At 49.8% G+C, this 70,545-nt stretch overlaps 4 protein-coding genes across 4 annotated transcripts; 1 reads left to right on the plus strand and 3 right to left on the minus strand.

Annotated features, from left to right (window-relative positions):
* Window positions 1–21,859: 21,859 nt before the first annotated feature.
* LOC142595875 (olfactory receptor 14A16-like) lies at window positions 21,860–22,819 on the minus strand. Its single transcript, XM_075724726.1, has one exon. It carries the CDS (start codon window positions 22,817–22,819, stop codon window positions 21,860–21,862), a length of 960 nt encoding a protein of 319 aa, XP_075580841.1.
* A 9,939-nt stretch (window positions 22,820–32,758) lies between these two features.
* On the plus strand, window positions 32,759–33,718 carry LOC142595876 (olfactory receptor 14A16-like). The gene has a single exon (XM_075724727.1). It carries the CDS (start codon window positions 32,759–32,761, stop codon window positions 33,716–33,718), a length of 960 nt encoding a protein of 319 aa, XP_075580842.1.
* A 5,261-nt stretch (window positions 33,719–38,979) lies between these two features.
* On the minus strand, window positions 38,980–39,942 carry LOC142595804 (olfactory receptor 14A16-like). Its single transcript, XM_075724655.1, has one exon. The coding sequence runs from the start codon at window positions 39,940–39,942 to the stop codon at window positions 38,980–38,982; it is 963 nt and encodes a 320-aa protein (XP_075580770.1).
* Window positions 39,943–45,847: 5,905 nt separating this feature from the next.
* Window positions 45,848–60,355, minus strand: LOC142595805 (E3 ubiquitin-protein ligase RBBP6-like). Its single transcript, XM_075724657.1, is given in 15 exon segments — window positions 45,848–45,952; window positions 46,088–46,610; window positions 47,876–47,933; window positions 48,031–48,109; window positions 48,189–48,272; window positions 48,315–48,380; window positions 48,815–48,918; window positions 49,651–49,823; window positions 50,737–50,876; window positions 51,722–51,818; window positions 51,939–52,027; window positions 54,342–54,386; window positions 56,041–56,083; window positions 57,772–57,871; window positions 60,190–60,355. Coding segments are annotated over 15 exon segments (1,872 nt in total).
* Between the last annotated feature and the right edge of the window lie 10,190 nt (window positions 60,356–70,545).

The raw sequence follows: 70,545 nt of genomic DNA on the forward strand, positions 1-70,545 counted from the left end.
CAATCCACCAAGAACCCCAAAACTTGACCTCTCTGCTTGGTTTCTGACACTTCTCAGGTGGGATTGCAACTTCTGCTTTATGTAGCACTTGCCATGCTGCTGCTGCTGCTTCCCCTACCTCCTCAGGGGAATGTCCTCCGATCAGAATATCGTCTATATATTGGTATAGTTTCACGTTGTGGGGAAGCGTGACTGTTTGCAACAGTTCAGCAAGCGCAGCATGAGCAAGTGTAGGTGAGCGTTTATATCCCCGTGGGAGTCTGTTAAAGGTATATTGTATAGCTTCCCAGGTAAAAGCAAATCTGTCTTTCTCCTCCTCCTGCAAGGGGCCCATAAAGAACATCCCTTTCACATCTAGCGCTGCCATCCCTGGGTGTGCAGCTGCCTCTAGTGTGGCTGTTAAGGTTGCAATATTGGGGACTGCGGCCGTTAGTGGAGCTGTGTTGGCATTTAGACGCCTATAATCAATTGTCAGATGCCATCTCCCATCCAGTTTTCGGACTGGCCAGACCGGTGAATTGTATGGGGAGTGGGTTCTGGAGATAATTTGTTGTTTTTCTAAATCAGCTATGACTTTAGAAATTCCATTTCGTGCTGCAGCAGAAATTGGCTATTGCGTGGTACGTTAGTAACTTCTGAATTAGGGAGTGCAGGGGCTGCACGGGGTAAATGCACTGTAGGCTCCCAATATTTATCAGGGTTAGGATTACTATTTGAACCAAAGCACCACATCCCACCGTTTGGGAGACGCCGTGTTCGGCCATTCGAAACATCAAAGCCCATAATACTTCCATTATGATTTTTCACTGCAAAGTGGGTAGACAGCATGCGTTTTTCTCCCAGGAGCCATAAATTAACCTTTGCAGTTTGACAAATAGCACTTGCTCCGTTCACGCCAGTAATTTTAACTCTTTGCTGTCCAGATCATATACTCAGCTTCTCAGTATCTTATTGTGTCAATATTGAAATTTGTGCACCGGTGTCTATTAGGAATTTGATTGTTTTTGAGGGTGAACTGGTATTAAAATACATAGGCCATTATTATCTATCCATTGATAGGAGACCTTTTGCCAGACGGAGAGACCCAATTGTCATCCAGGCACTACTTGTTTTTTGATCTTGGGTTTTGGGGAAGGAAAGGGTCATCACCCCCTCTCAGAGCTGGTGATGGTATCTGGGTGTTGGAAATGTTTTCTCTCCGATGGTGTCTTTGAACTGCATGAATTAGATCTTGGATAATGCTGGCAGGTTGTTTCTGAATTACAGCTCTCAGAATGCCCACTGTCAATGCTTGATTCTATAGTTCTCTCCACCTCTGACCCCTAGGTTGACGATGAATGGGTTTTGGTTCCTGGGAACACTTTTGGGGTGTTTGTTTAATTTGTCTGATGTTATCACTAGGATTTTCGGTTTCAAAAGATGGATCGGATTTCTCACCCATGATTGATGATGTCATGCATCAGTACTGCCCACGTGGGGAGATGTCTGCGCACTAGGGCCCCTTCCTGTTTGTTAGCACCCTCCCTTATGTCTGACAGGGCATTGAAGTCTGTGTTCCCCCTTATTTTCTCTCATTTTGCAATGAGGTAGGGTTTGAGCATAGCAGGAGCTCCCTTATTTAATGGCTTTAGCATCTCATGATCCACGATTGCTAATGTGGGAACGTCAAGAGGGCTGCAATCATGCATGGCCTGGATACCGGCAGCTTTTGTAATAGCTGTGGAAAGTTCATGTAGGGATTTAATAGGCATTACTAGAGGTTCTTCTCTCTCCCCTATATCCATTCCATTGGCCCAGTATGCCATTCTACTGGTTATCGAGTGGGGATCATCTGGAAGCACGGGGCCAGCATTTAAAAAGAGACCAGGGCCCCAGAATCCATTGGTTTCCTCGCCGTTTAGTAAAATTCTATCTCTGCCTGTTAAACACACTCTCCATAAATATTCAGTCTCAGTTTCGCCTGGCTTAGGGCCATAGCGTTCTTGTAGGTCAGCCATTTGGATTGGATCACATGGGGTTATTTTTTGGTACGATTTCCTGCTCCACCCCAAGGCCCAGTATTTTTTTTTTTTTTTATAATGGGCCTAGCGACATATGTAGGGGCATTTGGAGGAGATAAAGAATCATCTTTCCCTGTTTCGTTATCATCAGGGTCAGCCCAGATGTTTCTGGGGATACATTCTTCAGGGGATACAATTAATTTCCTAATTTGTACAATGTCAAGGGAATTGGGAGCTTCCATGAATATTATCTCAACATATGGCCCATTATAATCGTACATGAAAACCAGCCCCATTTGGTCCAATCCAAGATGAAGATGGCAAAGATACTCAAAAGTGTTATAACCTTTGACAGTGGAAACATGTAATTTACACTTTATATGAACAGTCTACTGTTCTTTTCAAAAACTTACAAAGGACATTTTGCTATCTCCATATCAGAACTTAGTGATTTGAAGTTAAAGCTCTCCACTAAGATGTGGAAAAAAAAAAGACCCATGTGCCCTGGAAAGAAGAGTAATTACACAGACTCGGTAGTCTAGCTCTTGTAGTTTTCAGTTCTACTGAAACAGCAGGTGTGTGGGTTTTTTCCACTTGTGCTTGGCAATGATTAAAAAAAAAGACAAACCCTTGAAACTTCCTCTGAAATTAGAGGTGGGTGAGACACATCACATTTTCTGACTCTTCCACTATCCTTCTTTCTTTTGAAGTTGTTTGTATCAGTATCATACATTCTTTGCTTTCACTAGAGCCAAGACAACGTCAGATTTTTTTTTTCCCCCAGGCCTACCATCTCCTGTCAGGCAGAGATATCCATGCAGAAATGCTCAGTTACAGAGGCCTTGCTGCAAGAGGACTAAGAGGTGGGTGCGTGGTTCGTGATGGTTCTTATCCACGCTTTGGAGGGTTTTCAGATTGGTGGTAATTACCAAATCCTAGCATGATAATGACTGCAGTAGTCTGAGGGTAGGAGGGAAACAAAGGTTTGGGGGAGGAGAGGATACTTTTTAAAAGCCACTAGATTTTTTACAACACAGTTTTTGTGTTGTAAACACCAGCCCTCAGGGGTGGGGGCTGTTTCTGCCTGGTGCCCTTGGCCTGGTGCTCACAGCTGGGAACAGGCTTTCCAAAATCCTGCTGGAAAGTGCTACATAAGAAAAAGCTACAATGTGAAGATGGCTTGAAGACATGCACACAAGAACTTGACCGACCGTGACCTCTCCTACCCAGGTGGGTTTGCTGCTGCAAGAAATGAGACCAAACTGGCTGAAAGCAGCAAAGTTGCAACAAAATCGTGTAAACTCAGCTAAGAAATATGCATTAAGCGCCTTTGCACAGAGGGTTCACGTGTACAAATACTCAAAAGCGAATGGTAACAGACGATATCATGGCCAAAGCCAATAGGTTATGTAAATTGTAAAAGTGAGTATATGAATAGTCTTAAGATTTCACATAAGGAATCAAGAGTTGTAACACGGCGACCTCCTCATGCTCCCAGCTGAGAGCACCTTTACTGCTAACAATAGAAAGGAGTTTTAGCTAGCGTGTGCTTCTGCTGCCTTTTTTCCCAGTGCCTGTGCATGAACTAGAAGAAAAGAAAAAGGCAAGCAAATCCCTTTTGGTAACAAGAGCGGCAGATGTGGGACCTGTGGCTGAGCTGGGGAACAGGGAGCACCCCTGGAGCAGCCTTGGGGCTTGCTGCCAAGCTGGGAGAGCTGCCTGCAAATCAGCTCTCCCAGCAGGACATTGCCCAGGAGTTACTGTGAGTTTTCCTCTTGTCCTTCAGGAACGCTGTTCCACACCAAGCACACCCAGAGCTGAGCCTGTGCAGGGAGAAGCCTTCTCCAGGAGAAGCACAGCTGGGGCTGATGGTGACAGTTCCCAGCAGCTGTCCAGGTCAGAGAGATGCAGGTAAGATGCCCTGGAGGAGACAGCGACCGCTTGGCAGTTCTCTTGCAGGAACAGGGTTGAAGAGCAGGAGGGAGCCAGGGCAAAAGGGCCTCTGAGGTCAAAAAGTGCATCAAACAGCCAGAGCGCAAAGCAGAGGGAGAAGAGAAATAGGTGCAGGGGACATGGCTGGGACAGTGCTTTCAAGGTAACATCTGCCACAGAAGCACAGTAACAGTGAAAGGCATTGGGAGGTCATGGAGTGAGTGAGAAAAGGGCCTGGCAGAGAAGAGCCCGGAGAGACAGGAGACAAGATAGAGATGGAGGGGAAAAAGAGGGCGTGTGGAAAGTGAGGGTGCTCATCCTGTGCAGGTCCTTGGGAAGACACTGGTGGCGGAGCAGCTGCTGCGGAAGGAGCAGGAACCTGGCTTCTGCTGCAGGTACTTGTGATGTCACCTGCTGCCGAGCAACTGCTAGGGCAGGAGTTTTTAAATGACTTGTGCAGATGCTGGCGATATCACTTGTGACTGAGTAGCAGAGAGATGAGAAAAGATGCATCGCCTGCTTAGGTGTCTGTGATGTCACTCGTGGCCAGAACCAGCCTGTTGCTGTTTCAGGTGCTTGTGATGTTACTGGTGGCTGAGGAGCTGATAGGGCAGGAGTTTCTGTGTGATTTGTGAAGTTGGTTTTTGATGTCATATGTGCCTGAGAAGATGATAGGGCAGGCACAGAGAACAGCTTTATGCAGGTGCAATATGCATAGCTAAATAAAGAGAACAAATTCCCTTGGTAATTCTGTGCTAAAGTGTCCTTGCCTCTCTCCTAGGCCAGCAAAGAACTGACTTTTACACAGGTCACCCGAGGATGACTGCTGCCAGGAAAGATCCCTGTGCTTGGCTGCTCACCTGGACCCTGTTCCTGCTCACATCCCCATTCCCAACGCCTCTCTCGCTGGATTCGATTTCTAGAGGTCACGGTAGTCCCAAGCGCTGGCATTTGGAGATGAAAGCTGATGCTGATGGAGAAGCACCTTTGCGCCTTTTGCAGTGAGTCATGGCAGGCTTGGGAGCTAGGTGGTTTATACTTTGTGTGAGGAGAAATGCCTACACATTTCTGCCTCGGTTATGCCTCAGAAACTGATTTCATATGTAGAACGCCTTGTGATAGGCTTGGAAAGAGGCCAGAAGGCGTATGAACTGCAGCTCTTGTGGGACACTCCAGAAGCATCTTCAGGGGGAAGCGCTGTCTTCTTTACTCAGACTCCACTGCCCAGGTTTGCCAGGAAACCAGCTTCTTCACCAAAACAAGGAGTAAAAAGAGTGGAAACCCATCGTCTTAACAAGATGACCCTGTTGGAGGGACCGTCAGTGGCAATGCTTGTAATGGCTTGGTTTCCTTGTGTCTCTTGCACCAGATGTCACACTTGGGAGAAGACAACGTGAATCACACACAGGTGACCTGAGCCTCTAATCGAGCAGGACTGCAGATGCTTTGTTCCTGGGCATTTTTTTCCCTGAGATCTCTACATGCTAATTTAATATGCTCAGCAGGTGTAGAAAGCTTCCACCCTTCTGGATCACAAGGGTGCTTTCATAAAGGAAGTCTCGAGTTACACAATTTCAAAAACACCCTGAACCCCTCTGTTCTTTCTTGCATGGTCAAACACTCTACAGAAATCAGAAGCACCACTCAGGACTGGGTCTGGTTATGATGGCAATTTTATTGTTTTGATCGCCTGAAACACCTGGCAAGAGTGAGGCAACATTTGCTGGTGACACTGCAAACATTGCTTACTTCTGAGTCCCCCTCTCCAGAGTTCTCTTTGGATTTCTCTTTCTTCTTGCATTTCTTGCATTTCTTTTTCGATTCTGGATCACCAGAATGCTCACTTCTGTCTTTTGCCACTTTCTTTTGGGCACACATTCACCGTGCTCTGCACAGGACAGTTTCCTCTTTCTGCATCTTTGTTTTTCATTTGCCTGGCAAGAGCCTGCAGACTCTGGGTGAACTGGCACCGGTGGGAGCACACGCTGTTCAAGTGAGGGTTTCCGTGGCTGCTGCTCACCTACCGAAGCAGAATGCGAGTCTGCTCTGTGGCCACTTGAGCCGTGCACAGCTTCCCCTCCTGAGCTTCTGCCATTCTCAGGGCTGTTCTTCTCCCTGTGGGAAGAGCTGCACAGGTTCCCAGTGCCGTGCACCAGCTGATGGCGAGTGTGCTTCTGCGTTTCTGTGCGGCAAGCGTGCCTCCACCTGGGAGGCAGACAGTCTGGTTGGCTTCTGTTCAGCTTCTTCCCCTGCTTGGTGTCAGAGCGCGCTCTCTTCCTGCTGCAGTGCTGAGGGGGAGTTCCTGCAGAGTCCTGCATTTTTCTCTTCCCTTGGATCCTCCGCCTGTTTTGTCTGCGTTCGTGATTCCTCAGTGCTATGGTGCCTCCAGAAAATGGACTCTTCAGCACCTGACCCAGCTTTGCCACAGAAATGCTCTTTGACTCCTGGCGTTCAGTGCCTGCTCCAGGGGTCAAATCATGGTGCCTGGAGAAACAACGGTGATCTTAGTCTAGGGCTGTTGTTGCAGCCTCCCCGTGGCTTCAGTCTCATGCTGTCATTTTCCGGCAGCACTTGATATGGCACGCAGAAGACTGAAGCAGAACTAGAAGCTGGAAATTAGATCATGGTCTTCCAGCCATGTCTGTCCCTTTCCAAGCACTAACTCATCTTTGTGCCCTCTCAGGCCTCCCTTTCACCTCTTGTCACAGCTAGTCAGTCTCAGAGAGCACACAGCCAGCAAGTTGCACAAGCACAACAGTTTAGTGCCAGACAAGGAGGGAGAAGAAAGGAGCAGGCGAAGTGCAGAACAGAGGGAACTGAACGAGACACAGTCATTCTTTCCCAGGACAGAAAGCAAAACCCACTGGAGGAGAACAACAACAACAACAAGAGCAGTAACAGGAGCGGGAGTGTATTCTGAGCACCCCTTCACGCTTGTTATTACCTGGCATAGAAGAGTAAATATGCACGCTGGCGGAGAACCGTCTTGATGTCACAAAGACCTACAGAGGCATCATTCATCTTGTACCACCGTCCATTGCTGGCCTGCAAAGAAGGGCAACGCTCTCTTCAGATGAAGTGCAGGGGTTTTAAAACAAAACCACAGACAGAACACCACTGCAGGACACAATACACCAACGCAAATCACAGAGCTGACTTTTACCTTCACGAAGCAGTAATAGTGTCCTGCCTGACAGCCAGAACCTTCGTGTACCAGGACGGCATACAAGGAATAGAGGAGCGGTTCTCCACCCGCCTGAGACATGTATGCGCCAAGGTCCAAATATTCCGGGTACTGCACAACCTAAAGGGACACCAAGAAGACTCACAAATTATCCTGAGAGTCTTTAGGAAGCAGCCTGAGAAAACCTTGTCACCAGCCACAGGCTAGAGGTATAGAAATAGATCTTCTGGATTCATCAAAACCAGGTGTTGCCATTTCATCACTGAAGTGGCAGAAAACCATTCTCAGCCAAACCAGCTCTTTACGAGCACAGTAGGTGCTTATCTTCACATTGGAACTCTCCTCTTACCACAAGGGAAAGAGCAAGGCATAGCTATTGCACTGATTTTCCTTAGATGGCTGCACTCAATAGGTGTCATGCAAACACTAACAACTTCCAAAAAAGGATTCTCCCTCAGGAAAGGTCTCCTTCCAAGCCGACAAAGTTGCAGTGCCCTTGTAAACATACCTTGCTAATCTTTCTGCCAGAGAAAGCATCAAATCTCTTCAGGCACACTGTCAGGACATTGGAGGAATGATGTATTGTAAGGCTCTTGGACGCAGTGGCCAGCTGTTCACACCTTGAAACAAGCACAGACCCAACTGTTGCAGCCTGTCTTCTCCCCACTCCGCCCCCCATCCATGGATGGTTGAGTTAAGGCTTGTTTTGCCCAACCATCATATCCACATGTTTGCATTCTACACCCCTTCAGTCCGCACGCTCTCAGTGAAGGTAGCTTTGGTCTAGGCTGGCTCCCTTTGGAGAGCAGCAGCCCGCAGTCTACAAGACAAGAACTAGGCTTGACAGCATTCAGAGAGCCAGTGGGGGCTGCTACTGCTCCGAGGACTGAGGTCTCCTGGACAGAGACGCAAGCATCCAAAAAGCCTTGCAAATGAAACTGTTGATTGCTTTCTTGAAGACGCTGCTGTTGCCAAATGCCTGTCCAGAGGTCCTCCTTGCTTCAGCTCACCACTGCCCACGGGACGTGTCTTTTCCCTTCTGGCCATAGGGGTAGTTCAGTGGGCAACTTCATAGCTAGGATGGTTGACCACTTCCAGGGCAGACAATGCCAGGAATCAAATTCTCATCGGAGCTTTCCAAATATTCAGGCAGAAGGGAGAGAAATTACCTGTCTTAGAAACAAATGCATTATTTTCCAAGTTCCAGGTTGTTCAGGTGGATTAGTTGTATGGGGAAGAAAAAAAAAGAAAAAACCCCAAGCTGCCTCATGGCTAGGTTTCTTAATTAAGTCAAGACAAAACTAGTGCTCCCAGCTGTACAGTCCCATAACCCAGTATCTGCTGGGAAGATGTCATTAGTAATAATCTTACTTGCTGCATTTGTAGCCATTTTCACCATCCAGCCGCTCAGGTTTGACAAAGTCTTCCAGAGCTCCAGTGACAGAGGAGGCTGCCTGGATGAGAAAGAAAGGAGAGCACTAAGCTCCTGGAAATTCAAAATCCCAAGACATAGCTACCCGTGTAGTACCAGCGTTGTCCCAAGAAGCAGCTACCCCTGGGTGGTACCAGAGTTGTCCATGGTACAGGTCAAAAATAACACAAGCAATCGACCCCATCCATCCAGCAATCAGACGTGTACTGAGGGAGTCCGAAGCAGGGTGGTATGACAGTGTCATCATGGCTGTAGGTACCATCCTTACTCTTTGCTCAGCTGACACCCAGCACCCAGCACAGGGAGACCATTTACAGGGCTTCCCCAGAAGGAGCACACAAGTGCAGTTCCCTCCCCATCCACCACCAAGCTCTTGTGAGGTCACAGCCCACAGGCTGAAGTCAGCAGAGTTTACTGGAGATAAACTAGGCCCCTGCAGGGACCTGGAAACATTTTGCACCACAATTTCCAAACATCTTACCTTGATATCCAAAGGAATATCAAGGAATGCCTCGTAGGTGTCGGAAACGGCTTTGCAACTCAAGCACGTTACTGGAAGGCAAAGAGAAATGCTTATCAGGCTGGGAAGGAGACTGACTCTGCCCATTTCACCAACCAACACATACCACTTTAGACACACGGGACATACTGCGGCGTACTAGAAGCTGTTTACCACAAACAGAGAAAGAGCCACAGATCAGTCAAAGAACAGTAATATTTTTAAAAAGTACCTCTTGATCTTAGAAAGCCCCCAAATATTTGCTGGACGATGGTAGTTCCTTGAGAAGAGCTGTCCAAGCTGGAAACAAATGGTAAGGCAGAGAGTTATCTCTTCCAAGAGTTTTCTTGGTCGGAAAACCCTGGGCACAGGGTTTTCTTGGTGGGAGTACATCAAGGAGTCCAAAGGGCTCAGGAACATTGAAAAGGTAATTTGCTTGTGCTTACTGGCTGCTTCCACTCAGGCAAGCTCTCTGCATGGCATCAACAGTGTAGCGTAAAAACTCGTGGGCATCTTCCTGCGCGCCAAGCTCAAAATGTTCTCCTATTCCTAAGAAAGAAGAAGTTATTATTTCTGTCCTACAAGAAGGGAAGGAACCATGTCAAAGCACCTGAAATGACTTACGTGTGAGGACACTGGCGACAGCCCTCGGCTGGATGGCACTGGCTGAGGAATGCAGGACCTTGTGAACATGCGCTTCCATTACGCACATCATGCAGAAGCCTTGCTGACAACCTGAAGAGGGTGGGCCGGAGGGAGGGAAGCAAGCTTCTCAGGTTAGCAAAATAGCCATAGCACTGGGAAACCTAATGACGTTATAAGGACAGTCTCCACTCCTCCCAAAGTGCCAATGTCCCAACAAGCCCCGGACATTTTAGCGCACAGAAAGCTTTCTTCAGAGGGGTGCTTAACGGACAGAAGTTTTCTGTGCAATAAGCACAGAGGGTTTAACTTGCAGGACCAGGGTCCGAGACCCGGGGCTAGAAAGTGGTGCCTTTCTGAAAATGAAAACACCTAGATAGGACAAGAGGCTTCTAGGGTTGAGTGTGCAAAGAACACCAAGTTGGGGGGCTGACAAAGAAGGGCTGCTTTTCTCCTAAATGAAATTCCAGATTGTGAGAATCCTTGGGAAGTGCCCAACAGATTTACAAGGAGCTGTTCCTAAAAGTCCTCACACGACTGGCTGTGCTCACGAGAGAGGAGGTAGTTGGTGAGAGGGGGCGTGTACGTCAGGCACTGCAGGACGGAGTTGAGGAAGCACGTATTGCCCAGGTTGTAGAGTCCTGCTCCAGCTCTCTGTCGTTGCGGCCAGGCCATGCAAATCTTCTCCAGGGGAAAGAGGACCCTTTGTGTGGGAGCCGTTCCCTCGGCAAGGACTGCAGGGAAATGGTATTTGAAAAGAGATGAGTTGATACTGTTGCACAATCGCATATTTAAAAAGTCCAGTTCTGTACAGAAGCTCCCAGGAAAAGCAGCTCTAACCTCCAACACAGAAACATTGGGGGAAGCCTAACACTGCCACTGACAATTACTGGTCAAGAAACCGTTTTGGAAAATAGTCTGTTGCCCTGCTTACTTTACTGAAAGTCCAACAAACCCCCGCTCTGCTTTCTGTGCCTCAGGCTATCTTCCTTTCCCTCTAGAGCCTTGCATTGGATTATCAGGTCAAGTCTTCCCTTTTCCTGATTGTAATTTGACGCAAACAAGCAAGTACCTAGCACAGAAGGTAACCCTACTGGATGTCAGATCTTTCTACGAGCAATGTCATCTTTCCAAGTCTTGTACGTAGTGGCAGAGGAGTGATAAAATGCATTGTCCTGTGTCTAATCGAAAACACCTGGGTAAGTCTGGCTGCTACCAGGAAACGCCTCAGAATTCATGCTAGGTTGTCAGCCCATCAACACTGAGGGAAGGAGCACCAGCCACATCCGTTGCCTTTGGGGATTCACAAAGTCCAAGGCTGCTGGTGAAGCTGTTACTCACAGGAGTCATTCCCCATTGCAGCCATCGGTCCTCTCAGGAACAGAGGGGAAAGCTTGGGATGACAAAGGATGTCAGGACGTGCTCCAGAAGGAGAAGGTCGATGCCAGTCCTGTCACCTGATTGCAAAGAAATAATTTTAGCTCAAGAAATGATTTAAAAACCACCAAACTAAACCCACGGAAGAGCATCTGCCACCAGCAGTGTTTCAGTGGTACTTGTAAGTGCTGCAGAGCTGCAGGCTGATGGCCCTCCTGTCCCTGTCACCGGACTCCAACTGACAGCAATTACCCAGGCCCTCTGGAAAGACTGCATTGCGTGTCACCTTCTCTGAAGAGGACCTGCTGCTTACCCATTGCTAGCGTTAGCACCAGAGCTGTCTGGCTCTCCAGCCCACGCTTGCCCACCCTGTATGCAGGAGTGACCGGCTTTCGGCCACTACTTTAACGGCTGTCTTTGGTGTGCTCCTTTTCCATCTCCCTTCCTACTGCATCAGTCAGGGTGGGCTTCTTGTCATTCTAGGCTGAGCCCAATGCCTCCGACTACACTGCCACCCCCTACTTACCTATCCTAGCATACAGTAAAGAAATAAGAATTAGCAAATAGGAACTCTACCCATAGCCCTGGCCAGCCTAGAAAGGTGTAATAGCTCAGCCTAGAGCTCAGAAGGTATAGACCAGCCTATACTTTTATCCCATATCTACCTACTCTATGATCTGTCCTGACAGGCAAATCGTAATTACCTTTGAAAGAGGATGGAAGCTGAGGAGAAGTGGGCAGGAAACAAGAAATGATTGGAAAAAAGTAGGCACGCAAGTAGCGAAGGAATGAGCCAAGTTATCCCGAAGGCCAGCTCAGCCCAACTAGCTTTCGCTGGCCGGCTGCTCAGGATGCCAAGCCCTGGCCAGGTGAGGTCACAAGCGCCAGGCGGGTGCCGCATCACTGACCCTTTGTGACATGGGGCTGCACCAGGGCGTCTGCCACGGCCCGGGCACCTCCCACAGCCGGCAGCCGCTGGCCTTCCCCATGCGCTGCTGGTGAAGGGCTGTTCGTCCATCGGCAGAGCTCCCACCTCTTCCCCGAGCTGCACCAGCCGGATGAATGCAAACCTGGCCAGGGCTGTAAGTGTGCCTGCTCACAGCTTTGGCTGGCACGTTCCGCTTGCTGAGGGTTTCTTTTCCACTCTTCCTAGGTACAGGACTTTGTCCATGGGACTCGTGTAGCAAAGCACCTGGGCTCTTACAGGTTCCTTTGCAATGAATTGTATCTGCCCCCCAAGATGCAGCCACAGGCTGACTCTGAAGTAGCGCTACCGAAGAAACCCCTTCAGCAGCTGCCCTGGGTTGACCTTGGCTGGCTCCAGGCCCCCAGCCGGCTGCTCTCTCACCCTGCAGCTCTGAAAAATATTCGTGGACAGCTCTTTAGCATCAGGTTTAACTCCTTGACTCGCTGGGAGGGCAGTGAGCATTGCTCCTGTCCCAACACAGCAGCTGGTTGTTATTCCTGCCCCACTTGACCTGGCTGCTTTGGCCCTCGCCCCACTGGCGTCATCTGGTTTTCGCCAGCCCTGCTTGGGGCAGTCAGCTGTGCTGCTGCTCAGCTCAGGGCAGTTAGCTTTGCCCTTGCTCCACTCGGGGAGGCTTTTCTCTTTCTATATTTTGCTTGAGGCATCCCGTTTGCCTACAGCCTTGCTCGCGGGGCTTGCTTTCATCATGTCCCTCTCAGCACTGCTGGGTTTTTCCCCTCTTTTGCTTGCGGAGGCTCATTTTGCCCCTTCCCCACACAGGGTGCCTGGATGTACTCTGGCCCTGCTCAGGTGGCCTTTTGTGCTCCTGCCCAAATTGGGGTGGCTAGTTTTGCCCCTGTCCTGTACGGGGCATTTGGTTTTGTCCCTGTCCAGCTCAGGGCATCTCTTTGTGCCCCTGGCCCCCCATGGGGCATGTCATTCTACCCCTGTCCCTGCCCCACTTGGAGCAGTTATTTTTGCCCCTGCCCAGCTGGGGTTTGCCCCAGCCTTTGCATGCCCCACAGTCCCTCCTGCCGCGGCACCTCTCATTTCCCTCCAGTCCCAGCGGGGGCATTTCTCCTGACTAGGTGTCTTGGTTTTGGCTGGGCTAGTGTTAATTTTCTCCCTAGTAGCAGGCATAGTGCTGTGTTTTGGATTTAGTAGGAGAAGAATGCTGATAACACCCTGATGGTTTAGTTGTTGCTCAGTACTGCTTATGCCAGTCAAGGACTTTTCCGCTTCCCATGCTCTGCCAGGTGCAGAAGAAGCTGTGAGGGGGCAGAGCCAGGAGAGCTGACCCAAACTGGCCAGAGGGCTGTTCCATACCATAGGGTGTCATGCTCAGTATAGAAAGTGGGGGGGCTTGGCTGGGGAGCAGCGATCGCTGCTCGGGAACTGTCTGGGTATCAGTCAGTGGGTGGTGAGCAATTGCATTGTGCATCACTTGCTTCGTATATTATTATTACTTTTATTATTTATTTTATTGTTCAGGTAAGGACTTAGGGTTAGGGGTTAGGGTTAGGGTCATTAGGGTTAGGGTCAGAGTCAGGGTTAGGGGTTATTGTTAGGGTTAGAAGTTAGGGTTAAGTTTAGGGTTTAGGGTTGGGGTGTTAGGGTTAGGGTTAGGTTTAAGGTTTAGGGTTAGGTTTAGGGTTAGTATTAAGGTCAGGGCTTTAGGGTTAGAGTGTTAGGGTTAGGGTTTACGGTTAGGGTTAGGTTTAGCATTAGGATTAGGGGTTAGGGTTAGGGCTCATGTTTAGGGTTAGGGTTAGGGTTAGGGGGTTAGTGTTAGGGTTAGGGTCAGTGTTAGCATTAGTGGTTAGTGTTAGGGTTTTGGTTAGGTTTAGCATTAGGGTTTGGTTTGGGGATGGGGTTAGGGTTAGAGAGGGTTAGGGGTTAGGGTTAGAGTTAGGGATAGGCTTTGGGTTCAGGGTTAGGGTTGAGGCTTAGGCTGAGTGGTTAGTGTTAAGGTTAAGGCTTAAATTGAGGGTTAAGGGTGAGGGTTGGGGTGAGGGTAATGGTGAGGGTTTAGGGTTAGGGTTAGGTTTAGGATTAGTGTTTGGGTTAGGGTCAGTGTTAGCGTTAGCGGTTAGGGTTCGGGTTAGGGTTATGGTTTGGGGTTAATGTTAGGGTTGGGTCAGTGTTACGATTAGGGGTTAGGGGTTTCATTAGGTGTAGAGTTAGGGTTAGGGTTAGAAGTTAGGGTTGGGATTACAGTTAGTGTTAGGTTTAGGGTTTAGAGTTAGGGTTAGGGGGTTAGGGTTATGGTTAGTATCAGGATTTGGGCATTAGGGTTATGGTGTTAGGGTTAGCATTAGTGTCAGGGGGTTAGGGGATTAGGGTTAGAGTTAGGGTTAAGGTTAAGATTAGGGGTTGGAGTTAGGGTTAGGGTTCGTGTTTAGTGTTAGGGTTAGAGTTAGGGTTAGGGGTCAGGGTTAGGGATAAGTTTAGGGTTAGATTTAGGGCTAGGTTTAGGGTTAGGCATTAGGTTTAGGGCATTAGGCTTAGGGTTCAGGGCTAGGGATAGGGTTAGGGGTTAGGGTTAGGGTTAGGGTTAGGGTTAGGGTCCAGTTTAGGGGGTTAGTGTTAGGGTTAGGGGTTAAGGTTAAGGCTTAGGTTTAGGGCTTAGAGTTAGATTTGGGGGTTTTGGTTAGGGTTCCTCTTTAGGGTGAGGGTTCAGGTTAGAGTTAGGGTTAGGGTTAAGGTTTAGGATTAGGGGTTAGGGTTAGGGTAATTGTTTATTGTTAGGGTTGGGGTTAGGGTTGGGGTTAGGCTTAGGGTTAGGGCTAGGTCTTAGGTTTAGGGTTTGGGTTACAGTTAAGGCTTAGGTCTTAGGGTTAGGATTAGGTGTAGGGTTAGGTTTAGGGATAGGGTTAGCTTTAGGGGTTAGGTGTTAGGGTTAGTATTAGGTATAGCGGTTTAGGGTTAGGTTTTGGGTTAGGGTTTAGGATTAGGGGTTAGGGTGTTAGGGGTATGGTGAAGGCTAAGTCTTAGGGTTAGGGTTAGGGTTTTGGGTTAGGGGTTTGATGTTAGGTTTAGGGTTAGGGTCAGCATTAGGGTTAGTTTTAGTTGTTAGGGTTATGGTCATTAGGATTATTGTTAGGTTTAGCGTAACAGGTTAGTGTTAGGTTTAGCAGTTATGATTCGAATTACGGTTAGTGTTTAGGGTTAGGGTTTGGGGGTTAGGCTCAGGGTTAGGATTAGGATTAGAGGGGTAGGGTTTAGGGTTAGGGGTTAATGTTAGGGGTTAGTGTTAGGGTTTAGGGTTAGGGGGTTAGGGTTAGGGTTGGGGTTAGAGGGTGAGGGCTAGGGGCCAGGTTTAGGGATATGTTTTGGATTAGGTTTAGGGCTAGGTTTAGGGTTGGGGGTTAGGGGTTTAGGCTTATGTTTAGGGTTAGGGTTAGGTTTAACGTTAGGGTTAGGGGGTTAGAGTTTTAGGGTTACGGTTAGGGTTAGGGTTAAGAATTAGGTGTTAGGGATAGGGATAGGGTAAAGGATCCAGGTTAGGGTGTAGGTATCTGGTTAGGGTTAGGGGGTGAGGGTTTTAAGCTTAGTGGTAGGGTTAGGTTTAGGCTTAAGGCTTGGAGTTATTGTTACATGTTAGTTTTAGGTATTTAGGGTTAGGGGGTTAGAGGGTTAGGGTTATGATTAGGGTTAGGATTAGTGTTTGGCATTGGGGTCAGGGTTAGTGTTAGCGTTAGCGGGTTAGGGTTAGGACTAGTGTTAGGGTTAGGGTTTTAGGGTTAGGGGGTTAGGGTTATAGTTAATGGTTGGGCTTACTGTTTGGTTTAGTGCTTAGGGTTAGGATTACTCTTAGGATCAGCTTTAGGGTTTAGGGTCAGCGTTAGGGTTAGGGTTAGGGTCAGGTTCAGGGTCAGCGTTAGTGTTACAGATAGGGGTAGTATTAGGGTTAGGGTTAGGGTTAGGGTTAGGGTCAGTGTTAGTGTTACCGGTAGGGATAGTATTAGTTTTTAGGGTTAGGGTCAGGGTTTGGGCTTGGGCTTAGGGTGAGGGGTATGGGTAGAGTTTTAGAGTCCGGGGGTCGCCAGGCGGGCCCTGCCCCAGGCCCCCCAGGCCGGGTGGGGGCTGCGGGGGGCACATGGCGGTGCCAGCCCCAGGCTTGCATGGAGCGGGGCCTGGCCCTGCCCGCACAGGGAGGACGGGGGGATGGGCCGGGGGATCTGGCTCCAGAATAAAGTTTATTTATTGTAGTGCCCAGCTCATTCTTGCTGTGGGGGCACCGGGGTGGGGGGTTCCTGGGGAGGGGGGTGCGGTGGGGCTGTAACACCCCAAGTCCTGGGGGGTCTTTGCTGCAGGGGGCACGCCAGGACTCCCCCATCTGCCCTCCCAGGCTCTGGCCATCCCCAAAGGCTGGGCTGGGGCAGAACCCTTTGGGGTTCCCCCCCAGCACCCCCAAAGCTCTGCCCCTCCCAGCCCCGACGCTGCAGTCGTGTCCCCCTACGGCAGGGGCCTGCCCTGGCCTGCAGAGCCCCGATGCATTTGTGACACCCCAGCACAGGGTGTGGGGGCAGCCCTGGCCCCCCCGTGCTGGGCTGGGGGGCAGTGCGGGGTAAGGGGCGTCCCTGTCGCTGTGCAGGGATGGGACCTGTTTGGTTTCCTTTTGTCCATACTTTTTTTCCAGCAGCTGTCGGGTGAGGCCCACAACAGGACCCGGGGGCACCGGGGAACAGCACGGCACGGCCCTGCTTCCCTGGCATGGCGAGAGCTGGGGCAGGGTTAGGGTTAGGGTTAGGGTTAGGGTTAGGATTAGTGTTAGGTGTTGGGGTGAGGTTAAGGGTTAGCGTTAGGGTTGGAACTGCCAAGTGGGCAACACCTCTGAGTATGGGCAGACCCAACGGCCAGGCCCACAGTGGAGGCACCGTGGGGCTGTGTGAGCCCGCGGGTGAGTTCTGCCGGGAACGTACAGAGCACTCGTGCAACCTTCCCAGCAGATCAGCCTGAGAGGGGCACCGGGATGGGGCCACTTGTGTTGCTCATGGCTGTGTGAGTGCTGCTGGTGGTGTGGGGGCTGTAACGGTGCTGTTGCCTGTTGGAGCTGCTCTGTGTAGGGTTGGCTGTGTCCATCTGTGTTTCCTTGCAGACACCTGGATTTTGCCCCTTCCCTTTGGGTGACTCCAGCTTGGGCGATCTCTCCCTTTGTGGGGCTGCAGTCACTGCCCACCCCAGGCACACACTCTCCCTGGAGAAGACCCGGTCTCTCCAGGCAGCTCTGGATTCCCTTCCTGGAGCATGTCTTCTTCCCTGTCCCATGTGGGACATCCCCGGGCATGTACCTCGGTGACCATTCACCATCTCCACCATCACCGCACACCAATGGGTGAGTCCAAATGCCAACCCTTGGTCTCTAACAGCTGCCAATGTGACAATGAGCTTTTATCTCCCAATTCCAAGGAGAAAGAGGTCGTTTTGGGGTGAAATTCCTGGAGCCTGTTGTTAACATTAGCTCTGGGAGAAGACCCCACCCTTCATTTAGTGCACTAGGGAGATCCCATTTTATTACAGAGATGCTAGGAGAGTGTCAGCTCTGTCCCAGAAACACACACTTTTCCATCAGATCTATGTGAGAGAGAGCAGGTTTATTACTCAGTCAGCGTCAGATGATTCCAAACATTTCTGTAGAAACATAATAAACACTAATAACCATACAGATAATGGTAACAAAATAGCTAAAACAAAAACCAAAAGACAGGCCTGCAATGGGACACCCTGACAATCATTTGTGAACAGCAACGGAAAATTTATCAGTGTTGAAAATCATCCATGAAATTACTTTCCCAATACCCTCCTTGAGCTCCTGGTTCCTCATGCTGTAGATGAGGGGGTTCACTGCTGGAGGCAACACCGAATACAAAACTGCCAGCACCAGGTCCAGGGATGGGAAGGAGATGGAGGGGGGCTTCAGGTAGGCAAACATGGCAGTGCTGACAAACAGGGAGACCAGAGCCAGGTGAGGGAGGCACGTGGAGAAGGCTTTGTGGCGTCCCTGCTCAGAGGGGATCCTCAGCACAGCCCTGAAGATCTGCACGTAGGACACCACAATGAAAACAAAACATCCCAGAAAAAGAAAACAACCAACCACAACATCGGAAGGTGATGGACAAAGTACTCCTGCAGGCATTTCCAGGTCCTTGTAGGACAAGAAAGGGATTGCTGAACCTGCATGGGTAGGGGAAAGCAGGGGATGTTTTGTACCTGGACCTTAGCAAGGGTGTTGGCAAGGTTTCCCACAGCCTCTTTATAGCCAGATTGGTGATATCTGGACAGAAGAAATACGTGATGGAATGGGTGGGAGTTGGACTGGTGCCTCAAGCCCCACTGTCACCAGTGGTAGAGTCCTCCTGGTGGCCACTTCCTAGTGGCATCCCTCAGTGCAAGCACTTGCGCCAACACTCTTGAGTGTCTTTATTAACTCCCTGCATAATGTGATGCAGCCTTTTCAGCTCCTTTGTGGATGATGCCAAACTGGGCAGAGTCCTTGAGAGATCTCATCTGCTTAAGCCTGCCTTGAGCAGGACAGCTGGACAAAATGATGCTCAGGGGTCTCTTTCAACCTGAGTTATCCTGTGATTCAATGAATCTTTTCTTTGGAGAGCTTTCTGAAGACAGTCAAGAGAGAGTCAGCAGTAGAGATATAAAATGCACCAACAGAAATACAGCAGTTCCTCTGAGGAACATTTCTCCACTCAAACCATTGGTAGGAAATCTATGAGATCAATTTGATGAAACAAGCTTACTGTTGTCTGCTCACGTAGTCGGCCACAAGGAGGGTGATGGCTGGGTACAGTACCATGTGGTCAATTGTGTCTCAGGAGCTCCTAATCCAGCCAATGGCTTTGAAGGGGGCTGTGAGGTCACTTCTGCCTCTGGATGTGACAGGCCAACAGCAGGACTGTGTCTGGGAAAGGGACTTCATTCTGAAATAGCTGATAGGTCAGCCCTTGACTCATGGCTGGGATCTGTGCTTTTAAGCGCACATCTGCCCGCGTCTCTGACAGGCCAGCAGAAGGCACCTGGTTGGCACATTGACTGGGAGATGCCTTCTGCCCAAGGACCGAGGCTCACTGCAGGAAGGGGGCTTCTCTTTTGGTTGTCATGTCTCTTCTGCCTGAGGACATGATGGGACAGCAGCAGGCACGCAGCTTGCTCATGTCTATCCGAGAAGCTGAAAGGGCAGCAGCAGGCTTGGAAGATGATGGTGAGGTTCCTTCTGTGTAGTGAGGTGAAAGGCCACAAGAAGGCTGATGGGTTGGGATGGCTGCTTGAAGGGTTGTTTCACAGATGTTGGTGCTTTCCTTGGAGGTTGGAAAGAGCAGGAGAGAGAGACACTGCCACACAGTGCAGCTGGGAAGGTGGAGATTGGCCATGAGGAGGAAGAAATGTCACTCAGAGGGCAGTGCTGTGGGACATGAGTCCTCCAGAAGGAGTATGACATCAGTCCATCTCTCCGTGTTTCAAGGAACAGAGTGTGAGGGTGGACAGACATCGGTGAATGCATGGAAATGCCATGGTGAGAGCAAGGTGGGGAAGCGAGGTGGGTGCCTACAGCCTGCAGGGAAAAAGAAGCAGCTGTGGCACAGCGCAGGACAACCTGTGTTAGAGATGGCAAAGAGCGCTGGCAAGGCTGGAAGTTGCCAAGAGAACCCAAGCCTTTGTGCCCCTGGGTACGGCAATCGTCTCTGCCACCAAGGCCCATGAGCAGACATGTTGTGCTAAGGCACTGGGGGGGCCTCATGGCCTCCTTGCACACCCCCAGGAAGGCTGGGAGCTGTCACACCCTTGGCCTTCACTCAGCATCACACCCCCCACAGCCCAGTGCCCCAGGAAGGGCCCAGAGCAAGGTGTGAAGGACAGGATCTGCCTTCCGTGGGGCTGGGGGTCAGGCCTTGGCCTTTCTGCTTCATCAAACAAAGCCAGGGCTTTCTCAGCAGCTGAGCTGCCTGCACATTACCTTTGCCTCCCTGCAATCACAGCCTCCAATTCTCTGCTCTAACGAGTCCCTTGGGAGGCTTTGTCAGTAATGGCCCTCAGTGGGACTCATTAATGCTTCAAGGTACTTTGGGCTTTGCTTTTGACATTGAGTCTTGGAGAGGTTTGTGCAATCTCCTCTCAGCACCTGAGCATCAAGGACTCAGGATCGAATACACCATAGGGCTCATTAACATCAAGCAAGCCCTAACAAGCTGTGTCTCTTCCTGTAATTGTCTTCTAATCTTGTACAGTTCATTAGAGAGGTTTCCTAGTGCACTTCTGGAGAAAGATTTCAAAGAACTTCTAATAAAAATGAATTTTTGTTTTTAAAGGCTGTAGTTAATTATGTTTCAGTTTAGAGAAGAGAGGATAGCAGCCGTCTCGGAGTGCTGTTGACCCAGGGTCTCTCCCAAGGATGTGTGTACTGGTAGGAGAAGCTGTCCCTTGAGCTCTGACACAGCATGGACACCCTTGCTCCTCACCTCCCCAAGCCCTTCATGGCTCTCATTGGCCCCCTGGCACTTGCATCCCTTGTCCTTACGTCAGACTTCTCCTCTGCACTCTGCAGCTGGATGGTACAGCTCCTTTGTGCCAGCTCCCACCTGCTTGACTTCGAGACCTGGCTGCACAAAGGCAAAGGGGGATTGCTCTCATTTTTGAACAAGCAGAATAAGCCTGATAAGACTCACCATTGCAATCAAACACCGTCCTCAACTGTATGCCAAGTACAAGCTGCCACCAATGAGGTTCACCTTCCACAAGGCATAACCATGGCAGAAATCGTTTGGACAGAAAGGAAATGGCAAAATAAAGACAATTAAAGGGTGTCTAAAGGCAGAATTAGACAGACTACTGAAAGATAGGCAAGCTTTCAACTCCCCTCAAGCTCAGAACAGCTACAGGACTGTTGAGAGGTGTCTGAATAATCAAAGAGTAAGGGGAAGGGAAACCTGGAGAGCAGTTTCAAGTGTTTCTGTGCAGATAGGTTGTTGTCAAGGAGATTTCAGACATGGTCAATTTAGTTAGGACAGGTGGAAATACATGAAAGAAGAGGGAGATGAAATGCACAGCCCAGTAGAGAGAGGACTGACAATGCAAATATAAAGGAAGGTCAGTAGTTCTCCTCTTACTATTCATGGGTATCCTCAAAATTGCTCATTTTGATCTCAGGGGAAAAAACTGATGTTTTATTAAAAGTATTCACCTGTTTCAGCTGATGAGGTTGTGCTCATACTGTTAAAGTTGTGTAATTATTCCTGAGGTTTTCAGGCAGCGCTCCACTGTCTGAGCGCAAGCATGCAGGGCTACGTGGAGAGGAGCCAGTGTCTCTGCAGCCCATGCCTGGGACTGGCAGCTGTCACACAGGACCTGCTGGAGACGAGAGCCACTCGCAAGCTGCAGCTGGAGCCGGGGCAGAGGGTCCCAGGGCACCTACACCGGCACCACGTGCCCGTGTCCCTGTGACTGCCTCCCACCCCAATTGTACCATCACTGGCTTTTGCAAAGAAAGGCAGTACACAAAATCCCCCAGAGATCAGTATTTTAAAACAAGACAAAGTAAAGCGTGGAGGATAACAACATCAACAGTGTTTGAAGCTTCAAGTTGCAATAGGACATTTATTACAGAGATGCTAGGAGAATATCAGCTCTGTCCCAGGAAGATGTACTTTTATATCAGATCCAGGTGAGAAAGAGCAGGTTCATTTCTCAGCCAGAGTGAGATGAATCCAAACATTTCTGCAGAAACGTAAAACATACTAATAACTATACAGACAATGATAATAGAAATGCTAAAACAAGAAACAAAAGACAGGCCTGCAATGGGATACATTGTGAATCATTTGTGAACAGCAATGGAAAATTTATCATTGTTGAAAAACATCCATGAAATCACTTTCTTAATGGCCTCCTTGAGCTCCTGGTTCCTCATGCTGTAGATGAGGGGGTTCACTGCTGGAGGCACCACCGAGTACAGAAATGCCAGCACCAGGTCCAGGGATGGGAAGGAGATGGAGGGGGGCTTCAGGTAGGCAAAAGTGGCAGTACAGAGAAACAGGGAGAACACGGCCAGGTGAGGGAGGCACGTGGAGAAGGCTTTGTGGCGTCCCTGCTCAGAGGGGATCCTCAGCACAGCCCTGAAGATCTGCACATAGGACACCACAATGAAAACAAAACAGCTGGAGGATACTAAGAAACTAACCGCAAGAAGTCCATCTTCCCTGAGGTAGGCATGTGAGCAGGAGAGCTTGAGGATCTGTGGGACTTCACAGAATAACTGCTCCACATCATTGCCTTGGCACAGGGGTATGGAAAATGTATTGGCTGTGTGCAGCAAAGCATTGAGAAACCCACCACCCCAGGCAGCTGCTGCCATGTGGACACAAGCTCTGCTGCCCAGCAGGGTCCCGTAGTGCAGGGGTTTGCAGATGGCAACGTAGCGGTCATAGGACATGATGGTGAGAAGATAGAATTCTGCTGACCTGAAAAAGAGAAACAGGAAGAGCTGTGCAGCACATCCCAGGTAGTAGATGGCCCTGGAGTCCCACAGGGAATTGGCCATGGCTTTAGGGACAGTGGTGGAGATGGAGGCCAGGTCGAGGAGGGAGAAGTTGAGGAGGAAGAAGTACATGGGGGTGTGGAGGTGGTGGTCACAGGCTATGGCGGTGATGATGAGGCCGTTGGCCAGGAGTGCAGCCAGGTAGATGCCCAGGAAGAGCCAGAAGTGCAGGAGCTGCAGCTCCCGTGTGCCTGCAAATGCCAGGAGGAGGAACTCAGTGATGGAGCTGCTGTTGGACATCTGCTGCCTCTGGGCGTGGGGGACTGTCCAAGAGGGAAAAGACAGTGACAGGTTACAGGAGACTTCTCTGAGCAAAATCAAAGATATTTCTCATATCCCCCTACTCCAAACTGCCAGGTCCTGTTCACGAGCCCTGGTTGGTGCTGGCTGAGGGTACCCCAGGGAGCAGGGGCTCTGCTGTGGGCTCTGCAGGACTCAGTCCTGCCCTACAGCAGTAGGTAAAGAGGAACACAGGTTGATTTCAAGTTAAATCCATTCATGTCATCAAAGAGCTTTTCAGCATTGTCGCTCCAGATTCACCCAGGTGCAGAGCAGAGCTGTGGGGATTTTGTTTTGTCTCTTCTGCTCTGGCTGCCCCACCACAGCTGAGCAGTGTTTTTACTGCAGAAACCCCTGGCATTCCTGCTGCCCTGCAAGGGAAACCGTGTGGGTCCTGAGAGGCCAGGGGAGGGTCCCTTAGTGCCGAGTGAGGACAGCCGCTCTGTGCATCAGCCCTGATCTCAGCTCCCTGTGCTGGCAGCTCTTTCAGCGGGAGGACTATCGCCCTCGGCTCTTCCCCCAAAAGAACCAGGACACTGCTGGGAGCAGAGGAATCCAGTTTCCAAGGGCAGATGGCCAAGGCCCTCAGCCCATCTCCTGGTACCTGCGGAGGATCTCAGCTCTGCCCTGCCAAGCAGGGACGCAGAGGGCTCATTACAGCTGCCGGCATGCAGCCGCCCAGCAGCATTTCAAGGGCCTTAGCACCCCACTGGCTTCTCCATGGGGCTCCTGCGCAACAGAGAGAGGCCATGGGAGAGCTGTGCCCTGCGGGAGGGCAGCCTGCAGCCCAGCAGCACCTCCCAAGGAAAGACTCACCTCTCCTCAATTCCTTACGTCCTGAAGAGAGGGTGAGATCCCTGCCAGCCGCACACGCTGCAGCACCCAGAGCCCCGAAGGTTAACAGGGGGCGAGTTGGGTGCTTTTCCTCCATGGACACAGGTGCATGACAGCGCTGGTGTCTGAGCTGCACTTGAATCCTCACCCCCACACCCCAGTGAGTGTGACAGTCAGAACTGTAAGGGCAGCAGGGAGAAGAGGAGAAGATGCCAAATGAGGCCTTGCAAGGGAGGCAGGGGAGGGAGGCACAGTCACACACTTGAGTGTTTCTCCTCTTTGGTGGTCAGGCTGCTGCAAGGGCAACTCCTGAGCATGTCCCCATGATAGGAAGGGCAGGGGCTGTGCTGTGTGAGTGAGGAGAGCAGGGGCTTGCTCCCGGGAAAGCGCCTGCACTGCAGGGGATGGCAGGGAGATGCGTGAATGCCTCCTGCCACGGCATTTCTGGCAGCAGGTCTCTCTGCCTCCCTGCCCACCTCTCTGCTGCCTGCAGCTCTTCTTGGCCAGGACCTGTTTCTCTGTCCCCACGTCTCCTCCCTCTTCATGCTCACAGAGCCCGTCCCACACGCTGTGTGCTCAGCTCTGCCCTGCACACCCCTCCTGGCAGCAGGGCACTGCCCAGGGACATCTCTGGGGGTGTGCAGGGACCAAGGAGCAGCTCAGACAAGTCCTAATGAGAACTGGGCTCTCACTGCCTACTCCAGAGCACAGAAATACATTCCCATCTCCCACTGCCCACCCAGCCAACCAAGAAGAGAAAACTCAAAGGACAAATTTCTACCCTTTCAGGTAATCCCCTTACCTTGACAGCCACCTTTAAAACGACCCTCTGCAAATGTCCGGTGGGTGATGTAGGAGTCTGAGCAGCCCTGACCCATGCCGAACACTCTGGACAGCAGAAGGACCCAGCCTTGCTGGGTGTCCCTCCTTCCACCCACAGCTTCTTCCTGCAGCACCATGGGGAGCTGCTTGGGCAGGCTGAGAGCTGACCCTGGCAGGCAGCAGAGTCCCTGCCCCGGCACACAGCACCCTGGGGTGCAGGGACCCTGCTCGCAAGGACAGCCCTGGGCACCCCTGGCTGCACACCTCTCTTCAAAACCCTGGAGCCGTCCCTGGCAGAAGGCAGCTGTCATGCCTTGTCCAGGTCTCTCATGGTGCAGCAGGGCAGCCCTGCTCTGCAGCATGTTCTTCTCTACAACAGAGAAACTCTGAGAGTTGTACTTACAGATCCTGTAATCTGTGGCATGTGCCAGCTTTAGGAGACCCCTCAAGGAAATGCAGCTGCATAGCCCTGCAGTCACAGACTTACCGTGTCAAGGGCAATGAAGATCTCTCCTATATGGAAAAGAGCTCCAAAAATCACCTTTTCTCAACACACCTTTAAGCATGACAGCTAGACAGGGGCATGCAAGGATGTCCTTTACCCTTGCTAAGGGCAGGAATTCAGCAGAGTCAATCGAGGCATCTCATCCCGGGTTTGTAGTCCTGGGGGTCAAAGAGGATTCAGCTCCTTCCATGTCTGCCACAAAGATGGATTCCTCTTGCCTCAGTTCAGGTGGGCACAAAAGGGGCACCTGCATGTGAGCTTCTTTCCTATGCTCCCATGGTAATTACTGGAGATGGAGGGCAGCAGGGAGGTGTTCAGATGAAAAAGTCTGGTAACCTGTGAGATGTCAGAGGTGGTCTAAGAGATGTGCGGGTCCCTGCGAACTCACATGGAGCAGTTCCTAGAGAAAGGGCAACGCCTGTGGGCATCCTCTTCAAAGCTGTTGGGAATTTCCTTTGGCCCACTGAAATGACAGCTGATGCCCAGAATAAGGGCAACTGAGCCTGTCCTTCCTCATTATGCTCAGGGTGACCTCTGGAGGTGTTCAACGGAATGATTCAAGTGATGTGCCATAGGGAGAGCTCAGGCTCTCTCTTCTCCTTCTGCTGTATTTACTAGATCTCCACTAACTACGTTGCCAGTTGCCTCATGTTCAGCCCCACACTGAGTTACAGAATCAGGGTATCTACACAATTTCCTGTTCAACTCCAGGCCCATGGAGCTACATGAGCTGCCAGGGCTTGCAGGAACAGCAGAGGACCTACAGGAAAGCAATTCCCATTCAGGGCAGGTGTGTGACAGACACCGCAGGTGGCACCGCAGGGAGTGCCATTTGCTGCCTGTGTGCCATTGAACGATGCCATCAGTCAGAGGCATCGGCCAGCAGATGCCATCCAAGAGGCAAGGTCTGTCCTTCCTCTATCCAACAGCCACAGGCATTGCGTGAACATGAAGCACGGCACTCTAGGGTCTTTACTTACACCCATGATGACAGAGTCAAGGAGCAAAGCAATCATTTTCACCGTGTGCCTGGATACATCCTGTCTTCAAGGACAGCATCTTTCAAGCACAGCAATGATCCTTATAAAAATTCAGTTGAAACTGGAAAGGGAACGCAATGGGAACCAAGATGAGCTGTTGCTACATCAGGAAGAGATAAAGAAGAAACAGGGAGAACATGGGACCACTGCTGAGTTTAGTAAGAGTAGGTGTAGATAGATCTATGTCTTTGCCTCATCTATGTCCTCTTTGCCTCAGCTACCACCAGCGAGGTCTCCCAGGCCTTTGGGCTTTGAGGCAGGACTCTGGAAAGGCAGCGCCAGTGGGAGATGGGGATCAAGCCAGGGGATCTTTTGGCAAACTACACCCTTAGCATTCCATGGGTCTGGAGAGGTTGTACCCAAGGGTGCTGGTCAGCAAGGTCAGCTCATGTGGCTGACTGAGCGCAGCCACCCCCAGCAGTGGGCATTCTCCATCGGTCAGGCTGAGGCATGCATACCGGCTGGAAGCATCTGTATCAGCCCTGACTGGCACGGGAGGGACCTTCCTTCCTGCTCTGTTCTCAGGACAATCCTCTTCCTCCTCCCATACCTGCAGACATCCACTGCTTGCCATTGCTGGGCTCAGACATTGTTGTAAGGATTTGCTGACGCCATCAGCCATCACCCTGTCTCTCACTGACAGCCCCCGACCCTCTGTCCCAGACCTACACCCCGCCAATTGCTGCTGCTCAAGGCCACTCACTCTTCACAAGAGCCTGGAGCTTCCTGGGTTTTCCTGGTGATTATTACAATGCTCCCAGCTCCCTCCAGAGCTCATGGGGAGCTTTCTCGGCCATAACAGGGCCTTAGGACCATCTCTTACAAAACAGTTGTCTTTTGATGATGTTGTGTGCAGAAAATGTAGCCACAGAAAAGCACCAACTCTCTCAAAAGGGATGCCGAGTGAATAGCCAGTAAGGTAGCCCATGGCTGTGGCTTCCTGGCAAGGAGTCTGTCCTGAGAAGGGGATGCAGCCTCTGATACTCTCTGGAGAGAGAAACCAGCAGTGTCTATACCACCTGGGGACACCAAGGGTGACTTTTGCAAGACCACCCTTCACCTGAACCGCTTCAGATATGTACTTGTGGCTTGGGTATCATGCTCTGTATTGCAACTCCTGATTCCCTTAGAACTGCCCAGAGGAGCTACCACAGGTACAGATTGCTCCGCTGCAGATATTTATCTTTTGGCAGATTAATGCTTTTGGTGGTGGTGGTGGTGTACATACTGATATTCTTAGGGCAATCACACAAACACTTGAAGGATAACTGGAGGTTTCCCACCTCATTAGCCCTTCAGCGACCTGGCTCCTGTTTGCCAGCGTCTCACTGTCATTGTGCAGGGTGTGGTGTAAAAGGTGCTGGGCAGAGGGGGAATCATCACTTTTTCTGGCTGTGCTCCTGCTCATACAGCCCCAGATGCTGTTGGCTGCCTTTGCTGATGGCTCATGTCTTGCCTAATGAAACTCAGGGACCAGCAGAGCCATTTCCACAGAGCTGCTGCCCAGCCACGCAGCTCCTGGCCTCTCTCACTGCAGCCTATAATTCCCCTGCCCCAGTCTTTAGGTCTTTTTAGAAGATGCATGCAAGATTGGCTTTTTTTCTTTCTCCAGTCATAATGACCTTCCCAAAGGTATGAGAGCAGCCCTGCTATGACATCGGCCCGCTCTCTCAATATCCTTGGATTCATCCTGTCTGCTCCAATGGACTACTAAGGGTTGACTTTATCTAAGTAACTCCTGACTTGACCTCCATCCACTGCTGCATCGCTGGGGTTCTGCCTCTGAGGCACATGGAACTGGGAGACCTTGCTGGTGAAGACAAAGGCCAAGAGTCCCTCACACCTAGCTACATCTACTCTTAGCAAATTCAGCAGTAGCCACACATTATCTTCATTGACTCTTTAACTCTTCCTGAAGTAGTAGCAGCTCATCATTGTGCCCTTGCAAGTGTCAGTGATACGGGAGCTCTGGCTTTTCTCAAACCAACCGTATTTCTGAATTCCTCCTTTGCTTTAATCCTAGCATCCACCTCTTGTATGCTTCCTTTTTTCTATGGAGCTTCGCCATGAGTTTCCTGTTTCCCCAAGCTCCTCTCCTGACAGCTCTGCTTGCTTTTTGACTGTTGGTATGCACAGTCTTGTACTTGAAAGCTGCTGTCCTTGAAGACCAACTGTACTGAGCTCTGCTGCCCTTCTGCGCTATTCACATGGACTCCCCGACCAGAAGTCGCAAGACTAGGCCAAAGTCTGCTCCTCTGAGGTCTTGCATCTGCACTCTTCTCTTCTCCTTCCCCCACGGACGTGAGACCCCACTATTTCATGGTCATGACAGCCAAGGCTGATACTGGCTTTCATAAGTATAGCTTTTCCTTCTTCACGAGTAACAGATGCAGATGAGCATCACTATTGTTGAGCAATCTGGCAGCTGTGCTATAATGGCCTGCGTCCCAAGCTGTGTCCCAAGACCCTCCAGAAACCTCCAGCACCGTTTGTGTGCTGTTGTGGTCTCCTTCCAGTGAATGCCAGGGTAATTGCCACTTGTAAAGTCCACAAGGGGACTTTAATGGGTTCTTTGTCTCCCACCACAATGTCACCCTTGCCAGCCCCTCCTCTGACCCTCACACACCAGGCCTCACCCACCTTGTTCATCCCTTAAAGGAGCTCCACACATCTAAGCAGTTCCTTCACACTGAGGGCAACCCCCTCCCGATCTTTCTGGCCTCCTGGTCATCCTGTAGCCGGCCATCACAGCAGCCCAGTGGTCTGAGCTGTCCCAACAGGCCTCACTTGTTAGTCCCTTTAAGTGGAATGAAGAGACTGCACATGCAGCCCCAGCTCCTCCTGTCTGTGCCCCAGGCTGAGGGCATCGGTACATGTTGGGGCTGCAGCAGCTCAGCTTTGGCACACTTGGGTTGTGAACAGACTTGCAACAGGGAAACCTGCTAGCAAGCACCCAAGACCTTGTGTGTGCAAAGGCTTTGTTTTAGAGCAGAGACATGCTGGAGTGCATGGTAGACGGCACTGTAAAGCAGAAATGAGGTGCCCACAGAGGCGGCAAACCCTGCTCTCCCCAAGGCCAGAGAGAAACAGAGCTGGGCTGTGCAGTCCGAGCAGGAGAGGGGTTTGCTGTCTGTGGTGTCCCTGCAGCCCTGAGGGCCTGTGCTGGAGGTGAAGCTGATCTCGGGAAGGAAGAGGTGATGTTGAGAGTGTCCTTGGGTGTGGATATCCTGTGATAGTGGCACAATGAAAATCATTGACCTGATCCATGACTGTGACATGGAGGGGATGGTTAAATGCTGTGGGAGAGAAGAACCAGCAGAGTCGGAGAGGGAATGCACACAAGTGGAGAGTCTGCTGTGATGTGCTTCGTATTCATGCACTGCCCAGCATCTACTGGAAAGAGAAGGCAACTACCTTACATCAATGCAGCGCTGTGATTCAGTCACCGACCCAAAGGCACCCAATCTGTCTGAGATGCCCTGGGTGATGCCTGTCACACCTAGCCTGACTGGGGATGGCGTTCCTGTATAGGACCTGTGCTGTCCATGTCAGCTACAGAGCTCTAGCATCTCACATAGCACGACAGACTTCTATTTGGATATTAAATTAAGATTCAGCTGACCTGAATTAGCTTCGATAATAGGACTGCAAGGGATGTACTTGACAAAACTGCCATTATACTCGAGGGGTGCCTAGAACAGACAGTTGATGGTGAAGAGCAAGAGAAAGGGAGCTCTCCCTATGCTGCATGACTCCATTTGTTCATACCTCTAAAGGCTTGCCTGGACATAAGGAATATCTACAGGTTCAATGGGCATCTGCCGTCATTCCACCTGGCCAATTGAATTTCCCATCAGCCTCCAAGCAAATGCCCACAGATGTGGCCCTACCTCTGTGAGCTGCTCCCTTAGAGCTTGCACATGTCTTGGGCCACCTCCTGAAGCCCAAATGTCACCAGGTGTTTGTGCCTGAACAGCTCCCTCCTGGCCTCCATCTCCATTATTGCCATGGGAGCTGAGACAAGGAGCTCCCATGCAGGTGCCCATGTTGTGCCCACCTGAAGTGAGGCAAGAGGAATCCCCCCTCCTGTGGGTTTGTGCTCTGCATGGGAATGACCTGAGACCCTTTCTGATACCTCTTCACCTGAGAAGTGTCTCTCCCAAGGAGAGTGGTTGAAAATAAGTGATGGCTTCAGGCAGATTCAGAGCAGGTTCCCCTGCAGCCCCAGGGACAACACAAGGGAGCCCAGAGGGGCAGAGCAAGGGCTGCCTTGGGCTGGTGCTGTGCTGCTGAGCTGGGCCGGGCTCCTGGGACGCAGGCAGCTCCTGGCAAGCGGGCAGTGCTGCAGAGAGACAGCTCTGCCCAGGAGCAGCTCCTGTGCCAAGCGCAGCAGGGCTGAGGGCAGTGCCTGCAGGCAGGGAGGGGAGAGGAGGGAGGCAGGGAGAGGTTAAAGGCAGTGTGGGGTGGGAGGGTGCTGAGAGCTCACTGCGGGAGAGATCTTCACAGCCCTTGACACGGTAAGTCTGTGACTGCAGGGCTATGCAGCTGCATTTCCTTGAGGGGTCTCCTAAAGCTGGCACATGCCACAGATTACAGGATCTGTAAGTACAACTCTCAGAGTTTCCCTGTTGTAGAGAAGAACATGCTGCAGAGCAGGGCTGCCCTGCTGCACCATGAGAGACCTGGACAAGGCATGACAGCTGCCTTCTGCCAGGGACGGCTCCAGGGTTTTGAAGAGAGGTGTGCAGCCAGGGGTGCCCAGGGCTGTCCTTGCGAGCAGGGTCCCTGCACCCCAGGGTGCTGTGTGCCGGGGCAGGGACTCTGCTGCCTGCCAGGGTCAGCTCTCAGCCTGCCCAAGCAGCTCCCCATGGTGCTGCAGGAAGAAGCTGTGGGTGGAAGGAGGGACACCCAGCAAGGCTGGGTCCTTCTGCTGTCCAGAGTGTTCGGCATGGGTCAGGGCTGCTCAGACTCCTACATCACCCACCGGACATTTGCAGAGGGTCGTTTTAAAGGTGGCTGTCAAGGTAAGGGGATTACCTGAAAGGGTAGAAATTTGTCCTTTGAGTTTTCTCTTCTTGGTTGGCTGGGTGGGCAGTGGGAGATGGGAATGTATTTCTGTGCTCTGGAGTAGGCAGTGAGAGCCCAGTTCTCATTAGGACTTGTCTGAGCTGCTCCTTGGTCCCTGCACACCCCCAGAGATGTCCCTGGGCAGTGCCCTGCTGCCAGGAGGGGTGTGCAGGGCAGAGCTGAGCACACAGCGTGTGGGACGGGCTCTGTGAGCATGAAGAGGGAGGAGACGTGGGGACAGAGAAACAGGTCCTGGCCAAGAAGAGCTGCAGGCAGCAGAGAGGTGGGCAGGGAGGCAGAGAGACCTGCTGCCAGAAATGCCGTGGCAGGAGGCATTCACGCATCTCCCTGCCATCCCCTGCAGTGCAGGCGCTTTCCCGGGAGCAAGCCCCTGCTCTCCTCACTCACACAGCACAGCCCCTGCCCTTCCTATCATGGGGACATGCTCAGGAGTTGCCCTTGCAGCAGCCTGACCACCAAAGAGGAGAAACACTCAAGTGTGTGACTGTGCCTCCCTCCCCTGCCTCCCTTGCAAGGCCTCATTTGGCATCTTCTCCTCTTCTCCCTGCTGCCCTTACAGTTCTGACTGTCACACTCACTGGGGTGTGGGGGTGAGGATTCAAGTGCAGCTCAGACACCAGCGCTGTCATGCACCTGTGTCCATGGAGGAAAAGCACCCAACTCGCCCCCTGTTAACCTTTGGGGCTCTGGGTGCTGCAGCGTGTGCGGCTGGCAGGGATCTCACCCTCTCTTCAGGACGTAAGGAATTGAGGAGAGGTGAGTCTTTCCTTGGGAGGTGCTGCTGGGCTGCAGGCTGCCCTCCCGCAGGGCACAGCTCTCCCATGGCCTCTCTCTGTTGCGCAGGAGCCCCATGGAGAAGCCAGTGGGGTGCTAAGGCCCTTGAAATGCTGCTGGGCGGCTGCATGCCGGCAGCTGTAATGAGCCCTCTGCGTCCCTGCTTGGCAGGGCAGAGCTGAGATCCTCCGCAGGTACCAGGAGATGGGCTGAGGGCCTTGGCCATCTGCCCTTGGAAACTGGATTCCTCTGCTCCCAGCAGTGTCCTGGTTCTTTTGGGGGAAGAGCCGAGGGCGATAGTCCTCCCGCTGAAAGAGCTGCCAGCACAGGGAGCTGAGATCAGGGCTGATGCACAGAGCGGCTGTCCTCACTCGGCACTAAGGGACCCTCCCCTGGCCTCTCAGGACCCACACGGTTTCCCTTGCAGGGCAGCAGGAATGCCAGGGGTTTCTGCAGTAAAAACACTGCTCAGCTGTGGTGGGGCAGCCAGAGCAGAAGAGACAAAACAAAATCCCCACAGCTCTGCTCTGCACCTGGGTGAATCTGGAGCGACAATGCTGAAAAGCTCTTTGATGACATGAATGGATTTAACTTGAAATCAACCTGTGTTCCTCTTTACCTACTGCTGTAGGGCAGGACTGAGTCCTGCAGAGCCCACAGCAGAGCCCCTGCTCCCTGGGGTACCCTCAGCCAGCACCAACCAGGGCTCGTGAACAGGACCTGGCAGTTTGGAGTAGGGGGATATGAGAAATATCTTTGATTTTGCTCAGAGAAGTCTCCTGTAACCTGTCACTGTCTTTTCCCTCTTGGACAGTCCCCCACGCCCAGAGGCAGCAGATGTCCAACAGCAGCTCCATCACTGAGTTCCTCCTCCTGGCATTTGCAGGCACACGGGAGCTGCAGCTCCTGCACTTCTGGCTCTTCCTGGGCATCTACCTGGCTGCACTCCTGGCCAACGGCCTCATCATCACCGCCATAGCCTGTGACCACCACCTCCACACCCCCATGTACTTCTTCCTCCTCAACTTCTCCCTCCTCGACCTGGCCTCCATCTCCACCACTGTCCCTAAAGCCATGGCCAATTCCCTGTGGGACTCCAGGGCCATCTACTACCTGGGATGTGCTGCACAGCTCTTCCTGTTTCTCTTTTTCAGGTCAGCAGAATTCTATCTTCTCACCATCATGTCCTATGACCGCTACGTTGCCATCTGCAAACCCCTGCACTACGGGACCCTGCTGGGCAGCAGAGCTTGTGTCCACATGGCAGCAGCTGCCTGGGGTGGTGGGTTTCTCAATGCTTTGCTGCACACAGCCAATACATTTTCCATACCCCTGTGCCAAGGCAATGATGTGGAGCAGTTATTCTGTGAAGTCCCACAGATCCTCAAGCTCTCCTGCTCACATGCCTACCTCAGGGAAGATGGACTTCTTGCGGTTAGTTTCTTAGTATCCTCCAGCTGTTTTGTTTTCATTGTGGTGTCCTATGTGCAGATCTTCAGGGCTGTGCTGAGGATCCCCTCTGAGCAGGGACGCCACAAAGCCTTCTCCACGTGCCTCCCTCACCTGGCCGTGTTCTCCCTGTTTCTCTGTACTGCCACTTTTGCCTACCTGAAGCCCCCCTCCATCTCCTTCCCATCCCTGGACCTGGTGCTGGCATTTCTGTACTCGGTGGTGCCTCCAGCAGTGAACCCCCTCATCTACAGCATGAGGAACCAGGAGCTCAAGGAGGCCATTAAGAAAGTGATTTCATGGATGTTTTTCAACAATGATAAATTTTCCATTGCTGTTCACAAATGATTCACAATGTATCCCATTGCAGGCCTGTCTTTTGTTTCTTGTTTTAGCATTTCTATTATCATTGTCTGTATAGTTATTAGTATGTTTTACGTTTCTGCAGAAATGTTTGGATTCATCTCACTCTGGCTGAGAAATGAACCTGCTCTTTCTCACCTGGATCTGATATAAAAGTACATCTTCCTGGGACAGAGCTGATATTCTCCTAGCATCTCTGTAATAAATGTCCTATTGCAACTTGAAGCTTCAAACACTGTTGATGTTGTTATCCTCCACGCTTTACTTTGTCTTGTTTTAAAATACTGATCTCTGGGGGATTTTGTGTACTGCCTTTCTTTGCAAAAGCCAGTGATGGTACAATTGGGGTGGGAGGCAGTCACAGGGACACGGGCACGTGGTGCCGGTGTAGGTGCCCTGGGACCCTCTGCCCCGGCTCCAGCTGCAGCTTGCGAGTGGCTCTCGTCTCCAGCAGGTCCTGTGTGACAGCTGCCAGTCCCAGGCATGGGCTGCAGAGACACTGGCTCCTCTCCACGTAGCCCTGCATGCTTGCGCTCAGACAGTGGAGCGCTGCCTGAAAACCTCAGGAATAATTACACAACTTTAACAGTATGAGCACAACCTCATCAGCTGAAACAGGTGAATACTTTTAATAAAACATCAGTTTTTTCCCCTGAGATCAAAATGAGCAATTTTGAGGATACCCATGAATAGTAAGAGGAGAACTACTGACCTTCCTTTATATTTGCATTGTCAGTCCTCTCTCTACTGGGCTGTGCATTTCATCTCCCTCTTCTTTCATGTATTTCCACCTGTCCTAACTAAATTGACCATGTCTGAAATCTCCTTGACAACAACCTATCTGCACAGAAACACTTGAAACTGCTCTCCAGGTTTCCCTTCCCCTTACTCTTTGATTATTCAGACACCTCTCAACAGTCCTGTAGCTGTTCTGAGCTTGAGGGGAGTTGAAAGCTTGCCTATCTTTCAGTAGTCTGTCTAATTCTGCCTTTAGACACCCTTTAATTGTCTTTATTTTGCCATTTCCTTTCTGTCCAAACGATTTCTGCCATGGTTATGCCTTGTGGAAGGTGAACCTCATTGGTGGCAGCTTGTACTTGGCATACAGTTGAGGACGGTGTTTGATTGCAATGGTGAGTCTTATCAGGCTTATTCTGCTTGTTCAAAAATGAGAGCAATCCCCCTTTGCCTTTGTGCAGCCAGGTCTCGAAGTCAAGCAGGTGGGAGCTGGCACAAAGGAGCTGTACCATCCAGCTGCAGAGTGCAGAGGAGAAGTCTGACGTAAGGACAAGGGATGCAAGTGCCAGGGGGCCAATGAGAGCCATGAAGGGCTTGGGGAGGTGAGGAGCAAGGGTGTCCATGCTGTGTCAGAGCTCAAGGGACAGCTTCTCCTACCAGTACACACATCCTTGGGAGAGACCCTGGGTCAACAGCACTCCGAGACGGCTGCTATCCTCTCTTCTCTAAACTGAAACATAATTAACTACAGCCTTTAAAAACAAAAATTCATTTTTATTAGAAGTTCTTTGAAATCTTTCTCCAGAAGTGCACTAGGAAACCTCTCTAATGAACTGTACAAGATTAGAAGACAATTACAGGAAGAGACACAGCTTGTTAGGGCTTGCTTGATGTTAATGAGCCCTATGGTGTATTCGATCCTGAGTCCTTGATGCTCAGGTGCTGAGAGGAGATTGCACAAACCTCTCCAAGACTCAATGTCAAAAGCAAAGCCCAAAGTACCTTGAAGCATTAATGAGTCCCACTGAGGGCCATTACTGACAAAGCCTCCCAAGGGACTCGTTAGAGCAGAGAATTGGAGGCTGTGATTGCAGGGAGGCAAAGGTAATGTGCAGGCAGCTCAGCTGCTGAGAAAGCCCTGGCTTTGTTTGATGAAGCAGAAAGGCCAAGGCCTGACCCCCAGCCCCACGGAAGGCAGATCCTGTCCTTCACACCTTGCTCTGGGCCCTTCCTGGGGCACTGGGCTGTGGGGGGTGTGATGCTGAGTGAAGGCCAAGGGTGTGACAGCTCCCAGCCTTCCTGGGGGTGTGCAAGGAGGCCATGAGGCCCCCCCAGTGCCTTAGCACAACATGTCTGCTCATGGGCCTTGGTGGCAGAGACGATTGCCGTACCCAGGGGCACAAAGGCTTGGGTTCTCTTGGCAACTTCCAGCCTTGCCAGCGCTCTTTGCCATCTCTAACACAGGTTGTCCTGCGCTGTGCCACAGCTGCTTCTTTTTCCCTGCAGGCTGTAGGCACCCACCTCGCTTCCCCACCTTGCTCTCACCATGGCATTTCCATGCATTCACCGATGTCTGTCCACCCTCACACTCTGTTCCTTGAAACACGGAGAGATGGACTGATGTCATACTCCTTCTGGAGGACTCATGTCCCACAGCACTGCCCTCTGAGTGACATTTCTTCCTCCTCATGGCCAATCTCCACCTTCCCAGCTGCACTGTGTGGCAGTGTCTCTCTCTCCTGCTCTTTCCAACCTCCAAGGAAAGCACCAACATCTGTGAAACAACCCTTCAAGCAGCCATCCCAACCCATCAGCCTTCTTGTGGCCTTTCACCTCACTACACAGAAGGAACCTCACCATCATCTTCCAAGCCTGCTGCTGCCCTTTCAGCTTCTCGGATAGACATGAGCAAGCTGCGTGCCTGCTGCTGTCCCATCATGTCCTCAGGCAGAAGAGACATGACAACCAAAAGAGAAGCCCCCTTCCTGCAGTGAGCCTCGGTCCTTGGGCAGAAGGCATCTCCCAGTCAATGTGCCAACCAGGTGCCTTCTGCTGGCCTGTCAGAGACGCGGGCAGATGTGCGCTTAAAAGCACAGATCCCAGCCATGAGTCAAGGGCTGACCTATCAGCTATTTCAGAATGAAGTCCCTTTCCCAGACACAGTCCTGCTGTTGGCCTGTCACATCCAGAGGCAGAAGTGACCTCACAGCCCCCTTCAAAGCCATTGGCTGGATTAGGAGCTCCTGAGACACAATTGACCACATGGTACTGTACCCAGCCATCACCCTCCTTGTGGCCGACTACGTGAGCAGACAACAGTAAGCTTGTTTCATCAAATTGATCTCATAGATTTCCTACCAATGGTTTGAGTGGAGAAATGTTCCTCAGAGGAACTGCTGTATTTCTGTTGGTGCATTTTATATCTCTACTGCTGACTCTCTCTTGACTGTCTTCAGAAAGCTCTCCAAAGAAAAGATTCATTGAATCACAGGATAACTCAGGTTGAAAGAGACCCCTGAGCATCATTTTGTCCAGCTGTCCTGCTCAAGGCAGGCTTAAGCAGATGAGATCTCTCAAGGACTCTGCCCAGTTTGGCATCATCCACAAAGGAGCTGAAAAGGCTGCATCACATTATGCAGGGAGTTAATAAAGACACTCAAGAGTGTTGGCGCAAGTGCTTGCACTGAGGGATGCCACTAGGAAGTGGCCACCAGGAGGACTCTACCACTGGTGACAGTGGGGCTTGAGGCACCAGTCCAACTCCCACCCATTCCATCACGTATTTCTTCTGTCCAGATATCACCAATCTGGCTATAAAGAGGCTGTGGGAAACCTTGCCAACACCCTTGCTAAGGTCCAGGTACAAAACATCCCCTGCTTTCCCCTACCCATGCAGGTTCAGCAATCCCTTTCTTGTCCTACAAGGACCTGGAAATGCCTGCAGGAGTACTTTGTCCATCACCTTCCGAGGGACTGAGCTGAGGGTGACCAGCCTCTAATGCTCCTTCTTGCACTTCTGGAAGAAAGGTTTGATGTCTGCCTTTTGCAAGGAGCCCAGCACCTCTCTGATTGCTCTGACACATTGGAGGGCACAATCCAGAAAGGGTGATGTGAGCAGACAGCAGCATTTGCCATGAGCCTGTCCAAGGCGGGTGAGATGAATCTCACTGGCACAGTGGAGTTTCTTCCTGGAGCCACACCCAGGAAGGGCAGGGCCCCCTGAGGTGTCCCCATCAGAGCTGGCCTCCTGTACTCCTCACACACACAGGGCTGTGCAGCGGCACGAGTCCTGCCCTTGCACACGCGCAGGCCCTGCACTGCAGCAGGCATCATGACCCTCTGGCCTCCTGCTGCCACTGCCAGAGGCTGGGAGGCACCTCAGCCCTGCGGTGGGTCGCCCTGCTCTGCACCCATCTGAGATGCCCCACGGCAGGGGGAATGGACACAGGCACCTCAGGTCAAGGGAGCACATCCCAGTGCTGCATTCAGGTGGTTTCCCTGGGGACGTTACTCTCCAGGTGAAGTGAACCGGAGGCACTGTCTGTCCCACTGGCCTTCATGGCACCTCTGGCAATAGCTGATGGCATTGGTGCTCACTCGGGTTCATCTCCCCACATGCACACCATGGGCATGCTTAAGTCTCCTCTGGACAATGCAAACATGCACTTCTGACCTCGTTGTTTGGTGTGCCTTTGTGGAGGGACAAACAAGCTCTCTTTGCTGGAGTGAGAGGCCAGTGCTGTGAAGGGTGGTTGCAAGGGGCTGCTCTGTGACCATTGCCCTGGGGCACCTTGCCCGCGGTGTCCAGCAAACAAGGACACAGAGCAGACCCTGCTCTGCTGGTCCTTCAAGGCGATCCCTGGAGGCCTGGCTGTGCAAGGGACACTGCTGTGTGCCCCCATCCTGCACACTCACACACTTGAGCTCTTCACTGGTGTTTCCCTCAACACAGCACTTGCTTGAGCTTCTCCTTGAGAGCAACTCTGAAAGCAGAGCTAAGGCTTCAGGTCCTGCCCTGAGGACATCACCTTTCTTTATGGAAACGCTGGTATGGAGGCCAGCTCTGTCACAGAAGTGCCCATGGCCTGTCCCTGCCTGCGGTCACAGCACTGCCACGCAGCACTCCTGTGACCAAGCTGCCAGAGCACTCAGGCCTTACAACACTGCAAGGGATCAGAACGAGAGTGTGCAAGTAGAAACACAACAGCCCTGGAAGAGCAAGGGCTGGTGCTCCCTGGCAGTGCTGCCATGCCAGAACTCTTTTCCCCTCCACCCCTGAACACAGGAACTGTCCCTGCAGCTCCAAAAAGGCCTTGGAGGAAGGATCTCAGGACAAGAAAAGGTCACTGAAGGGTGCTTTATTGTGTTGAAACACATACAAAGGGGAGGGTTCCTCATTTACACAGTCTGTCCATAATGAACAGGAAATCAGAGAGTGATTTAGAAAGGGCATGACAACATTATCACAAGTGAAAAACCACCACAAACAACTGTGGGCCTGTATTGAGTTACAGTATAACTGCTCTGGAGATGAAGATTGTTGCTTCAGAAAAACATCCATCTATCAGTTTCCACACTGTGTCCTTGAGCTCCTGGTTCCTCATGCTGTAGATGAGGGGGTTCACTGCTGGAGGCACCACCGAGTACAAAAGTGTCAGTACCAGGTCCAGGGGTGGGGAGGAGATGGAGGGGGGCTTCAGGTAGGCAAACATGCCAGTGCTGACAAATAAGCAGATGACGGCCAGGTGAGGGAGGCACGTGGAGAAGGCTTTGTGGCATCCCTGCTCAGAAGGGATCCTCAGCACAGCCCTGAAGATCTGCACATAGGACACCACAATGAAAACAAAACAGCTGAATGCTACCAAGACACTAAGCGCAAGAAGTCCAACTTCCCTGAGGTAGGCATGTGGGCAGGAGAGGTTGAGGATCTGGGGGATTTCACAGAAGAACTGCTCCACATCATTGCCTTGGCACAGGGGTATGGAAAATGTATTGGCTGTGTGCAGCAAAGCATTGAGAAACCCACCACCCCAGGCAGCTGCTGCCATGTGGACACAAGCTCTGCTGCCCAGCAGGGTCCCGTAGTGCAGGGGTTTGCAGATGGCAACGTAGCGGTCATAGGCCATGACGGTGAGAAGACAATACTCTGCTGACCTGAAAAAGAGAAACAGGAAGAGCTGTGCAGCACATCCCAAGTAGGAGATGGCCCTGGAGTCCCACAGGGAATTGGCCATGGCTTTAGGGACAGTGGTGGAGATGGATCCCAGGTCAAGGAGGGAGAGGTTGAGGAGGAAGAAGTACATGGGGGTGTGGAGGTGGTGGTCACAGGCTATGGCGGTGATGATGAGGCCGTTGGCCAGGAGGGCAGCCAGGTAGATGCCCAGGAAGAGCCAGAAGTGCAGGAGCTGCAGCTGCCGCCTGTCTGCAAATGCCAGGAGGAGGAACTCAGTGATGGAGCTGCTGTTGGACATCTGCTGCCTCTGGGCATGGGGTGTTGTCAGAGGAGAAAAAGACGGTGACAAGTTAGGGGAGACTTCTCTGAGCAAAATCAAAGGCTTTTCCCATAGACCCTCCCCCTCTCACACACAAGAGACACTTTTCTTTTTCTAGCAGACCTTCCTTGAGCTCTGTGCCTGGAGCCCTGGTTGGTGCTGGCCGTGTGTGCCATGAGGAGCAGGGCATCTGCCCACGGGCTCTTGAGAAGTCAGCCCTGCTCTGCAGCAGTGGGCAGGGACAGGGACCAGTCCTGGTGTTCAACTGTGTCAGATGGAACCACTGCTAACGCAGAAGGGTCTGTCAGCATCTGCACTCCCAGGGCTAAGGAACGGGCATGGTAAAGGCAGTTTAAGAGCTCTAGGGTTTTGTACTGCTCCCCCCCATCAGCCCTGGGGAGTGTTCTTGGATGTCAGAAACCCCCAGCATTTCTGCTGCACTCAGGGAGAACAGAGCGAGTTCTGCGAGGCAAGAGGATTGCCTGTGGCTCCGTGCAGAGTGAGGGCAGCTGCTCTGTCCCTCTGTCTGGGTCCCAGTTTCTCTGGGCTTGCAGCTTTCTGAGATGGAGGGTGATCAGACTCCCATGTTACCCTGAAAAGCCACCAGGCACTGCTGAGAGCAGAGGGATCTACCACAGACCCACTAAATGTCTCAGCCTTTCTCAAGGTCTCAGCATCCCACTTCTAGCCAAGGACACGCATGGCTCATTGCACAAACCCAACATCATTTTCTCTCTCGTAGCATCTCTGCGCTTCTCCATGGGGCTTTCACATAACTCAAAGATGCTATAGGACAGGGTTGCATCCTGGAGAGAAGCTCACAGCTTGGAGGGGCACCTCCAGCTGATAGCCAAGTGTCTTAGTGATGGCATTTGAGTAAGGGAGATTGAGCTCATTGCCTCCATGCACTGACTGCATTGCCCACTGCCCTACAGCTTAGAGGAAAGCTGGGACACTTGTTCCCATGGACACACGGGCATGGGGGGACCCACAAGACCAGTGTGTGACTCTGCAGCTGAAACTGCATCTCCCCAGGGAGCCTGACAGCAAGAAGGAAATAACCCCAGCACTAACAGGGACAAGTGGAGCGAGAAGGAGAACTGGAGTGCGGGTGTGGGTGAGAGAGGCCAGGGCAGAGGCAGGTGGGCCCTCAGGCCAGCGTTGCCCTTCCCCAGCTGTGCCCGCCACCTCCCAGGCACCAGCATTGCCGGGCAGCTGCTCTCAGCCCCTGTGCTCTGCAGAGGGCCCTGGGCGTGGGGCTGGAGAGCTGCAGCACGGCTCTGCTGGAGCTCTGGCTGCAGGGGAGCTGGTTCCCGCCTTGGAGCCCCCAGCCCTTGGGGCAGAGGCTTTGCTGGCTGGGAGAGGAGGCAAGGGGGCTTGCTCAGGGGAAGGGCTCTGCATGGCAGGGGATGAGACGGAGGTTTCTCAATTCTCCCTCCTTTAAAACATTTTACGTTTTTATTTCCTTTCATTCCCTGATGATATCCCTGCTGCCAGGAGATTTTTCTCATGGGAGCTGTTTCCCTGTGCCATGTCTTTCCCTGTGAGCACTCACAGACCCCATCCCAACCTCTGTGTCCTCTCCTTAGCCCTCCAGAAACCTGCCTGTGTGCAGGGCACTGGCTGGGCGCATGGTCCTGTTTGCAGGTAGAAAAAATCACAGGTCAGATTAAGCCTGATGGGTCCATCAAAGGTGATCCTGTTTCTGTCCTCGGGCAGAGGAGTGGCTGAAAACTCATTGGGAGACTCCTGGAAAACCTGCTGATCACTCAGAGTTACAGTTCAGCAGTCTCAGTGCTCTGTCAATATTAAGAACTCCTTTATCATTTCTCACCTGCTGTTCCCCAAGAGAAGGAAATTGAAAGCACAGGGAAATTCCTTCTCTTTATAGTAATCCTTGTCTTGATCTTCCCCTTGAAACCTCCTATTGGAAATACTCTGGAGATGAGGCAGAAGCTCTGAGCAGCCCTGACCCACGCAGCACCCTCTCACCAGCAGAAGGACCCTGCCTTGCTGGGGTCACTCTGTCCACCCACAGCTTCTCCTTGCACAACCGTGGGGAGTTCCCTGGGCAGGCTGAGAGCTGACCCTGGCAGGCAGCAGAGTCCTTGCCCCGGCACACAGCACCCTGGGGTGCAGGGACCCTGTTCACAAGGACAGCCCTGGGCATCCCTGGCTGCACACCCGCCTTCACACCCCTTCAGCCATCCCTTGGAGAAGGCAGCCATCATGCCTTGTCCAGGTCTCTCATGGTGCAGCAGGGCAGCCCTGCTCTGCAGCATGTTCTTCTCTACAACAGAGAAACTCTCAGAGTTGTACTTACAGATCCTGTAATCTGTGGCATGTGCCAGCTTTAGGAGACCCCTCAAGGAAATGCAGCTGCATAGCCCTGCAGTCACAGACTTACCGTGTCAAGACTGTGAAGATCTCTCCCGCAGTGAGCTCTCAGCACCCTCCCACCCCACACTGCCTTTAACCCCTGTCTGCCTCCCTCCTCTCCCCTCCCTGCTTGCAGGCACTGCCCTCAGCCCTGCTGCGCTTGGCACAGGAGCTGCTCCTGGGCAGAGCTGTCTCTCTGCAGCGCTGCCCGCTTGCCAGGAGCTGCCTGCATCCCAGGAGCCCGGCCCAGCTCAGCAGCACAGCACCAGCCCAAGGCAGCCCTTGCTCTGCCCCACTGGGCTCCCTTGTGTTGTCCCTGGGGCTGCAGGGGAACCTGCTCTGAAACTGCCTGAAGCCATCCTTTATTTTCAACCACTCTCCTTGGGAGAGACACTTCTCAGGTGAAGAGGTATCAGAAAGGGTCTCAGGTCACTCCCATGCATAGCACAAACCCACAGGAGGGGGGATTCCTCTTGCCTCACTTCAGGTGGGCACAACATGGGCACCTGCATGGGAGCTCCTTGTCTCAGCTCCCATGGCAATAATGGAGATGGAGGCCAGGGGGGAGCTGTTCAGGCACAAACACCTGGTGACATTTGGGCTTCAGGAGGTGGCCCCAGACATGTGCAGGTGACTGCAGGCTCTAAGGGAGCAGCTCATAGAGTGTGGTGGTTTAACCCTGGGCAGCAACTAAGCACCACACAGCCGCTCACCCACTTCTCCTGTCCTGGTGGGGTGGGGAGAGATTCGGAAGATTAAAAGTGAGAAAACTTGTGGGTTGAAATAAGAACAGTTTAATAATTGAAATAAATTAAGTAAAATAGTCGTAGTAGTATTAATAATAATAACAACATATAACCCTGTGTACCCGTGCTGCAGCCATATGCCATCCACATGACTGATAGGGTCTCTCCTCTTTGCTCGCCAGCTCGTCCAGCTTCAAGTTCACTCGCGAATTGCACACACACAGCGCTCCAGCAGTACCTGGCCCTGGACACTCGGTGTTTCCAGCTGCTGGGTCCCCATGCCCTGTGCTCCCTTCTGCCACTGCTAGCAGCCAGGCCTCTGCACCCACCCTGCACCGGGTACACAGAGTGGGGCCACGCACAAAAGGATTTGGAATCGCCCTCCAAAAGAAGGTCGGACGGGCTGTGGGGATTAGGTGCAGGGCTCAGTCAAACCAGCAAACCAAGCAGCAGCTGGATCCTTGATCCCCACTTCTCTCCTTTTTCCATGCTTGTACATCCCCTCAGCTTCCTTGGCTCCTGCCTTTCTGCGCCCGTGCCCCCTCCCAAACAAGGCACCTACCCCTGCTTATTTTTCCCCCCTTCCTCCCACATTTGCCACACCTGGGAACAGATGTGGTGTTTCAGGTGCTGTTAGCTAGGTCTTCTTGGACTTCCATGCCATTACTGATGGGGTTTCCTGGGTACTGCTGTCCCTGCCAGATTCCTCTCCCCAAAATGACCCCAACTCTTCCTTCAATTTGCTGTCCAGTGTGGCCACCTCTCACATCCATCCCCCTTAACCACCTGCAAAATCTGGGGCTGCAACAGCAGAGTATCCACAGGAGACAAGCTGTCTGCTCTAAGGCCACCTTCTGTCTGCTCTGAGCAGATACTGGGCACCACCTTCAGGTCCATTCCAAAATCCAAAGCAGCCTTGAGCCAGTTGGTTTGGGGCCCAGCTCTGGTGCCCATGAAGCCATGCTACGCCTCAAGGGCCCTGAGAGCAGCTCTTCCACTTTCAGGCAGAGCCTGCCCTGCCATCCTAGGGACCAGGCTGCACTCGGCTGGGTGCCTCAGCTCTATCCCCACAAGCCAGGGTGGCAGCAGGAAGCTCCCGCACCTTGCACGCCCTTTGAGGCTGCCATTCTTCAAGCCACTGCTCTCTGCCCTCCAGGGACCCAGCCCTGCTCAGCAAATGCAACGCACGTGCCTGGCTCCTGCTTTTCTCCCGGGACTGCCCTGCGCTCCAGCATGTGAGCAGCTGTAGCTGACACCCGGCTGCCCCACCAAGTCTCACTGATACCAATGATATCCTAGCACTGGGAATGGACCCAGGCTTCCAGTTCAGCTTGGTTGTTTCTCACACTGCCTGCCCTGCTGTACAAGCATTTCAGATGTGCTCCTGAGCCCTCCCTGCTCCCAGGAGCAGGGTAAATGTTTCCATCCTCAGGCGATGTATGCAACTTGGATACAACCCGAAGATAATAATGCAGAAGAATTGGGAAAAAAAAACAGAAAAAGAAAAGACAAACCCCAAAACCCAGAACTGACAGTCAATGTATTAACTCCCACTTCCAACAGAAGACTAAACAGAAATGAACACAGAGCAAGTGGGAAAGGGGACAGAAAATAGCAGGAAAAGGCTAATCTCACTGCTGCAGTGCTGCATATAAATTCCAGTGGTTTCCTAAAACCCAATGGCTTGGCTAAACTCAAAGTTCAGCCAGGAAGGATCACAGCTGTGCTTGACCGCGCTAAAACAACGGGCATGACTCTGCATTTCTGCAGCCTCTAAGGACAAACACCAACCAGAGATCCCTGCACTTACTGAAATAGTCATACTAAACCAAAAAGGATCCACTTGCTTGCTTTGGCTGCAGGAACAGCAGGACAGTAGCACAAATTTGCAAGTGTAGAATGACAGCAAACATAAGAACAAGACAATGAAGAAATACACAAAGCATAAGATTTTGTGCGTCTTCTTTTCAAAAAAGTCTCACTCATTTTAGTTTTGCTGCTTTGCTGTTCAACAAGAATTGGCAAGCTTTCCAGTGATTTATTCCTGCCACACACAGATCCAGGTTCTGCTTTGAAATTCATACAGGGATATGCGTATGAAAAAAAAGAAACCAAACCAAAACCAAGACCAAAACCCCCTCTCTGTAGACCAAGACCTGAGGTAGCTTTAAGAATGCAGCTCATTGTGCCTCCAAGACCAGAAGCACCTGAGGCTGCAGAGCTTTTACAGGGGGAGGGAGAGAGGACTTGTGAAGAGAGATGCAAGGCTTCCACCCTGCCGACAGCCACCCACAGCCCAAATCAGGGACAGTCAGAGCAAACAAGAAGGGAATGGGTTTGCTTTCTCTTTCATTTACTTGAATTCCTTCTAACTAACTCTAAGTCTTCCCTCCCACTCCAGGATTTTTCCTTTGGTTTAATTTTTTTTTTTTTTGAGACTTCTCTGTTCCCTTATGGTAAGATGCTACTTAGAAATGTAATACAGACATGCCAGGGAATACACAAGGCTAAAAGAATCTTAACTTTATTTATGAACATGAGATTTGTGTTTATACACATGCTAGTAAACAAAGAGAAAAATAGCCATGCAATTGTCCATGTTCCAGAATGGCTTCTGCAACGCCCCTGTTCCCCCCCACCCCCTGCCTCCAAAAGGTACTCCCCTTCTACCTTCCCAAAGTGGAAACTACTCTTTACAGGAAAATATCAAAATATTCTCAGCCTTTTAAGATGAAAACGTTTCAACACTCGGCCTTTGGCTACTCCTTCTTTGCTTTTTTTACAGGAGGTTCCATTTGAGCAGATTTTTCAAGACTGGTGTCCATCTTCTGGGAAGCTTTAGATGCTTTTGTTATATTGTTGTTCTTTGGAGGAAAAGCCACTTCTACTTTCTGCTTTGCCTTTTCAATTTTTGCTTTTGGCTTATCCTTCTCTCTTTTCTCCTTTTCAGACCCCGGTTTGAAAGCGCTATAATCTGCTGGTCTAGGCTCATCTCTTACAGGGGTGGCATCGTCTCTGCTTGGGAGCATGAACAGAGAGCCCCTTGTAACAGAACAGCCCTTGTAAAACTTTTCATACCATTCTCGATAGTTCCTTTCCCATGCGCTGTATCTTTCCTGCTCAAAAGGATCTCTGACGTCAGCAGATCTGCCATAGTGAACCTTCATATCATACGGTGGAACTTGTGTGTGTCTGTTAAAAGGCTGCCTTTCTTCCTCCCCTTGAGGTATAGTCTGTTTCATGGGACACTGGCCTCTAAATACTGGTGATCTTGGCCGTGATTTGGATCTTCTGTATGGGGGTGACCTTGACCTTGACTGGTGATAACCATGTGCCCTTGACCTAGACCGAGAGTTACGGCTCTTCCCTTTGCCTCTTCTTCGATTTGGCGGCGACCGCGAGTAGGAGTGAGAATGGGAACGACCAAATCTTCGAGAGTAGGAATGGGAAGAACCAGCTCTTGACTTGGAATAGGTATACGACCTTCTAGAGTAAGATTAAGCATTACGGGGAGACTTGGACCTTAAAAAAGCACAACACAAAAAAAAATACTGAAGGTAATTCAAAACAGTCACTCTCACCAATTTTGTGTTTGGTTTTTTTTTTTTTTTTCCATATGCTTATGGCAAAGCTGCTTTCAGCTGCTGACATGATGCTACTGCAAAGTCAAGAGCTTGATAAGAGTTTCTGCTTACAAGGCAGAACAGCTGCTGCTTTGCTGGTGTGAAAACATCCAGGAAGGGTAACTCTATTTCCACTCACTCCTATCTCATGAACTACCACAGCTGTTGATTGATTTCAGGTGGTGTATACTGGCACGGGAAGTGGCACATTTTTCACTCCTCCATGACTACATGCAGTGCAAATCTTTTTTTTGCAGTAAGATGCAAAAAGAGCAAATCTTAACAGCTCCCATGCAGTACCAAACATCAAGAAAACATGATTTAGCCTCAAGAGAGCTCAATTTTAAAATGCCAGCTGAGTCTACTTAACTTCACTCCATATTTGGCAAGTTGTACAGGATGCAAAATACTTGTACTGCAATCCTACCTACAGGACTATTTCATCAGCACTTCTAGCCAGATGTCCTAGCAACATTTGGCACCTACCTCTAGCTCTAACCAAGGACAGTGACTGCATTTCAAGACAAGTCAAATCTAAAAGCTTCTGAACTCAGCCGCTAGCAATGTCACTCAATGCCATTACAAATATGTACCAAAAGGAAGGACTCACTTGGCACTGCAATAATAGATAAAACAGACTCCTCCCTCTCCAACTGAGAGAAAGCATCCTGGCTATTTGAGATGGCTCAATTGAAAGAAATTCAACATTGTCATAAAATAACAGCGTTGACTTTTCCAACAATTTGCTCCATCAGTATCATCTAAGTTATTTAAAAAAGAATGTTGGAGGCTGTTTACTATTGGGAAATCAATTTCTTCAGCCGTATTCAGGCAGTGATCAAAAGGGTGGCTTTCTATTTGATCCTTTAATTATATTTAAGTTTTATAGGTAATTATGGTTTCCTCAAAAAAGCATTCATTTTTCAGAGTCCTCTTTTCCATCCTCTACTGGAGATTTGTTTTCAATAACCTTACTGCAAGCCCAGATCCCCTTTGTTAAGGCCCCAACTCAAATTTCAAAATTAATTACCATGTGTATTCTCCCTCCACTGCTATCTATGCATATTCACTTCATTAGAAATCAGCTGTTGTATAAGTTATGTGTTATGGCCTCGTTTAGCAGGTTACAAGTAGGCATCTATTGAATTTCTGTAGAATACTCACAGTTCCCAGCCTGCTCTGCCACCTGCTGAGCAAATTGTTCTGGCTCTCACTGGATGACCTACTGGAGTGGGGAGGCAAAAAAGAAAAAAAAAAATCCCATTCAGCTGGTCTGAAGATAATTGTTTTCAGGAAATCCTGAAGTTCTAGTTACTTACCAGCTGTGGGTATTGGTTGTCCTTGGGGGCCCACAACACTTGCTACTGCTGGCTGTCTTTGAACAGGAACCTGGTAGCCCTTGTGAATAAATGCAAACAGTTGGAAAATAAGCTCTATGAAAAGTAAGAATCAGCACATATGCTGAAATAAAACTTACCTTCTCTTCCAACAGACTGCTGATTGACAGAGGGGAAGGTTTAGACAGTTGAGCGGCACTCACCAGAGCAGCAGGAGGGGTGACGGGCAGGAGTGGTGGTGGTGGTGGTGGTGGCTGCTGCTGCTGTTGCTGCTGAATTTGTGTATGGAGCCTTTTTGTGTAGCCAGTTCCATTTTTGAAGTTGTTCACTGCCTAGAGGCAGAAAAACATTGACAAAAAGGTAATACGGAACGTCAGTAGATAAATGAACAAAAGCCTCCACAGAGTAAAATTGCTTTTGTGTTCTTATAAATGCTATCAACCGTAAAATAAATCGCCATACAGATATATGAACACATCCCATTAGACACTGATATTACTGACTGGTGACTCAGAGTATCTGTATTTAAAGTACTTCAGTGTTAACACCAAATCTGAAAGCGAGGCAATCATCTTAAACAAAAGTGTGACCTGAATGTGCCAGGCTGTAAGCTTCTGTAACAACAGATCATGGATTTCAGAAGTAAATTTGGCCTTGTTCTATTTAGCCTTGCTTAAAGGAGATGTAAATTAGGATTTGCTTCCCTTTCACCTTTTCACAAATAGACTTGTCTTACAAACAGTTTACGTAAAAGGCATCATGGCACCTGGCGTAGGAACTTGTTGGCAATTAAAGAATCAGGCGAAACGTCTGTCTGGTGGCACGTTGGGCAGGTATGCTCCTCAGATTCCAGCAACGCTGTTCTAATGCCTGTGAATAATTAGAACCATCAAAACAGGTTTTAGCCAAAGTGAGGACATTAGTTGGCTTCTAATCAATTCTCAAAACACGTCTATGATTAATGGGTGAATGTGGTCTGGAATTGAGAGCATGAAGCTATAAAAGTTCAATAGTGTCACAAATGTCTCGTATGCAGCACACAACCATACAGGTTTGATATTTCACTACTGTCACACCTGAAGATGTAGAGTAGGCTGTGTCCTGATGTTCCCACGAGTCTTTTTTCCAATCTCTAGTACAGCGAGAAGTCACCAACCTCCAGGTTAATGAATAAAACATGTCTCAAAAAAACATTTGTATGTTTGAGTTCTGAAGGTTTTAACCAGCTCTCCCGTGGAGAAGAACGTGGATTAAATGCCTAACTGTCCCTTTGTTGCAGAGCACAGTCAGGCACCAGAGCTGGCTGTATAGTTTTGTATGAGGGAAAGGGCTGTGGACAAACCAAATGCATTCCATATCTAATACTGTAATCACCTGCAGAGTTACGCACTCTTCTCTTACTCGTCCTTTCCCATGTAAAGAGGACTTAACTAGATAGGTAAAAAGGGAAAAAAGCTTTCTGCCTTTTTTTTCCCCATTATACGAGAAGAATTCTTTCCTGTTCAGCATCTACGTAAGAAAGTAATTTTGTTATCTCCTATTTCTGCTTTCAGAAGATCAGATGCAATGTTTTGAATGAACAGACAGGGCAGTAACACTTACATTCGTCACAGTAACTGTTCCCACAGCAGGGAATAACAGCTGCATCCGTCATGAGATCTTTACAGATGAGACACAACAACTCCTCTGGAATAGGATCAGCTGAGGAGGAGGAGGAGGACGGCTCCATTGGTAGGAAGGGAGGCTTTTCCTTCTTGCCTCTAGCATAAGCTCCCCTGGAGGCGGGGTGGGGAAGGAAAAAGGAAAAAGTTAAAGATGGGTAAAGGAAAACTTTTCCAAGCTTTGCATTTTACCAAAGGAAGAGAATAGATGGAATCCTTCTCACTCCCCATTAGCCTTCTAACATGTAGGCATTTCGTTTGAACTACTTTTCTGTAGCCACAGCACTAAAAGAGGGAGGGGCGGAAGAATTTTCCTTCTGCAGAACTCTCCCATTCATTGGATCAACTCAGAAACCAGCTCAGACTGGAAAAATAATTCCTTGACACCTAGAAATCAGGTGAAATGAATCCCACCTCTCCTTTGCCAGAGGGTAAGTGTAAATTGCAGGCTCAGGGTAAAGTTAGTCTCTGAGTAATTATGTTTGATTAATGGAGGAAGCCTGTGTTACAGCTTCTACAAAAGGAGATCCACAACAGAAAAACACAAGTGCTACCAAGTGCATTTGAAAACAGCCACTCTTGTCAGCACACAGTAGTCTTTTCTTAGTTTATAGCCACAGGAAAACTTCAGTCTGTTTCACACATGGTATTGGATTAAAGTCAGGGGGGCAGGAAAGCTCAGTCCAACAGCTCTTTGTTAAAGTTTGCAGGAAGCCTTTGAAGCATAACCCAGAAGCAAAATGAGCGTTCAAAGAGACCGACTCCGCTGTAAACACTACTGAAATGTTTTGCAGAAATACAGATTCTTAGCATACCACAAGTTTCACCAACTTGCAGGGGCAGGAACAGAAGGACCGCCCTATTTTAATGGTAGAAAGCATCACAGATTTTAAGGGTAAGCTACAATGACAATGCTTCCTCCCCCGTAATTCCAGATGCCAGCCAACTTGGTTGCATTGCCACTCGGACGTTTACACATCATTTCTCTCCTTCCCTTTGTGGTCAGTCCAATTAATTCCCTACTTACGCATTAATAGCTGGTATTGCGTATTTTCCACTCCTCGTCAGCATAGCACCCTTGGTGTTTGGATCTTTCACCTCCACCATGAAACTCCTGGGAATTCCTGTGCTCTTTTTAATTCTGGGAACAGACTCAAATTGTTTGTCCTGTTAAGGAAAGAAACACAGACATATCTCATCTCAAGACCCACACTTAAAATGACATTTCAAGGACTATTGGAAGCAGCAAAAGCCTTTAGTGCTCTCCTTGTACCCAGCGTAAGGGTTGCTTGACTAAAGCATGTATTTTCCTAAAGGAACAGAACCAGGACATTCCAAAGGCTTGAGCAGTGTTTTGAACTCATTTGACATTCTTTGGCTTAACTTCAGGTTCCTGAAGGGGGAAATATCCCTGCGCTCGCCATCCACTCGGAGAAGAGACACAAACCCGCTCCTCCTCCCCAGCGCAATTCTGTGCGAGAGCTCCGTTTGCTGCTCTGAATCACTCGCTGGGGAAACTTGTGTTCACCATCTCTAGATGAAGGCTGAATTCAGACCTCATGCAGATACATTCAGTGATGAATGTTCAATGGCATGAACACTCAACCAGAGGCTTGTGTACCTAAAACACGCACATAATCACAAGATGGGGTCAAGAGAAACATCTTGGGTTTAGACAGAATCCTAAAACCTGTCCGCAACCAGTCATTAAAAAGAGCTAAAACCAGAAACATTTCCAGTGATATTGAAATATACAAAAATGTGCGTGAAAGTCCACAGAGAAAGGTCTATGGACATATTTAATGTCTATGGCCTGGAAAAAAGCCAATTTTACATTTCTAATTGCAGGTTTCCCTGGAAGTTTGAAGGGCTTTGCAACATTGCCAGGTAACCTCTGCGTTTCACCCCAAGACAAACAATTCTTAATAGGAGCATTTCTGTATTTGTTCCGTGACTGCCAAGGTAAAAACAATGACAAACTACCGAACACCAGCAGTCCCCCACAATCTTACCCCATGTGTTGGGCAGTTCTTCCTATAGTGGCCAGGTTTTCCACAACGGAAGCAAGTGTAAGATGGTGGAGGTGGACCCAAGGCTTTCTTCAGGTAACTGAAAGATTTTGGGGAAAGAAAGAAAAAGGTATGCAAAGGTGTCTCTCTTGTTCCAACAAGCATCTCTGCAGCTTTTCCATCATCTTCAAAGAACAGATCTGACATCAGCAACACTTACTTGGATGGATCATATTCCTGGCAAGACTGTATCATCATCGCTGTTATTTTATCTTCCTCGGAAGCATCAGCTTCAGCCAGATTGGCAGTCTGTTTAACAGGTCAGGATTTGACACACGCATGAGAAACACAGTGCAGCCCACACGGCCAAAGACCACAGCACTCACCCAGTCCCGTCAAGAGCAGCACAGCGCCAGCTGAGGCTGCACCAAAACAGCTACTCATATAAAACAGAGTTGTGCTGAAGATGTTCTGGGGAGTCCTTACGCCCTTACGTGGGGGTTGGGTGCCTGGTAACCTGCTTGACAAGAGCATTCCTGGGCACCCAAAACCTTAGGCTCTGTCTGCACCTTACATAAAGGCTTGTGGAACCAGTCCCATTTTCTTCCACGTGGACTCAAGCTCTGCGTAGAAACAATTACACTGTCCAGTATTTTTGAACTGATAGTAAGCTCCAGACTATTTGAAGATCTCTGCTGTACATTTAATTGAGAAAGATGTATGCCACTATCATGATTTACGTTTTGCAGCATTAAAAGGACACTCAACTTAGCAGTCGGGGAAGTTGTTTCTGCTTGCTGAAACTGAGTTTCGGACACAGAAGCATGAAAAGGAATCAAGCTTTTTAGAATCCCTCAGCAAGACAAAGGATTCTTTTCAGTAGAAATGTCACCGTCATGTGCTGTAGGCAGTCCAAACTGCATGTTCCCCCCTACTAACTTCTTCATAAACCTTACGCACAACTACGTCTTCAAATTCTTGAAGCCAGCTGCTTTTGTTTAACCAGTATTTGGTCAGGTTTTTTATTACACACTAGTCCAGACATAAGCAGGGACGAAGGGAGGGACTGTAAATGACTTGGACCTTCAAGCACCTATCTTTCAGATCAACAGCACGTTTTTGCTTTTAGATGCATTCATTCACAAAAGCAACCATCTAGTTTCAGTATTTTATTAAATGGTTGTTTCATATAGACAGTTATTTCTCAACTGTAACATCATCCACATCAACATCTATGAAGTCACTGCCATTAACATTTACAGACAACTTTACAGATACTTAACTAGTTTGTTTGAACCCAAACGGTTTACAGAACACTTCCAAAACACAAAAAACACATCCTAGGAATAGACCAAAACTCAAATAGGGCATTTAATACATAGGAATAACAAACCGGAAAACTTTTTACAACACATGGCCTCCATGCTAAGCCAGTCTGCACTCAGGAGGTCAGCGCAAGTAACAGTTCTGAGCTGCTTTATGTTATTTCCCTGTATTTTTCTTTAAATGTTCTCAAAAGCTGAAATGTCTACACCACTTGGACAGTTTTTCACATTTCAGGGGAAAACTTCACATGAGTTTACAGAATCAAGGACACATTTAGGCACAGCACTAATGGAGTCCAATTTCTTCTGGTGGATACCTTCCAAACTAATTTTTTTTTTTTTTTTTTTTTTTTGGCCAAATGTACACAGTGTAATTTCTGCAGTGAGTGAGGGAAGAAGTTACGAGTGGGAAGAGATTTCTCTTTCTTGGAAATGAACTCCAGCCTTTATTTTCAGAAGAAAGAAGCAGCTCCTCTGCACTAGGCCCTGCCTTCTCTCATCGTTGTCACTCGAAAGACCACTCATTCCATTGGCTAGCACTACGCCTTTGCACAACGTGCAATCACTAGTGCAATCACCAGGCAAAGCTACACATTGTTGAGCACAGAACGCAAGCAGTTCCACAGCAAAACACGGCACTGCAACAGTTTCAGAAGGTCACATCTGCTAATATGCCACACGTACACACTGGCATATTCCTATAAACAGTCAGGTACATTTACACAATTGACACAGCCTGCACTCAAACAAATTAGATTGTGCTGTCCACTGTAGATGTACTACGATGTATGAAACTGCAGCATTCACAGAACGGAACTATAACTATCGTGACTAGAAATTCAAAAATAGCCATGCAATCGTCCATGTTCCAGAAACGCTTCTTGTTTGGCTGTTGCAACCCGCCCTGAAATGTCCATAACTTACAGACCATATAATTCTTCTCTGAAAGTTGTGTTAGTTTCCAACACAAAATGAATGAAACGTATGAAAAACGGTAAACAGCTTCTGCAGTGCTGCTTCTTTGCATCTTGAAGGTGAGTAATACAGCAACATTACGTTGAGGCTGATAAGGTACTCCCCTTCTATCTTCCCAGACTGGCAACTACTCTTTACAGGACAGTATCAAAATACGCACATATTTTACAGTTAAAATAAATACTTTTAAATTAGTAAAATCTAAATTAAAGTTCTGTTCACATTACAAGAGTTATCCAGCTATAGATCACCGTATAAGATTTAAAAATACAAAGCAAACACTTTTGGTTTTAAGCATTTGACAAGAATATATCTAGATATACCTTAATAAGCTGGGCCAGAGAAATAGATCCAGAAGAGTCATTGATCTGTGCACAAAACATTAAACACATATTCAAGTTCTACAATCAAAACACAGCAATAGTTCACCTCTACTGCAGTCTGAAAGGCTGCACCATATCCTCTGAGTGTCACTGAAAGAGGCATTTCCAACCCAGTGTAATCGGTATTTGTTCAAAAAACCATCCAAACCTGTGACAGCTCCAGAGTGCCTCTGTGGTTAATGAGAAGAAACCAAAATCACCAAACCCGCCTGAGATCAACTTACTGCTCCAGACTATCTCAGAGAGGGACCCTTGTCAAATGCTCACAACTGCTTAAGAGTCACAGGGGTAAGGAAGCTGCCAATTTGCAGCTAAAAAGGGATTTCTGAGAATAAATTGCAGCCACACTCCTCCCTCCCAGCTCCCTACGGAACAGCTTGCAGGAATGAAGTCCTCAGGCCACTGGTTCGTAATGGACTGCTGTGTTTGTTGAGAACTAAGACTGGAGGGCACTTTTTCCACAAGGAAAAAGGGGAACTCCTCGCTTGTTCCTTTTCCAGTATACTCAATTCTATTACGCCACAAGCAGCAGTGAAGCTCACACCAGTAAAACCTTACCAGAAAGACACTTGAATCACTGCTTATTATGCCTGAAGTTGTTCAAAAGCGTAGAATAACATTTCACAATGTAAACTGAACGGCTCTCCTCAAGGGGTCACTAACTGGATCAGAAGAGAGATTAAAAGCCTTCCGTGGAAAACGCTCTTGTCCTTTAGTGCCTAACGCAGTGGAAGAATTCAAGGCAGCAGTTTTTAGCAGACTCTGGGAAAAAAGATCTCTACATGCAGAAAAAGATTCCTCACTCCATCATTCCTTCTCCATATGTTTAGCATCATATGGTGGTACACTAAAGACAGGCTTAACCTCTGCGAAATTGAAGCAGCATCCAACCCTGAAGTCACCCAGCTCCAAAAGCATACTGCAGGCAGAGGTTAGGACAAATGACAGGGATTTCACCCACAAATGCACCAGGCTCTAAACTTGTGCCAAAATTTGTACACTGGGGTTTAGGTATTTCCATTTGCAGACAAACTATTCAACTAAACTGCTTCATCCGAGAAAGTGGAAAGATCAAATGCAGAACTTGACAATAGCACTTTGTGTAGCAATGATGTTTAAATTCACAGCAATCTATGAAAGACATTTATGCACTCAGAGGGGCCCAAGCAATATCACTTCAATCATTCAGTTTTAGGAACAAATACCCAGGTATTTAAGGACATGGAAAGGAATCATTTAGCTGCACAGAACTGTCCTCAAAATGTATGTGATATGTGACATCATATTTGTTTGAACCCCCAAATCAGAAGTAAGGAACAGTACCAAGCTGAACAATAATGGATTTTAAAAAAACATTAGGCAAAAAAAAAAAGAGTTTCAATACAAAAGCTAAGTGATACAATGTGAAAATGGCAAAAAATGCACTCCAGACAATTTGTGTTGCAAGGAACAAAAGCACACAACAACCGATACAAACATACACACTACGATGCTGAATCAAATACATTCTATTTACAACATATACTATGTTCTACTGGAAAACAGATTAAGTTACTGTTTGGAAAATTTATACCAGGCTACATTGTGTAGAATTAAGTGCAGTGTGCAGAAAAAAGTGTGAGATTGTGTTTTTACGTACTGGTTTTGATGGTCCACTCACTGGCTCCGTTCGACTTCTGGAAGAGAAATGGAGGTGATCAGAACTTAAAATAGAGCCCGTACCTCCTGAAGATGAGGAAGTACAAGGAAATGCTTGAGATCACCACACAGGGGTTTCTTCGTACATTCTCCTTCAAGAACAAACTGCAAGGCGAGTAACACATTTTCAAGGCCTCTCCACCATTACAGCATGCATTCATCATTCCCAAACATTAACCACTCTACCAGCAGTTTCTGCAATGTTTCCAGCTGGAGGAATCAAAAGCTAATCTGCACGGCTAATTTTCAACGTTACAACAGCAGTGCCATTCTTTCCTTGTCCCCACACACAGGGATTTAGTTGAGCTTTGATGCCAGCAGCATCTGTCCTCTCACTTTAGGGCAGCATTACAATACCAGGAGAGGGTGCCACCCAACCAGAAACGGAGGATGCATTCACAAGGCAGCACTGAGCATACATCCTTAAACAATCCTTAACCCCCAAAACAAGGCCATGTTTATAAGCACAGCGCTGTGGCGTCCAGAATTACTCAGTAGTGCCTGAAAGCACTGCAACAACTGCTGCAGTAATGTGCCCAAAGTTTACATGCAGAGCCACACAAATTCAGGGTGTTTTGCTTGCAAGTGCTTCACGGGCACCAGGATGCTGCTGTACTGTTTGTTCGAGACACACTGTAACTCATCAGTATACTTTATTTATGGGGAACCCACATCAGAAGGACATGGCAAAACCACAAGCTAATAACACCTACTAACTGTGGTGGAGAGGCCTATCTTTAAGAAGGCTGGAAAACGTGACCATTCAAACAGTGCTAATGCAGCTGATACACAACTGGACTGTGTGAATACAGAAATGACAGCAATGATGCTGTAGGCAGGATGGCATTTGAGTGGCTGTCATTTTAATCAATACACCCAGTTATCTGCCCTCCATAAATCTTGGGAATACAGAACTAAAACCTGGAGCACAGATATCAGCTTAGGGTAAAAACAGATGTAGAAAGAGAACTAGCAACAGTTGGCAATGTGCTAAACTGCTTCCTGCGTTTCAGGTTTGGAAAGGATAACTATTCCTTCATTGTACTCGCTCAAAAGGCAATACACTTTGGGATATTGTTCTTTTTCTCTTGCCTGAAACGGATGCTGTCTTTAGGAAACTGATACAAATCCCTTATGAATGGAACTTCTTGTTTGCATGGTTCGCCAGCTGGACACCCTTGCTCTTTCTTCTACAGCTAGGATGCAAAAACCCCAGCCTTGGGGCATAAGAATACCTGCCATATCCCACCCTCCCTCCCCCAAAGGCAAGAAAGAGTCAAACCCCAACAATCAGACTCTTCTGACATGGGAACAAATTCTCAGTTCACACTACAATGCCTATCTCTCTTCACTATAAAACCAATAGAAGCAAGAAGATTTAATAACGACCACTCAGGTAGAGGAAACAGCACCTACAACTTGGGTCTCAGCAAAATCAAGCCCAAGAACAAGCCCAAGAGTATCATCTCAAAAGTCACATTGCTCCAGTTCAAACCCCATGTCCCAGTCGACTTTGGGACAGATACATTACAATCTACCCCATGACAACCAAAATTAACAGCACCTTTAACAACAAAGATGCAATCGGAATGCCTCTGTAAACTAATATCCACAAAACCAGCTAACACACTGAAAGCCCTAACAAAGGGTACAATGCTGTATGGATACTTACACAACATAGGTTTTGCTGGTGCCTTTGACTCCTCCAGCAGGGATTCTTCGAACGATCACTGATGAGTTCTTTGGAATCAGCGCATTAGCATCTGTGTATTCTGAAAAGAACACAAATATGGAAAAAGACATTAGTCAATTTGTAAGAATGTCTATTACTATGTAATGACATAGCACTTCAGGCAATCCCTTCACAGGGATGAAAGCAAAGCTTTCTATGTAACACTGCACTTTTATCGTCTCAACACACTAACGGGACATTCCTAGAAGTCTTCAGGTTTGATAATCACACACAAGCAGCAAAATCTTTTCCATTCATTTAAAACAGTTTGAATGCCAGCAGCACACTGGTCTCCAAGGTCACTCAGGACTGACAGAACACAGAAGACAGCCTGCCATCTGCACTAAGACCAGGTCAGGTCCCAGCTGGGGTTTGTTGTTTGGTTGTTGGTTTGTTGTCTCTTGCCTGAGAAGCACAATAGCACATGCTCCAAGGGGTTGGAGTCAGAATGTTACAGGGCAGGAAAGAGCACTCAGGAATCCTGAGCTCTGGAGTTCACAGTTCTTCCACAACATTGTGAGAACATCTATTCTAAAAGACAGGTCAAGAAGTTCAGATCAAATTAAGAGGAGGCGGCAAGTTGAAATGCATCATTCCTGACTGCAGGCTTTTTGAAGGGAATTCTGCCTTTATAGAACATGCCTCTAGAGGAAGCATGGAAGAGGACACCCCTGCCCCCCCCGACATTCAAAATAGGTCTCAACCATCCAGTTTGCCTTCCCAGATCTTCAAAACAGTCCATCATATCATTTTTTTCCACTGACATTTAAAATCCTGTTTACATTTAGTGAGGTTAAGCATCTACATCTGATGAATAAAAACTGAAATTCATGGTTATGCATTTCAAGCAAAAATTTGGCATACGTATACATTACACTGAAATGTATTCTCTAGCTTTGCTCTGAAAACCACGGGGGGATTTTTGCATTTTCACATGGGAAACACCCTTAGGAAAGCTTCAGGAAGCACCTGTGTCACTAATAGACCAAGTTTAAAATTTTAGACTCCTTTTACAAAGGTCAAAGGGCAACACAACCAACCTAGAGGAGGATCTGGTCACTGGTGAACAAGAGGGATGCTCTTTAAAGCATGACAGATACTCCTTCTTTAACCTCACCTTTAGGGAACACCACGCTTAACAGAACCTAGTGAAGCAGACACTTTTTCTTCACCGCATTCTGAGTACGGATGAAAACAAAGCAACACACTTTGTAAAACTGGTATGATATACACTAGAGTAACACTTTATGGGGGAACATCTTTATGAGCATCACTTTTTCTCCTAAAACTTTGCTTTCTGTTCCTCACCTGCTATAAGAAAAGCCACATGTTCGGCCTATCTCAAAACGTTTCTTCCCCTGGGGATAAGAATTGGGCTCCATCACATTTAGTACCATCCATCAGTCTGGTTTTAAGGCTCTGTTTGACACAGACCCAACCATTCCAGTAGTGACGCCAGCCAGTTGGCCACTCAGCCTGCTGGCATGTGTGAAGCTGACAGTACCTTAGCAACCCAAGACAACATTCACAGACCCTTCTGCAGCAAAGCCCTTCAGGCAAAGCAATCATTTTTCAAAAGCTCTTGACAATTTCATTCAACAGTAGTAGAAAAATACAAGACTCCTGAAATCTCTACCTACGCGTGCCATGCAATCCAATGGCATTCCTAAGACCCCTAACAGTGTGCTCTTAAGTCTCTTCACAGACATTCTCCTGAACATAGTTTAAATATCTTGTCGCGGTTTAACCCCAGTCGGCAACTAAGCACCACACAGCCACTTGCTCACCTTCCCCCCACACCCCGTGGGGATGGGGGAGAGAATTGGGGGGGAAAAAAGGTAAAAACCATGGGTTGAGATAACGGCAGTTTCATAGGACAGCAGAGGAAGAGAAATAGTAATACTGCTTCTACTAATGATAAAAGAACATACAAAGCACAGAGTGATGCACAACGCAGTTGCTCACCACCCAACGACCAATGCCCAGCCCGTCCCCGAGCAGCGATCACTGTGCCCCAGCCAACTCCCCCCACTTTCTATACTGAGCATGACGCCCTATGGTATGGAACAGCCCTCCGGCCAGTTTGGGTCAGCTCTCCCGGCTCTGCCCCCTCACAGCTTCTTCTGCACCTGGCAGAGCATGGGAAGCGGAAAAGTCCTTGACTGCCACAAACACTCCTGAGCAACAACTACAACATCAGTGTGCTATCAACATTATTCTCATGCTAAATCCAAACCACAGCACCACACCAGCTACTAGGGAGAAAATCAGCTCTGTCCCAGACAAAACCAGGACATGTCTGCAGATAAACAGGCAGCTTTAGGTGCCCAAGGCCCCGCGCCCGCCGCCCCCATGCACCTTTGTGGGTCTGGGCATTGCTGATCTGCAGGTCGCAGTTGGTCGCCTTCAGCTTCTCGCGGTCCATGATCTGGCGCTTGAGGTCGCACAGGGGGATGTGGAGGCCGCTGAAGGTGACTGTATCATAGCTCAGCTTGGAGGAGAACTTGTAGTGGACGCACGACATGCTCCTCCTCGCAGCCCGGCCGGGCAGCCAGACGATGGGGAGAGGCCCCCGCGGCCCCGGCTCCTCCTCCGCTCCCTCTCTCGCAAGCAGCGCTCCCAGGCCCGACCGCTCCCTATGGCCACTCGGGCGCCTGGCATCAGCGTTCCGCCCAGGGCTTTCCTGGACGACAAGTGCACGGGCTGCCGCCAGCCCCTCACCTCACCCAGCGCATTATGACAAAAGGCCCGCGTCATGGGGGCACGGCGGCCCCGCCCTCTTCCTCCTAACCCTGAGCTCTCCCTAAAGGCAATCGCCATTCCTCCACACATTCCTCCAAACCTCCCCATCTACCACATCCACTGAGCGGGCAAGGGAGATTCTCCAGAAGCCCCTACGTGAAGCCCATTCGAATAAGCCATCACGCTGGCCATTTCTTCCTGGAGGGAGTTCATCCGGCCCTACACACTGCCAGACAACGTGGATGTTCGCAGAGAGATTCACTTGCTTTTCTGCAGGAAGCCACAATCAAACTAAAGATAATGGTACTTGGCTGCCACTACAGGCCTAGAGGATCCTGATGCTCTGAGCCATCTCCTCTGGGTCCCAACCTCACTGGTTTACCTGAACAGCCCAATCCGGCACATGCTAACCCTTGCACAGGAAATCATTTGCATCATTCAGACTCATTTGAAGATCAGACTGCCCTATTTGCACAACTACCAGGGCAATATTGGAGAGGTGAAGAAAGGGCACTTGAGGATTAACCCTCCACCTGAGCTGAAAAGTGGATTCTAAGTGCATTAAGACCTCCCACACAGGTTAGAACCAGTACCTCTTCTGCCTCTGGAGCTCCTAGCTACCGATATCTACAGGAAAAAGTGTAACAGCCCTCTGATGGCATGTGGCACTAAGTTCCCCCTGTCTGTAACAGCTTTTATCCCACGCTTAGGGGTTGCAAAACTAGAGTGAGCTACTGCAAATGTGTCAAGAGAATTAGATAAAGCCATTAATGAAACCGCAGGGAGTATTACAGCCCTACAGGAACAAATCAACTTATCACCACAAATGGTAACACAGAATCGATTAGCCCGAGACCACCTTTTAGCAGCACAGGACAGAGTGCCCAGTGGAATGAGCTCATTTCCCTGCTCTCTCCAACCCACAAACCCTTTAAAACCCCCACTGTCAGCCTGTCGTTTTTCTCACGTTGACAGGAGAAAAGGGCATATGGAAAGCTGCTTCTAAACGGGGAATCCCTTCATCTATCACCAACTCCCAGGCACCCGACCAACTGGGTTGTGATGACCCCATCACAGAGAATTAACAAGAGGACAAACAGGAGGAGGAGAACAAGAAGGAAGACAAACAGGATGAACTGATGGACAGCACGAGGAGGAGGAAGGGGATGAAGGGGACGAGGAACACAGAAAGAGAATGAGAACAAGGAGGAACAAGACACTGAACAGGAGGAGGAGGACAAACATGAGGAGGAGTGAGAGGAGGAGAAAGAAGAGGTGGAGGAGGAAGACGAGGAACAGTCAGAAAAGGAACAGGTGGCACCAGGAGCAGGAGGAAGAATAGGAAGAGAAGAAGGAGGAGCAGGAGGGGGAGCAGGAGATAGAGGAACAAGACACAGAACAGGAGGAGGAGGACAAACATGAGAAAGAAGAGGAAAAAAGAGAAGGAAGAGGAGTAGGGTAAGGATGTAGAGGGGCATAAGGAGGAGGAGAATGAAGAGGAATGGGACGATGATGAGGAAGAAGATGAAGAGAAGGAAGAGGAGGATGACATACAGGATGAACAGACAAACAGAACAAAGAGGAGGCAGTGGAGGAGGTGGGGCAGAAAGAGAAGGAGGAGGAGAAACAAGAAGAAGATGAGCAAGAGGATGAAAATGAGAATAAGGACAACTAACAGGAGAAGGAGGATTAGGATGAAGTTGTGGAGAAGTGGGAGGAAGGGGGAGGAAGAGGAGGAGGATGAGGACAACTACAGCAACGAGAAACAGGAGGACAGAGAGGAGGAGAAGAAGGGTAAAAGGATGACAGTGAAGAGGAGTAGGAACAGCAGGTGGAGGAAGATGATCGGGAGGAGGAAGAGGGGGAGGAGAGGAGGAAGTACTGCGAGCTAAATGTTGCAAGGCACACATACAGCAACATACAATGAGAAATTACAAATAAACGTACTTGGTAACAAGTCCCCACGGTCACCTTTGTTCCCTTTCCCTTCCAGGTGACACCAGCCAAGCCCCAGGCACCTGCAGCCATTCGCTGTACACAGCTCCCCTGATGCTGGATATCTGATACACGTTTCATAAAACAACGTACCCCCAGAGATTTTGGCTGTTCACCTGGAGCTGGGGGGAAGGTGTGTGTGTGGGTGAGGATGATCTGCTTTATCCCTTTAATTTTTATACCTCAGCAAAAACACTGCAAGATTCCGACTAAAGGACAGCACTGAAATCAAAGGGCTCCAACCGCACATTGCCACCCAATTGCCTTACACAGAACAGACTTTGGATCCTGACTGCTCAGTTCACCCTGAAATAGTCAAGGGCCAACAAACCTAGATTCTCTCCATAACAGAAACAAGCTTTAATTGTAACTCGCTTAAACTCTGGCATACCATAACCCTGTCACCCCATAACCCTAGCACATTGTAGCCCTACAATACCAGAAAATGGATCACAAACTCCCTGGAGATCTCTGCCAGGGCCTTCACGTGGCCCCGGATCTCGGACATCACAACTTTGAAGTGGGAGTGAGACGGAGCCAACAGGACATCACCACCATCCATCTTCACACCCTGGAAAAGTGCCCAGCTTAAACACTCCTGGGGAGAATGGCTGAGGCACTCGGAGACTTTGACCCGGCCAGCCATGACCACAGGGCTTCAGCTCATCGTTTCTGTGCCACAGCCACCAGGCAGATGACCCCGTCCTCCCCACAAGACCCCTCGGGGCAGCCGTGGCTGCTCTGGGGGCCTCCAAGAGAACCAGCTCACCTGGGCTGCTCTGCGGCCACCGCGCACCTTGGCTGTCAGGTGGGTCTCAGTGCTGCTCTGCAATCCGCTGTCACCTCCCTGCAGGACGCTCTCCAGCATGTGGGACGTCTCCGCTTGCTCACCCTGGGGACAAAGAGCAAAAGAGAGCGATGGCGTTTGCTTTGTCCCTGTTCCCAGGGTGCCACAAGAGAGACCTGCCACCCCCAAATCACATACTGGGTGCTCTGGACACAGTGTACAAGCTGCAGGCGTGGGTCAGGACGGCTGTGGGGAGCAGGCAAGACATTCTGCGGTGCCCCAGCCCTGGCAGAAAGCAGAGCTGGAAAGAACAGCGGCGGAAGCCCAAGGCGGACAGCGCTGGGGCCCGGCAGGGTGCAGCACCCACAGAAATGCCCAGCTCCTTCAGCCTTGGCCCCGGGGCTGCAGCACAGGGACAGCACCGGCTGCGACTTTGCTGGGAAAAGCCAGGCAGGGGGGACCCTCACACCCCACACGGGTACCCAGACCTGGGATTTGACAACCGGTCCCTCTGCCCATCGCCGCCATGGCATCCAGAAAGCAGCGCCGCTGGCCCTGCCGTGGTCCTGAGCCATCTCTCCATGGACGAGTCTTTAACCAGCAGGCCTGAAGAGAGGAGAAATTGTCCCCCATTAACCCCTGCTCAAGGTTTTGCAGGCAGGAGGGTTTTTTGAGATGCCTGGTGCTGCTGCTCCTGGAGAGTGCTCAAGAAACAGGGCAGCTGCCTGTACCTGCAGGCAGGCGGTGGAGTGTGCACAGCGGGAGCGAGCGGTGGTTTGTGCGGCTGTTGAATGCATTCAGGCTTGAAATGTGGCCAGCCTGGTACGCCTGCTACCTTCTTCCTTGCAGGTTGTCTTTAGAGCCTAAATAGTATTATTTTGAAAGCAAAACCAACAAGCAAACCAAGAAAAAACCCAAAGCTGGGCAGTTGTTTTCCTCCCAGCTGGGCTTTTCTCCCCACTCCTGGCCACTCTGCAAGGTGATGCCAATATTAGGGTGCAGGATTAGGCCCAAGGGCAGGCCTTTTGCAGGCAGCACATTTCTTTATCAAAGGCTGTCAACAGAGGTGGGGCCGACCATGAGCACGAGACCCACGTGCAGGCCTGGGGACAGCAAAGGCACCTGCTCTGTCCCCACCACAGCACGCCCGCTCCACAGCCTGCAGCCCTCTCTTGGAGAGGAGGCCACTCCGCCTTCCCCTGCCCTGCGCACATCAGACACCCACCTCCAGCTCTCAGGGCGCGGGCTGGCGACCCTCGGGGCAGCAGCAGGAGCCGCTCGGACCCTGCCTGTGGCCTTGGCCCTGGGGCTGAGCACTCGGGGCTGGGCTGGGGAGCTGGGCCATGCTGGGGCCCAGGGCACTGAGGGCTCCAGGTCCCTGTCCCCAGGCCCACCCGCACGCGGAGATTCCTGCTCCTCCTTCTCCTTCTCCTTCTCCTTCTCCTTCTCCTTCTCCTTCTCCTTCTCCTTCTCCTTCTCCTTCTCCTTCTCCTTCTCCTCCTCCTTCTCCTCCCGCCCCCGCAGCTCCCCGCTCCCCCCCCCCCATTTCTCCTCAGGCTGCTCGGCCTCTGCCCCCTCCGGCCCCGCCCCAGGCTGCCTGGGACTGACAGGCCGCCTCCGGCTCCGCTCATTGGCTCAGCTGTGGCCAATGGCGTGGCTGTTGCCAGGCGGGCACAGGCAGCCCGCGCCTCTCCTCCCAGGGCTGCCCTGCGCCCGCTGCCCCCCAGCCCGCAGCGGCTCCTCAGCCCGCCGGGACACTGGGCCTGCGGAGAGACGGCCTGCGAGAAGGGCCATGGCCCTGGGGCTGTTCTCTCAGCAGCGCAAGGGCTGTGCACAGCCCTGCCCTCCCTCAGGGCTCTGCTGGGGGCTGGGCCTGCCCGGGGAGGGAGCTGCCCGGGAATTGCTCTGGGCCCCAAGGCTTTCCCAAAATGCAGGCCTGTCTGTGCTGCCAGCCCCAGCCCTGGGCAGGGGGAGCTGCGTGACGGGAGCCGCTGATTTGACTTTCTGGGCAGATGATGGAGTAGGCAGACACAGGCTGTAAGCCTGGGCTGGTCTGTACCTGCAGAGCTGTGGGCTGAGCTATTCTGCCTCTGAAGGCTGGAGAGATACGGGCTGTGGGCAGAGTTACTGTTTGCCAGTTAGCATTTCTTTTGGGGTCCTGTGACGGTGATGGTAAGGTCGCCAGCCTGCAGCTCTGCGGCAGTTAAAACTATCACTGAAGGAGTTTTGATGGTGGATGCTGTTCTGTGTGTTTCATTTTCAATAATCGTTTCACTGAGCTGGAATTATTTCTGTGCAATTAGGTGATGGGGGTCTTGTTGTACTGGTCTTCTGGAGCACGTCCTGACAGCCTTTGTCATGCAGAGCTTTCCCGTCTGTTCCCGAGAGGAGTGATGGTCACGATGTGGGACAGCTCCTGTGAGTAGTGGCTTCACCAGTAAGCTTGGATTTAGTGGATCCCCATGGACAAATGGATGCAGCAGGTGCTCCATCCAAGAACTTTGATGTGCTGACGCTGTAGAGTGAATTTGGAGGTGTTTCCTCCTCCTCCTCCTTCACCTTTTCCTCCTTCACCTTTTCCTCATCCATTTCCTTTTGTTTCTCCTCATCCTTTTCTTGCACTTTCTCCTTGACAATTGCATCAGATTCAACAAGGCCAAGTGCCGGGTTCTGCACTTGGGTCACAACAGCCCCATGCAATGCTGCAGGCTTGGGGAAGAGTGGCTGGAAAGCTGCCTGGCTGAAAAGGACCTGGGGGTGTTGGTCGACAGCGGCTGAACATGAGCCAGCAGTGTGCCCAGGTGGCCAAGAAGGCCAACAGCATCCTGGCTTGTATCAGGAATAGTGTGGCCAGCAGGAGCAGGGAGGTGATTGTCCCCCTGTACTCAGCGCTGGTGAGGCTGCACCTGGAATACTGTGTTCAGTTTTGGGCCCCTCACTACAAGAAAGACATTGAGGTGCTGGAGCGTGTCCAGAGAAGGGCAACAAAGCTGGGGAAGGGTCCAGAGAAAAAGGCTTAACAAGGAGCGTCTGAGGGAACTGGGGTTGTTTAGTGTGGAGAAAAGGAGGCTGAGGGGAGACCTTGTTGCTCTGAACAGCTCCCCAAAAGGAGGTCATAGTGAGGTGGGTGTTGGTCTCTTCTCCCAAGTAGTTAGCGATAGGACAAGAGGAAATGGGCTCAAGCTGTGTCAGGGGAGGTTTACATTGGATATTAAGAAAAATTTCTTCACCGAAAGGGATATCAAGCATTGGAAGAGGCTGCCCAGGGAGGTGTGGTGGAGTCACCATCCCTGGAGGTATTTAAAAGAAATGTAGAGGAGGCGCTGAGGGACCCAGTTTTGTGGTGGACTTGGTAGTTTTAGGTTAACAGTTGCACTCAATGATCTTAAGGGTCTTTGCCCACCTAAATGATTCTGATTCCATGATTCTATGCAAAACGAAGCTTACAGAGGGTGGAAACAAGGCCATGTATCGTCGGAGAAACATGGAAACATTGTCCGAGCATGCAGGGACCAAGTCAGGAAAGCCAACGCGCAGATGGAATTGAATCTGGGCAGGGATGTCAAAGATAGCCAGGAGAGCTTCTTAAGTACGCAGGAGACAAAAAGCAGCCAAGGGAAATTGTGGGCTCCTTGCTCAACGAGACAGGGGACCTGGTTCCACAGACGTGCAAAAAGCGGAGGTACTGAATGCCTTGTCTGGCTCAGCCTTTACTAGCAAGAGCAGCCTTCAGGAGTGCCAGGTCCCAGAGAGCGGGTGGAAAGGCTGGAGCAAGGAAGAGGGACCCTTGGTGGAAGAGGATCAGGTCAGGGAATACTTGTGGAACAACGTAACGATGATGTATATGTCTACAGTGGTGTTATCTACAGATACAGAGTGGCAAAGGGTTCTCATGCAAATGCACCCATGTCCAGCATATATGAGTACTGTTTCAGGGGTATCATCAGGATGTATTTCAAAATGACAAACACTTTGTTCAGTGTCAAGAGACATGTCTTGGGCCTTCATGGTGTTACTTTCACAAATAAATCCCTGTTGTTCCATCCAACACATGTATCAACATCAATAGTTTCCCATTTATTCCCATTTTGTTGGGCCCATACTCTATGTTCTAATGGGTGGAGTCCAGTTCCATTCTGGTTTAACCCCAGCGCAATGATTGGGTAGCTATATGGTGTGTACTGAAGCATTGCACATTGTTAATACAAAAGCTGTGGCTTTACTGTCAGTAGGGTTATAGGTAAAATTGATTAGACGCCACCAGAATTGGAAGTCTCTTTCAAATTGAGTTGTGTTATCCCAGATTACCTTTTGAATTTCAGTGGGCACGGTGCCCTCATCGCCTTCTCTTATAATTGTTGTTACAGTAGGCTGTATCCACCATTGGGCTTGAATACAACTAGGAGCAAGAGAGAGACTGGTTGGAGCTGTGCCTGGTGCGTCCGTGATTAGTCGGTGGTCTTTTACATTGATCCTTTCCCGCTCAGGTAATATGACAGCTATAAGCCATTGACTAGTTCCCAATGCTGATAGAGAAGACCGTAAGGGCTGTTCTAATTTGTTCAAATCACTTGTTGTTGCACTTTATTTATGAGTATTTCAGCATCTATACTACTCAAGACTCCCAATCCTTTCCCTATGACACGGTTACATCTCTCTCTGCTCGCTTTGGGGAGGTGAGAGCTTGTCCATGTAACCCTGCTAACCATCCTGTATAGGATTTATTTAGGAATGGTGAGCAGGTAGGTTTAATTGTAGAGACATTAACCTGCATTGACAGTTCCACTCGTTTGAGGGACCATGACGCGTTAACTAATATTTGCCCAGCATTTTTGATCGCATATGGTCCAATTTCAGAAATTTGTGGGGACAGGGTTTTCTTAGCCTTTACAATCGGGGCAGATGTTATTGTACTAGAGTCAGTAATGTGTGTTTTAAATGTAAAGGATAGTCCCATGCTATGGCGAGCCCAGAGGCAGACTACGAGAACAGGTTGTACTAAGGTAAAATTGTACCAAGATTCCAATCTTTCAGAGGCACAAAGTTTCCCATCTTTTGCTGTTGGGTCTGGTGTGATGTTGTACACCGAAATCTGAGATGCCTTCTCATGAGCAGACCCACTGATCATCCGGCATCCTATTTTAATTTCTTTCCCTGTCGTTCCCCGAAGTTGAGGAATATTACCATCAGCTTCATCCTTGTCCCAGCTCCATTCATTTTCCAAGCATACCTCAGTTCCATGCATGACCGTGATAGAGAGGTTTAAATTTCCCGTACTAGGGTGTATGCCCATACTCCCGGTATACTTAACACGAGCTTGAGACCGTGGCCGTTCTGTGGATCTTTGTCCATGGGCTCAGAGGAGCAGGGATTGCACTTGACAGAGCCATTGTGTGGCACCAGCCCACACAGCACAGGCATCTACATATATCACCTTTGCTCTGATTTGTGCTGCTGGAACAACTGCCCTTCATTCTCCTACTTGTGCACTGCCTTCACCTTCTTCTATTGCTTGTTTGCCAGTGGTAATTTCTAATGCAGCAGCCTTATCTTGCCGTTTCCCATTTACTCTTTTTGCTGAGGCATCAGTAAACCAAACGTTTTCTGTTGGTGTTCCCTTTCCTAAGAGTGAGTAAAGTGGGCGAGCAATGATGGAAAATCCAGGTACGTGTTTTCTCCAGTATCCTAAAGTACCCGTAAGCTGTTGTAATTCTTTCCCAGATTGGGGCATCTGTGACTGTTCTATGATATTTAGGGTGTCTGGTGGGATTGTCACACTACCTGCAATCCACCAAGAACCCCAAAACTTGACCTCTCTGCTTGGTTTCTGACACTTCTCAGGTGGGATTGCAACTTCTGCTTTATGTAGCGCTTGCCCTGCTGCTGCTGCTGCTTCCCCTACCTCCTCAGGGGAATGTCCTCCGATCAGAATATCGTCTATATATTGGTATAGTTTCACGTTGTGGGGAAGTGTAACTGTTTGCAACAGTTCAGCAAGCGCAGCATGAGCAAGTGTAGGTGAGTGTTTGTATCCCTGTGGGAGTCTGTTAAAGGTATATTGTATAGCTTCCCAGGTAAAAGCAAATCTGTCTTTCTCCTCCTCCTGCAAGGGGCCCATAAAGAACATCCCTTTCACGTCTAGCACTGCCATGCATGGGTGTGCAGCTGCCTCTAGTGTGGCTGTAAAGGTTGCAATATTGGGGACTGCAGCCGTTAGCGGAGCTGTGTTGGCATTTGGACGCCTGTAATCAATTGTCAGACGCCATCTCCCATCCAGCTTTCGGACTGGCCAGACCGGTGAATTGTGTGGGGAGTGGGTTCTGGAGATAATTTGTTGTTTTTCTAAATCAGGTATGCCTTTAGAAATTCCATTTTGTGCTGCAGCAGAAATTGGCTATTGTGGTACGTTAGTAACTACTGAATTAGGGAGTGCAGGGGCTGCACGGAGTAAACGCACTGTAGGCTCCTGTTCTTTATCAGGTTAGGATTAATATTTGAACCAAAGGACCACATCCCACCGTCTGGGAGGTGCCACGTTTGGCCATTCAAAACATCAAAGCCCAAAATACTTCCATTATGCTTTTTTACTGCAAATGGGTAGACAGCATGCGTTTTTCTCCCGGGAGCCATAAATGAACCTTTGCAGTCTGACAAACAGCACTTGCTCCGTTCACTCCAGTAATTTTAACTCTTTGCCATCTGGGTCATATACTCAGCTTCTCAGTATCTTATTGTGTCAATATTGAAATTTGTGCACCAGTGTCTATTAGGAATTTGATTAACTGTTTTTGAGGGCGAACTGGTATTAAAATACATAGGCCATTATTATCTATCCATTGATAGGAGACCTTTTGCCAGATGGAGAGACCCAATTGTCATCCAGGCACTACTTGTTTTTTGATCTTGGATTTTGGGGAAGGAAAGGGTCATCACCCCCTCTCGGAGCTGGTGATGGTATCTGGGTGTTGGAAATGTTTTCTCTCCGATGGTGTCTTTGAACTGCATGAATTAGATCTTGGGTAATGCTGGCAGGTTGTTTCTGAATTACAGCTCTCGGAATGCCTAATGTCAGTGCTTGATTCTATAGTTCTCTCCACCTCTGACCCCTAGGTTGACGATTAATGGATTTTGGTTCCTGGGAACACTTTTGGGGTGTTTGTTTAATTTGTCTGATGTTACCACTAGGATTT

Source organism: Pelecanus crispus, chromosome 23 (genome assembly GCF_030463565.1).
Source record: "Pelecanus crispus isolate bPelCri1 chromosome 23, bPelCri1.pri, whole genome shotgun sequence".
NCBI lineage: Eukaryota > Metazoa > Chordata > Aves > Pelecaniformes > Pelecanidae > Pelecanus > Pelecanus crispus.

Bases quoted from the DNA above. Each gene is read 5' to 3' on its own strand.
- LOC142595876 (XM_075724727.1), top strand. From the start codon at position 32,759: ATGTCCAACAGCAGCTCCATCACTGAGTTCCTCCTCCTGGCATTTGCA.
- LOC142595875 (XM_075724726.1), bottom strand. From the start codon at position 22,819: ATGTCCAACAGCAGCTCCATCACTGAGTTCCTCCTCCTGGCATTTGCA.
- LOC142595804 (XM_075724655.1), bottom strand. From the start codon at position 39,942: ATGTCCAACAGCAGCTCCATCACTGAGTTCCTCCTCCTGGCATTTGCA.